At 48.6% G+C, this 72089-nt stretch overlaps 1 protein-coding gene across 2 annotated transcripts; it reads right to left on the reverse strand.

Moving 5' to 3' along the window:
• Positions 1 to 17656: 17656 nt before the first annotated feature.
• On the reverse strand, positions 17657 to 55125 carry LOC123044761 (UPF0613 protein PB24D3.06c). Of its 2 annotated transcripts, none has more exons than XM_044467649.1 (9): positions 54427 to 55125; positions 50159 to 50235; positions 39031 to 39136; positions 34624 to 34716; positions 34481 to 34546; positions 34101 to 34246; positions 25055 to 25163; positions 18116 to 18180; positions 17657 to 18040 (listed from the first exon to the last, which is right to left on the reverse strand). In XM_044467649.1, exons 1-9 carry the CDS (start codon positions 54499 to 54501, stop codon positions 17893 to 17895), a joined length of 885 nt encoding a protein of 294 aa, XP_044323584.1. In that variant the 5' UTR covers positions 54502 to 55125; the 3' UTR covers positions 17657 to 17892. The 2 variants fall into 2 exon arrangements, with proteins under 2 accessions (XP_044323584.1, XP_044323583.1); XM_044467648.1 differs by lacking the exon at positions 54427 to 55125 and adding an exon at positions 52376 to 52812.
• Between the last annotated feature and the right edge of the window lie 16964 nt (positions 55126 to 72089).

Consider the following 72089-nt stretch of genomic DNA (forward strand, 5'->3'; position numbering starts at 1 on the left):
TGGTCTTCTGGTCGCGGAGGAGGGCAATAGATGTTCTCGACTACCTTCCTCCACGACTATTTTTGAAAACAACTAGATTATTCAGTTAACACACCTCAAATGATAAAAAAGTGTTGAATGATTTAACTTACCCAGTCAACGGGGTTGTACATGGAGAAGCCGTCCCGGCATTGTAGGTGGACGAAGTCTTCTTCCTCTCCCTTATAAAGGTCCATAAGCATGGCAGCCAATGCGGCTTGATTATTCGGACCCTTACATGTATAGCGAGATGCGTCGTCCTCCCCGTTGTAGTTCCATAAAGGACCCACACTGGACTGAAGAGGCTGGATACGTCGCTTTATTGCGATAGCCATGACTTCAACGATGGAGATTCCGGAGTGGGTCTATAATCTGACCTTGCTGACCAATCTCATTACTTCTGGACTATCCTCTTGTCTAGGGGACTTGGGGTGCCAGCTTAACAGCTTCTTTAAAGGAGCGCCGGAGAATTCAGGAAGCCCGCGTCAAACAGGGTCCAGAAGAGGAACATCATCAATGTAGAACCATTCCGAAGACCATTCGTCGGACCCCATCTTCGGAGTCCCAACTAGGTAACCGGATCGCTATGCGCCATACTTCGGCATCGCCCACTTCAAATATGGACCCTCCACCCTGGTGGCTGGGGACGAGGTAGAAGAACTTCCTCCATAGTTTGAAATGAGCCTTGCAGCCTAAAAATAGATTGCAAAGGGCGACAAAACCAGAAATGTGCAAAATAGAACCTGGTGTGAGGTTGTGCAGTTGGATCCTGTAGTATTCCAGTAGACCCCTGAGGAAGGGGTGGATTGGGAATCCCACGCCCCTCATAAGGAACGAGATGAAGAACACCATCTCCCCTTGGCTGGGATTGGGGAAATTTTCTGCCAATGTGTAATCACCCATAGAAGTCAACCCTGCATGTACGGGGACTAGATCCATAGGGGGAAGATATCCTTGCGTCTGGAGCCGATTGAGCTAGAGATGAGATATAGAGCAACTCTGCCAATCCCCCTCCTGAGGGCCATGAGGACGCGAGGAGGAGCCAGGGACACTAGCCATGGTTTGAATTTGTTTCCGTGGTTTGCTCTGTTGCTCTTGGAGCGGTGCGAGATGTCATTTTGAAGATCTAGCCTCGTTATATAGGCGCAGCCTGTGCCTGTTAGAAATATTAAAATACAAGGATAACGGACCGTTCGCATTCACTCAGACGTGTGAAAAATCAAGGCGACGGCAGGAAGGAATCATAAAAACTGGACGCGGAAACCGATGCCGGACTATCATCAATCCGGAATATGATGGAGAACCCGCCTTGCAAAGCCAAAGACTTGCGTCCGCACACTACATCGTCATTGAAGGCCAGTTCGGGGGATACTGAGGGAGTCCTGGATTCGGGGGTCCTTAGGTGTCCGGCCCAGGAGTATAGGCCGCGTTGGATGGGTCGTACAAGATCAAGCTGAAGATTATCCATCGTATCTGGATGGGACTTCTCGATACGTAGACAGCAAGAATATAGTCCAGAAGCTTCCTTCCTTGATAAACCGACATTGTACAAACCCTAGGCCCCTCCGGTGTGTGTATATAAACTGGAGGGGTTAGTCCGTAGAGGCTATCTTCTTCACCATCATTGGAATTCTCATAGGCTAGACATCTAGGGTTAGCCATTACGATCTCGAGGTAGATCGACTCTTGTAATCTTCATACTTGTCGAATAATCAAGCAGGAGTAGGGTTTTACCTCCCATAAGAGAGTCCGAACCTGGGTAAACACTGTGTCCCCTGGCTTCCTGTTACCATTGATCCTTAGACGCATAGCTTGGGACCCCTGCACGAGATCTACCAGTTTTCACACCGACAGGGGGGGCCTAATTCCCCCCTAAAAATGATGGACGAGTCGGCGGCCACCTTGGCAAGGTGGTGAGTGGAACAGCCTCAAGCATGGAAAACGAGCAATAGGAAGAAGTGGAGGAGAAATCGGTCGCACCTGGCTCGAGGTTCCGGGCCGCCACCCGGAGCTCAGCACGCACGGGAATGGACGGCACGGGAAGCCGGACAGGTGGTCTGCATCGAGATGGGCACTGCGATGGGAGGCATTCACTAGTGTCGAGGAGGCCCGGGTCCGTCGGGCATACGACACCGTCCAGGGCGGGTGGGAGGCGACGGGGTGACCACATCGTCGGTGGTCCCCAAGAGCAGCAGTGTCGGTGAAGCGGGCACAGATGCCTCCGGAGAGACGACGGTCCACGACAATGCGGGGGAGGGCGGGTCCGGGACCAGCGAACCGACCTCCAGCACCACCCTATGGGCGGAGCCCGGAGGGGTGGGGGATGGCAGCAGCGAGCAGCCCCCAGGGAGCCCGGCAGGGGGCGCTAGGGGGGATCGACCGCCGTGGGAGACGGCAACAGCTGGAGGTGCTTGTCCGGAACCAGCGGTGAAGCGTCGGGCACAGGGATGGAGCAGGGGGAGCGCGGTGAAGATGCCGGGAGGATGAGGAGACCCACGGTGGATATGTCGCTCATCTCAGCAGAGGAGGTGGGGGAGGTAGCCAGCAACGGGGCGGGCACCATCTCGTCAGACAGGGCCAACGCACGAGGTCGTCCGGCTCCCGTGCCCCCACGGCTCGGAGGAGGGTCAGAGGGCTCCTGGGAGGGGGGACGGTTGTGCCCTGAGCACTCATCGTCGTCGTCCGGGTCCCCGTGGTAGGAGGGGCGAGGGCGGCGGTACTGGGAGTCGTCGCGCTTGTCTGAACCACCCCCACCAAAGTGTCCATCGTCAGAGTATCGGGGGTGCCCGACGTGGTTGCGGGGCTTGGGGTATATCTTGAAGTCGAATCCCTGGTCGTTGAAGAAGACCCAAACGGTGGCGCATAGCTTGGAGGAGTCCAGGCATTTGACTTTGACCCGGACCTCCTCCTCTTTGCGGAGGAAGAGATCATCCACCACCACCACCTTGCCGAGGATCTTGGACATATTGCAAATCACCCTCTCAGAGCGGGGAATGTCGGGGAGCCCCGCTATGAGGATCCAGGCTGCGTGTCCAGGACGGCCACCGCCTTGTGGTCCATCTTAGGCTCAGAGATGTTGATCGCGAGCTTGTTGCGGGCTAGGGTGATGTCGTCATTGCGGGTGTAGTAGCCCATCCTGATGGCATCTAGGAAGATCACGATGAAGGAATTGTCCGCAATCGAGTCACCTACCAGTCCCAGACACACCGTCAATAAGTGGTTGCGCTCAGCCTCAATCATCTCTGGGGACGCGACACCTACCCCCACAATGGTGATGATCGCTTGGAGCGACGGGGAGGGGGTGGGATGCCATCCACCTCGATGTGGAAGAAGCCGAGACCCTCGATGTCGTGGCCGTACATCATGAGCTCCTCCGACACCGGCCGCTCCGGGCACAAGGTCGTGGGGTGGCCCAAGGTCTTGCATAGGTAGCACATAGGGGGGTTGGGGCACTCGACTTGGTAGTGACCCGCAATCCCGCAGTTGAAGCAAGGTGGCGGGTCGCGGGAAGCACCAGTGGCGGGCGTGGCCGAAGTTGCGGGTGGAGGGGCCGAGGCATTGGTGGGGACCCCTCTTCTTCTTCTTCTTGGCACCTTGGCGCCCCCTTGCCCCATTGCCCGCATTGCCCGGAGAAAGGCTGGGCTGGATCTGCGGCGGCTGATATCGGCGCACAGGGGCGGCGTCGGCCGGCTGAGCCTGGGGGCAGGGAGGGTATGGAGAGCGGGCGCAGCGATGAGCAAGGGAGGGGGCCGGCAACGGTCCGAGCGCCACAAGTCCGCTACGGGGGAGCGGGACCGGTCCCAGCGGTCTTCCTGGGCGGGGGAGTAGCGTGAGTCGCGGCCTAGGGAGTGGCGGTCGTCGTGCGTCGACAAGTGGTGGGACTCGCAGGGAGGGGAGCAGCGGGCATCCCGGGAGGAGAGCTGGCGATGCTGGTCGGCTTCCCTACGCTGGCCTCCGGGGAGGCGCGGGCAGGAGCCCGGCGATTGTCCAGTGAGCATTTGGGGCGGCCGGCATCGTCGCCCCAGTCGTGTGACAAGGAACGCAGCGGCGGGGGGCTGTGGGGGGCAGCATGGGAGGGGGCAAAATAGTTGCATGGGGTGTCAGAAGCAGGGGCAGGGTCAGAACAAGGAGACAAGGGCACGGGGAGAGATGGCGGCTGGAGGGAAACCCTTGCGGTAGCCATGTCCCTCCATACACAGTCGGGCGAGGCCGTTGGGCCCCAACAGGGCTGTCAACAGCCACGAGCCGCCCCAGCCCATCAATCACAGACGGCCCAGAGGCGCCTGCAACTGATAACGGCGCGGTGGGAAGGCCCAGCCGCCAGCCCGGACCAGGCTGGGGGCGGCCCAGCCCAGTAGGGAGCACCATGCAGTCAGCTAGGGTTTCCCCAGCGGTCAACGGCGATGACGGCACGCCCGTCGGCCGGCGAGGAGCACTCCATGGATGGCAGTAGCTTGGATCGGGGGAGCAGCGAAATCTAGAGGTTCTGAAGGTGGTGATGAAGGGCCGGAAGGGCGATCGCCGGAACATCACCGGAGAGCCATCAGGCCCTGCCGGCTGTGAGGCGGACAATCCAGCTAGAGCACGCGTGCTAAGAAGCCTCCATGACGAGCGGCCAACACCGAGGTCATCCCGACCAACGACCCCCAGCCAGCTGGGCACCGGCGGCGGCAAGAACCCCCAGCCCTCAAGGCGTCGCCTTGCCCCGCGGCTACATGAGGTAAGCTCGGCAGCCAGCAAAGATGCTGACCATGCACGCGGGCAGCCGAACTCCCACCCCTGAGAGTAAGGCCGCCGACGGCACGGGGCTGCAGCAGGCGTGCCGGAACAGGGGGGCCACGTGGTCGCGGCAAACGATCGGATGGCCCCAGCAAGGTCGTCGACCTCCGCCACATCCGCCCAGACGACCCACGCAGGGGTCAAGGGGGACGGGGCGGAGCGGGGGCGGGGAAGACGCCGGCGAGGTCATCGACGGCCAGGGACGGGGGCGGGGATGGCAGAGGCAGCGCAGGAGAAGCCACACCAAGCGCATCGCCCCGCAGGTCGCCAGGGTCGACCGAGCACTCAGCCATTCTGCCTACCTACCAAGCAGTTTCCAGTATACTAATTCTGACTTGACGTTCTGAAATCGAGAACGAGATGTTGCCTTCTTCACGATTATGATTGCATAACTAACCATTTTGAATAGCCTTAAAAACCCATTCTTAATAGACAAGGAGGAACATTCCAGAGATAGTAGCATTACAACTTACAATATTCAAACAGCATATCTGAATGTCCACAGATGAACACGAGATCGAGAATCAAGTTCTAGACAAGGGTTTACACAATAAAATTAAATAGATCAGAACATGGTTTCCCCATTTTATTTTAACTTTTTTTGAATCTGCAAGTGCACGAGAGAGTCTGTAGTGAAACATGTAACTTGATTATGTTACCATATTGGATATGTATTTGCTCCATTTATGTTTAGGTTTTCACCTGTCTACAAGTGCCTTCTTATCGATGTATTCAGGGACATACTCATCCGCCATTGAAAAAATAACCTGTAGATAAAACACTTACAAGATGTAAAATTCAGCAGCCATAAAAAGTCAGAAACTCGAAGCTGAATTCGTAATGCAACCATGCACAACACCAACGAAAGTAAGTAATTTTGTGCACTTTGCAGCATACAGTTAAATTCACAACATGCATTGAGGCAAAGAATTGAATTTTTAGAACACCGGCTCATAACCATTTTGTCAGTACTAGCGCACCGACGAGGGTCAAGAAACAGAGAGCAAGGAAGAGCATCGGCAAGAAAAAGACAGAAGGAACAAGCGGGTGATTCAAAAGTAGTGAGTTGGGCTATAAGCATGGTTTGGGTGTTGGGCCATGGCCCGGCCAAGTCTTGTAATCGACTTGTGCATATATAAGCAACAGTCGAGTTCTGTAAGACGGCATCGATGAAATGAATTGAGTCACAGCCTCTCGTTCGCTCTTATCCTCTGTCGCCTTCTTCTACCTTCCAATCTCCTTCCCCGATCTAGATCCCCTTCTCCAGCTCCGATCCAATCGCCGGTGAACTCCTTCAACCCCTAGGGCGTGACAATCTTGTATCAGAGCCGTCGCTCCGCTCGCTCTCATTTTTTTCCCAAATCGTACCCGGCAAATCCGAGGCGACGGTGGCAGATCCCCTAGGGTTGATCTGCGTAATTCCTGACCTGACGTGGGTTGATTTGGGGAACAAGCTGCAACCACGACGACATTCAAGCCGAACCTGCAGATGTGCTTCCTCGCAGATGAGATGGAGGCGCTGCAGGAGAGGATGCTGAAGGAGTTTGCCAAGATGCGCGCAGTGTAGGTCAAGCTCGCGGTCGTGGACGGCATCAGCACATAGCTCGAAGTTCTCGACGCCAAACTCACCGAGCAATCCTCCCGCATCGACCAAGTCCAGATGAAGGTGAATCTCTTGTGCGACACCCTGGGAAAAGTTCAGCAAGAGCAAGCGCACGCCGCGCAACTAGGTAAGCAACCGATCCCTCAAGGATTTGGAGAGAGTTCTTCTCCAACCGCATCGGAGGTGTCGAACGGCATATTGGACGCCATGCTAGGGGTGCCACCGCGGCCACCTCTGCGTTTTTCCCACGTACAACATCCACCACCACCAATAGATACCACTGCACTGCATGGGGATGAGGATCAGTCGAAGTCGAACAAAAGACAGTGGATGCTCAAGATAGATTTCCCTAGGTTTGATGGCATGGATGTTCGAATTTGGCTTGACAAGTGTGAGGCATTTTTTCACCTGTACCACATCCCGGACAACTTCAGAGTTACATCTGCTTCTCTATACCTAACTGATAATGCAGCATACTGGTATCAGGCGTTTAAACAGCAAAGTGCCTTTCACACGTGGGAGCAGTTCTGTGTTGCTGTGTTACAAGAGTTTGATGTCAATATCCATAGGGAAAGGATGAAGGAACTCATGTTGCTTATGTTGGAAATATGCCCTAGAGGCAATAATAAAATGGTTATTATTATATTTCTTTGTTCATGATAATTGTCTGTTATTCATGCTATAACTGTGTTATCTGGAAATCGTAATACACGTGTGAATACATAGACCACAACATGTCCCTAGTAAGCCTCTAGTTGACTAGCTCGTTGATCAACAAATAGTCATGGTTTCCTAACTATGGGCATTGGATGTCATTGATAACGGGATCACATCATTAGGAGAATGATGTGATGGACAAGACCCAATCCTAAGCATAGCTCAAAGATCGTGTAGTTCGTTTAGCTAGAGCTTTTCCAAATGTCAAGTATCATTTCCTTAGACCATGAGATTATGCAACTCCTGGATACCGTAGGAGTGCTTTGGGTGTGCCAAACGTCACAACGTAACTGGGTTACTATAAAAGTGCACTACAGGTATCTCCGAAAGTGTCTGTTGGGTTGGCACGAATAGAGACTGGGATTTGTCACTCCGTATGACGGAGAGGTATCTCTGGGCCCACTCGGTAATGCATCATCATAATGAGCTCAATGTGACCAAGTGTCTGGTCACAGGATCATGCATTATGGTACGAGTAAAGTGACTTGCCGGTAACGAGATTAAACGAGGTATTGGGATACCGACGATCGAGTCTCGGGCAAGTAACGTACCGATTGACAAAGGGAATTGTATACGGGATTGATTGAATCCTCGACATCATGGTTCATCCGATGAGATCATAGAGGAGCATGTGGGAGCCAACATGGGTATCCAGATCCCGTTGTTGGTTATTGACCGGAGAGGCGTCTCGGTCATGTCTGCATGTCTTCCGAACCCGTAGGGTCTACACACTTAAGGTTCGGTGACGCTAGGGTTGTAGAGATATTAGTATGCAGTAACCCGAAAGTTGTTCGGAGTCCCGGATGAGATCACGGACGTCACGAGGAGTTCCGGAATGGTCCGGAGGTGAAGAATTATATATAGGAAGTCAGGTTTCGGCCATCGGGAAAGTTTCGGGGGTCACCGGTATTGTACCGAGACCACCGGAAGGGTCCCGGGGGTCCACCGGGTGGGGCCACCTATCCCGGAGGGCCCCATGGGCTGAAGTGGGAGGGGAACCAGCCCTAGGTGGGCTGGTGCGCCCCCCCCCCCTTGCCCCTCCCCCTGCGCCTAGGGTTGGAAACCCTAGGGGTGGGGGCGCCTCCACCTGGCTTGGGGGGCAAGTTTCCCCCCTGGCCGCCGCCCCCCCTTGGAGATTGCATCTCCTAGGGCCGGCGCCCCCCTAGGGGTCCTATATAAAGAGGGGGGAGGGCAGCCGCACCCATGCTCTTGGCGCCTCCCTCCCCCCTTGCTACACCTCTCCCTCTCGTAGAAGCTCGGCGAAGCCCTGACGAGATCGCTGCTGCATCCACCACCACGCCGTCATGCTGCTGGATCTCCATCAACCTCTCCTTCCCCCTTGCTGGATCAAGAAGGAGGAGACGTCTTCCTCATTCGTACGTGTGTTGAACGCGGAGGTGCTGTCCGTTCAGCAATAGGATCATCGGTGATTTGGATCACGACGAGTACGAGTCTCTCAACCCCGTTCTCTTGAACGCTTCCGCTCGCGATCGACAAGAGTATGTAGATGCACTTCTTTCTCTCGTTGCTAGATGAACTCATAGATTGATCTTGGTGAAAGCTTAGAAAATTTTTATTTTCTGCAACGTTCCCCAACAGCTTAAACAAGGGGGTACAGTGGAGGAGTACAAACAGCAGTTTCAATAGTTGGTGTACCATATCAGGCTCTACGAGCCCACCATCAGCAACACTTTTCTGGTCACTCGCTTTGTCATGGGATTGAAAGAAGAGCTGCGTTCAGCTGTGGAGTTGCAATTGCTAGCAACAGTTCACTTGGCGGCTATGTATGCATTGGTTTAGGAAGGGCTGGTCCAGCAACAAAATTCTTTCAAGTCGATTTATACAAAATATGCATCTACTGGAAATGACAATAAACAACCCTTTGCTCCTGGTGAACTGTGGAAGGCCAAACAGTTGAAAGAGTATTGCCGTGCAAAGGGATTATGTTAAGGATGTGGAGAGAAATATGTGCCCGTGCATGCGTGTAAACCACCAGCTGCTCCTGCAGCTCAGTTGAAAACAGCAGAGTTAGTGGATCCTCATGAAATTATCTCAGATGCAGTGTTAGATGCACTGGTGGACAATTACCAGTAGGAATGTGCTACAATTTCTGACACAGCTCTGTCTGGAGCATCACAACCCAAAACCATTCAGCTGAGGGCTCTCATAGGGAATCAAGTGGTGCTGATACTCATTGACTCAGGGAGTACACACAGATTTGTGGATGAAGCATTGTTGGACAGGGTTTCAGTACCTGCACAAAAAATGCAGAGACCTATGCAAGTGAAGGTGGCCAATGGAGGACTGGTAGACTGTAGCAAATTTGTGCCTGAACTGACTTGGTGGATTCAGGGACAGCTTTTCCAGTGACATGCAAGTGCTTCCTCTAGGAGGCTATGATATTATATTAGGGATGGAATGGATAAAGAAGTGGGGTATGATACAGTGTCATTGGGCTGAGAAGTGGATTCAGTTTGAATACCAACAGAAAAACGTTGGGTTGCAAGGAGTACTACCTGCTAAAGTAGAGCCACTTAAGGAAGTCTCCATGGAACAGTTAAGGAAATGGGAAAAGGAAATGACATCTGGGCAATAGCTACGCTGCATCATATTGTAGTTATCCCTCAAACTCAAATACCTCAGGAAGTCCAACAGGTGTTACAGGCAAAACAAAGTTGTGTTCAATGATCCCAAAACCCTACCTCTATAGAGAGATTTTGATCATGAAATACATCTAGTACCTGGTGCAGTTCCTGTCAACTGCAGTCCATATAGGTATTCACCACAATAGAAGGATGAGATAGAGCGACAAGTAGCTGACATGCTATAGTCAGTGCTCGTCACACCCAGTTTAAGTCCTTTTGCATCTCCTGTGCTACTGGTCAAGAAAAAGGATGGCACCTGGAGATTTTGTGTGGACTACAGGAGACTGAATGAAGTGACAATCAAAAACAAATTTCCCCTGCCTGTAACTGATGAACAGTTGGATGAGTTAGGAGGAGCCAAATGGTTTCCTAAGCTAGATATGAGGTGTGTATATCATCAAATTCGAATGGCAGAAGCAGATGAGTTTAAAACAGCTTTTAAAACCCACAATGGATAGTATCAATTCAAAGTGATGTCATTAGGATTGTCCACAGCTCCTGCTACATTTCAGTGCTTCATGAATTACATATTCAAAGGCTCTAGCAGGAAATTTGTGTTAATATTCATGGATGATATTTTGGTTTTCAGTGGCACAATAGAAGAACATGTCACTCATTTGCAGTCAGTATTTGATAATTTGAAGGAAAACAACTTGTTTGTGAAAGAAAGCAAGTGCTCCTTAGCACAACAATCTATGGAATATTTGAGTCACATCATTTCTAACAAAGGAGTAAGTACTGATCCTACAAAAACTGTTGCAATGTTGGACTGGCGAACTCCCACCAATGTAACTGAATTGAGGGGCTTTTTGGGCCTAACAAGGTACTACAGAAAGTTTGTGCAGAGCTATGGTCTGCTGGCAATGCCACTCACAGCATTGCTCAAGAAGCAGTCCTTCCAGTGGTCTGAAACTGCTGAAACGGCATTTTAGTTACTCAAACAAGCCAAGGCCACAACACCTGTGTTAGCACTGCCAGATTTCACAAAAACTTTCACCATGGACATTGATGCTTGCAACACTGGCATTGGGGCAGTACTCGCACAAGTAGGACTTCCTATAGCTTACTACAGTAAAGCCCTAGGAGTGAACAGTCAGAAGATATCCATATATGAGAAAGAATTTCTGGCTATCATGATGGCCATTAACAGATGGAGATCTTATCTGTCTAGAGCTCCATTTGTTATCAGGACAGATCACTAGAGTTTGTGTCACCTGGGAGACCAGAACTTAACATCTGATTTGCAAAGGAAAGCAATGACAAAGCTAGTAGGACTAGATTTCTCTATTTAGTACAAAAATGGTGTTGAAAATACAGTTGCAGATGCATTGTCTAGAGTGGCACACCTGTTCCCAGTACAAGCACTGTCTACCAGCAAGCCTGTGTGGGTCCAGGAGATCTTGAATTCTTACACTATTGACCTTGCTGCCCAGGAAAAGCTCACCAAATTGGCACTGGACAATCAAGCTTGTCCTGGGTTTCAACTTCAGGAGGGCCTCATTAAACAGGAAGGGAAAATATGGGTGGGAGCTAATACTGGGCTCCAAACCAAGCTCATACAAGCCTTCCACTCCTCTCCAATAGGAGGTCACTCTGGTATGTTGTCAACTTATCACAAAGTGAAACAACTATTCAGCTGGACTGGTCTCAAGAAAGATGTGGAAAATTTTGTGAAACAATGCAATGTGTGTCAGCAAGCAAAACATGCGCACTGCAGAGTGCCTGGCCTGCTACAACCATTACTTGTACCTGATGGACTTGGCAAGCAATCAGTATGGATTTCATTGAGGGTTTGCCCAAATCAGAAGGGTACAATGCCATTTTGGTGGTTGTTGACCGTTTTACCAAAGTAAGTCATTTCTTACCTCTGAAACATCCTTTCACAGCAGCATGAGTAGCAAAGGTTTTCCTCAACACTGTGTTTAGACTATATGGGCTATCGTTGTTCATAGTTTCAGATAGAGACAGAATCTTCACCAATGCCTTTTGGAAAGAATTATTAAGAATTTGGGGCACTGAGTTGCAAATGAGCATAATTTACCACCCTCAACTACCTCAAGCAGAGTTCTGGTACAACACCACTTACCACTCCTCCCTGGGTTGCACTCCTTATAAAGCCCTATATGGATATGAGCCACATGTGGGACAGTTGTACAGTCAAACTCAGTCTCACAACACTGAAGTACAGCATTGGTTGTCTATACATACTGAACCCACAGCAGCAATAAAGGAACAGTTAGCCAAAGCACAGAGCAAGTATAAGCGGTTTGAGATTGCCAGAGGACTGACAGAGTTCATAGAAGGAGAGATGGTCTATTTACGCCTACAATCGTATGCCCAGTCGTTAGTGGTTAATCTTCCCTGCCCTAAACTGGCCATGAAATATTTTGGTCCCTTCAAAATTCTCTCCAAGATCTGTCAAGCATCATACATATTGGAATTGACGTGAGGAAGCTTGGTTCATCCGGTGCTTCACGTCTAGGGGAGGAGGAAAATAGGGCTTTATAGCACCGTCAACGTGAGCGCGGATCTCTGCGGGTCGGAGAAGGATTGAGTCCCCATCCCATAGGCAGTGGATGGAGTTGTGACGGCGCCTATCGTTGGCGATAGCCTGGAAGTACGCGGTGTTAGCGTCCCCACAGAGCACCCACCGTTGGGTGCCCCATTGGTGCCAATAAGCCTCCTCATTGGTGTATATGACCGAAAGCTGGCCTTTGAGATCGTAGCGCAACATCCATTCATCGGAGGAGAGCCTGGTGGAGTCTGCCAGAGAGTCTAGGGCTTTAATGGATGTAAGCAGAGCGGATTTCCGCTCCCTAAGGTCCCGTCCAAGGTTGGCTCCCCAACCCTTCATGAGCTGCCGGGACAGTTTAGCACAAAACTGCTAGGTGTCAATCACGGATAGAGACCCGTGGGGACGTCCTCGGGCCTCCACCCACCTAGCGGCCACCGCGTCCACAAAGCCCGGTTGGTTTAGCCAGAATAGCTCGAACCGAAACCGGGGAGGTGTGGTCGGGCGGTCATCAGATGTGGAAAGTTGCAAGGAGACGTGGTCCGACCCAATGCGGGTGATAGCACGCAAATAGGCGAGGGGGCACCGGAGCTCCCATTTCGGGATACTAGAACGTGATCCAGGATGGATCACGTTGGGTCGGCTTGTCTGTTGGTCCAGGTAAACCTGGCCCCAGTCTATTCCAACTCGTAGAGCCCCAAATCCGCGATGTAGTCGTTAAACATTTGCATGCGGGGAAGGTTCACTAAGTCATTGTTCTTGTCCTCGGGGGATCGCAAGAGATTGAAGTCCCCACCGACCACTACAAGCAGTTGAGCTGTCGAGACCTTCCTCCGAAGCTTGTTAAGGAAGGTCGCCGAGCGGCGGTGATCGGCAGGGCCATAGACAATCACAATCTCCCACTTAAAGTTGAGTGAGCACTCAAACACTTCCATACTAACGAAGAACTCGCCCCTGTCCATGCCGCCCACCTCAAAGGTGTCATCCTTTACGCCTAGAAGGATGCCACTCGAATGGCCGGTGCTCCCAGTAGAAGGAAGCCAGTGCTAGGCAAACAGGTGAGAGCTCAGACGTTCAAGCTCTTGGAGGGAGAAGTCCGTCAGCATGGTTACTTTGATGGCTACAATGTCAATGTGTTCGTCTCACATGTACTCGACTAACTGGCGACGCCGGCCGTCTTGGCCGAAGCCGCGGATGTTCCAAAATAGGTTCTGCATCATGGCGCCATCGGGGGGCTGCTTGACCCCAAGACAGTGGAGGCGCTACGGGCCCTGAAGCAGCAGTGCGGGAGCGAGTGCGGCCACGGATTTCCTCCACCAACACCACGGGGGGGAGGCCGGGGTGCCTGCGTACGTAGGAGTCGGGCCCGGGTCTCGGCAAGTTGCCCGTCAAGGATCTCGTGGGCGCGAAGCGCCTCAAACTGCTCTAAGGGGGACCTAATTCCCCCTGAAGACGATGGACGAGTCGGCAGCCACCTTGGCAAGGTGGCCGAGCGGAACAGCCTCAAGCGTGGAAAACGAGCAATAGGAAGAACTGGAGGGGAAATCGATCGCACCTGGCTCGAGGTTCCGGGCCACCGCCTGGAGCTCAAGACACTCGGGAATGGACGGCACCGGGAAGCCGGACGGGCGGTCCGCATCGAGACAGGTACTGCGGCGGGAGGCAGTCACCGGTGTCGAGAAGGCCCGGGTCCGTCAGGCGTACGACACCGTCCGGGGCGGATGGGAAGCGACGGGGGTGACCACATTGTCGGTGGCCCCCAGGAGCAGCAGTGTCGGTGAAGCGGGTGCATATGCCTCCGAAGGGGCGACAGTCCCCGACCGTGCTGAGGAGGGTGGGTCCAGGACCAGCGAACCGACCTCCAGCGCCACCCGAGGGGCGGAGCCCGGAGGGGTGGGGGAGGGCAGCGATGAGCAACCCCCAGGGGGCCCCGGCAGGGGGCGCCAGGGGGATCGGCCGCCGTGCAAGACGGCAACACTAGGAGGTGCTCGTACGGAACCAGCTGTGAAGCGTCGAGCGCAGGGATGGAGCAGGGGGAGCGCGGCAAAGATGCCGGGATGACGAGGAGACCCACGCTGGATATGTCGCTCATCTTGGCAAAGGAGGCAAGGGAGGCAGCCGGCAACGGGGCAGGCAGCATCCCGTCAGAGAGGGCCAGGGCAAGAGACCATCCGGCTCCCGCACCCCCATAGCTCAGAGGAGGGTCGGAGGGCTCCCGGGAGGGGGAACGGCTGTGCTCCGAGCGCTCGTCGTCGTTGTTCGGGTTGCCGTGGCGGGAGGGGCAAGGGCGGCGGTAGTGGGCGCCGTCGCGCTTGTCCGAACCACCCCCACCAAAGTGTCCATCGTCAGAGTATCGGGGGCTGCCAACGTGGTTGGGGGGCTCAGGGTAGATCTTGAGGTCGAATCCCTGGTCGTTGAAGAAGACTCAGACTGTGGCACAGAGCTTGGAGGAGTCCAGGCATTTGACTTTGACCCGGACCTCCTCCTCTTTGCGGAGGGAGAGCTCATCCACCACCACCACCTTGCCAAGGATCTTAGACATATTGCAAATCACCCTCTCAGAGCGGGGAATGTCGGGGAGCCCCGCTATGAGGATCCAGGCCGCGTGTCCAGGACGGCCACCGCCTTGGGGTCCACCTTAGGCTCACATATGTTGACCACGAGCTTGTTGAGGTTAGGGTGATGTCATCACTGCGGGTGCAGTAGCCCATGCGGATGGCATCCGGGAAGATCACGGTGAAGGAGTTGTCCGTGATCGGAGTCACCTGCCAGTCCCAGACGCACCGGCATAAGTGGTTGAGCTCATCCTCAATCATCTCCGGGGATGCGACACCCACCCCGACAACGGTGACGATCGGTTGGAGCGACGGGAAGGGAGGTGGGATGTCATCCACCTCGATGTGGAAGAAGCCGAGACCCTCGATGATGTGGCCGTACATCATGAGCTCCTCCGACACCGGCCGCTCCGGGCACAAGGCCGCGGGGTGGCCCGAGTCCTTGCATAGGTGGCACATAGGAGGGTTGGGGCACTCGACTTGGTAGTGACCCGCAATCCCGCGGTTGAAGCAAGGTGGCGGGTCACAGGAAGCCCTGGTGGCGGGCGTGGCCGAAGCTGCGGGTGGAGGGGCCGAGGCATTGGGGGCCTTCTTCTTCTTCTTCTTGGCACCTTGGCGCCCCCTCGCCCCGGTGCCGCCATTACCCAAAGGAAGACTGGGCTGGATCTGTGGTGGCTGGTACCGGCGCGGAGGGGCGGCGTCTGAGCCTGGGGGCGGGGAGGGGACGGAGAGCGGGCGCAGCGATGAGTAGGGGAGGGGGCCAGCGACGGCCCGAGCGCCACGAGTCTGCTAAGGGGGAGCGGGGCCGGTCCCTGCGGTCTTCGCGAGCGGGGGACCAACGTGAGTCGCGGCCTGGGGAGTGGCGGTCGTCCCGCGTCGGCAAGCGGCGGGACTCGCGGGGAAGGGACCAGCAGGCATCTCGGGAGGAGAGCTGGTGACGCAGGTCGGCTTCCCTGCGCTGGCCCTCCGGGGAGGCGCGGGCAGGAGCCCGACGATCGTCCAGCGAGCATTTGGAGCGGCCAGCGTCGTCGCCCCAGTCGCGCGGCATGGAAGGTGGCGGCGGGGGGGGGGGCGGCGTGGGAGGGGGAAAGCAGTTGCACGCGGTGTCGGAAGCAGGGGCGGGGTCGGAACAGGGAGACAGGGGCGCGGGGAGAGATGGCTGCTGGAGGGGAAACCCTTGCGGTAGCCATATCCCTCCATACACAGCTGGGCGAGGCCGTTGGGACCCAACTGGGCTGTCAACAGCCGCGAGCCGCCTTGGCCCATCAATCACAGGCGGCCCAGAGGGGCCTGCAACTGGTAACGGCGCGGTGGGAAGGGCGATCGCCGGAGAGCCACCAGGCCCTGCCGACGGCGAGGCGGACAATCCAGCCGAAGCACGGGTGCTAAGACGCCTCCAAGACGAGCGGGCGGGACCGAGGTCGGCCCGACCAGCGACCCCCCAGCCAGCTGGGCGCCGGCGGCGGCAGGAACCCCCAGCCCTCAAGGCGTCGCCTTGCCCCGCGGCTACATGAGGTGAGCTCGGCAGCCGGCGAAGATGCCGAGCACGCGTGCAGGCAGCCGAACTCCCACCCCTGGGAGTAAGGCCACCGGCGGCACGAGGCTCCAGCATGCGAGCCGGAACAGGGGGGCCACGCGGTCGCGGCAGACGACCGGACGGCCCGCAGCGAGGTCGTCGGCCTCCGCCACGTCCGCCCAGACAACCCACACAGGGGCCAAGGGAGGCGGGGGGAGGGAGCGGGGGCGGGGGAGACGCCGGCAAGGTCGTCGACGGCCAGGGACGGGGGCGGGGATGACGGAGCAGGCGCAGGAGAAGCAACACCAAGCGCATCGCCCCGCAGGTCGCCAGGGTCGCCCGAGCACTCAACCATCCTGCTTACCTATCAAGCAGTTTCCAGTATCCTAATTTTGACTTGACGTTCTGAAATCGAGAACGAGAGATCGCCTTCTGTATGATTATGAGATTATTTTTTGAAACTATGATGATATTTATAACAAATTCGGAAACTATACACCCTAATGCAGAAAAATCAAAAGTATCACCCCGTCGGCCTCCTGTTGGCCGAAGAGGGACTTTTCAGCCTATTGTAGCCCGAAGAGGGACTTTTCAGCCAACCATTGGCCAAAAAGGACTTTTCGGCCAACAGTTGACCAAAGAGTCTCTCTTCTGCCAACACATGCTCTACTGTTTTAGAAAATTCATATCAATTAGGACTTTTAGTATTTTAATTTGATTATTTTTGCATTAAATTAGAAATTTTATGAAATTTTTGTAGATATCAAGTTTGACTAGATTTGAAAGTTTGAATTTGAATTTTCATGAATTTTCTCAAATTACTAGATTGACTATAATTTGAGCTAGGAGTATTTTTTTTCAAATGATTCTTTTTGCTACTGGTTCTTTGTGACTTTGTTTAGAATTTTATAATTATTTAAAATTAGGATTTTATGAAAACAGTTCGGTTTTAGTGTTTTATAGGTTTTATGCTATTTCTTTTAATTTTAATTGCTTTAAATTGTTTTCTTTAGTTTTTTTGACATATTCTTTTTATTTCTGTTTAGTTATCAGTAGCTATTTTATTTGTAGTATTTTTTTTATTTTATTTCTTTTATCCTATGGTTGGCCAAAAAGTCCCTCGTCAGTCAATGGTAGGCCGAAAAGTCCCTCTTCGGCCAACAGGAAGCCGACAGGATGATACTTTTGATTTTTCTGCATTAAAGTGTATAGTTTCCGAATTTGCTATAAAAATCATCATAGTTTCAAAAAAAAATCCAATTATGATTGCATAACTAACCATTTTGAATAGCCTTAAAAAAACACTCTGAATAGACAAAGAGGAACATTCCAGAGATAGTAGCATTACAACTTACAATTTTCAAACAGCATATCTGAATGTCCACAGATGAACACGAGATCGAGAATCAAGTACTAGACAAGGGTTTACACAATAAAATTAAATAGATCAGAACATTAGTACATAGAAAATTGACTAAGAAAACTACAAAAACGAAAGATTCTAACAGGTAAAGGGGGGTAAAGATTGCATCATATGACTATTGTATCTAGCTCCATGGATCGTCCCATCCTTTGGGTCCCTCCCTCTTAACAAAATCTACAATAACCTCGACAGCCTCTTGCACCCTGTTGGAAAGAGCATGGTTTCCCCATTTTATTTCAACTTTCTCTGAATCTCCAAGTGCACGAGAGAGTCTGCAGTGAAACATGTAACTTGATTATGTTACCATATTGGATCTGTATTTGCTCCATTTATGTTTAGGTTTTCACCTGTCTACAAGTGCCTTCTTATCGACGTATTCAGGGACATACTCATCCGCCATTGAAAAAACAACCTGCAGATAAAACACTTACAAGATGTAAAATTCAGCAGCCATAAAAAGTCAGAAACTCGAAGCTGAATTCGTAATGCAACCATGCACAACACCAACGAAAGTAAGTCATTTTGTGCACTTTGCAGCATACACTTAAATTCACAACATGCATTGAGGCAAAGAATTGAATTTTCAGAACACCGGTTCATAACCGTTTTGTCAGTACTAGCGCACTGACGATGGTCAAGAAACAGAGAGCAGGGAAAAGCATCGGCAAGAAGAAGTCAGAAGGAACGGGCGGGTGATTCAAAAGTAGTGAGTTGGGCTGTAAGCGTAGTGTGGGTGTTGGGCCATGGGCCGGCCAAGTCTTGTAATTGACCCGTGCATATATAAGCAACGGTCAACTTCTGTAAGACGGCATTGATGAAACGAATTGAGTCTGAGCCTCTCGTTCGCTCTTATCCTCTGCTGCCTTCTTCTACCTTCCAATCTCCTTCCCCGATCTAGATCCCCTTTTCCAGCTCAGATCCGATCACCGGTGAACTCCGTCAGCCCCTAGGGCGTGACAATCTGGTATCAGAGCCGCCGCTCCGCTCACGCTCAATTTTTTCCCCGAATCGTACCTGGCAAACCGGAGGCGACGGTGGCGGATCCCCTGGGGTTGATCTGCGTAATTCCCGACCTGAGGTGGGTTGATTTGGGGAACGAGCCGCGACCACGACGACATTCAAGCCGAACCCGCAGATGCGCTTCCTCGCGGACAAGATGGAGGCGCTGCAGGAGCGGATGCTGAAGGAGTTCGCCAAGCTGCGCGCAGTGCAGGGCAAGCTCGCGGTCGTCGACGGCATCAGCACATAGCTCGAAGCTCTCGACGCCAAGCTCACCGAGCAATCCGCCCGCATCGACCAAGTCCAGATGAAGGTGAATCTCTTGTGCTACACCCTGGGAAAAGTTCAGCAAGAGCAAGCGCACGCGCAACAACTGGGGAAGCAACCGATCCCTCAAGGATTTGGAGAGAGTTCTTCTCCAACCGCATCGGAGGTGTCGAACGGCATATTGGGCGCCATGCTAGGGCTGCCACCGCGGCCACCTCTGCGTTTTTCCCAGATACAACATAGACCACCACCAATAGATACCACTGCACTGCATGGGGCTGAGGATCAGTCGAAGTCGAACAAAAGATAGTGGATGCCCAAGATGGATTAGAATGTTCGAATTTGGCTCGACAAGTGTGAGGCATTTTTTCACCTGTACCACATCCCGGACAACTTCAGAGTTATATCTGCTTCTCTGTACCTAACTGGTAATGCAGCACACTGGTATCAGGCGTTTAAACAGCAAAGTGCCTTTCACACGTGGGAGCAGTTCTGTGTTGCTGTGTTACAAGAGTTTGATGTCAATAATCCATAGGGAAAGGATGAAGGAACTCATGTTGCTTAAACAAGGGGGTACAGTGGTGGAGTACAAACAGCAGTTTCGACAGTTGGTTACCATATCAGGCTCTACGAGCCCACCATCAGCAACAGTTTTCTGGTCACTCGCTTTGTCATGGGATTGAAAGAAGAGCTGCGTTCATCTGTGGAGATGCAATTGCCAGCAACAGTTCAGTTGGCGGCTATGTATGCAGTGGTTCAGGAAGGGCTGGTCCAGCAACAGAAGTCTTTCAAGTCGACTTATACAAAATATGCAGCTACCAGAAATGACAATAAACAGCCCTTTGCTCCTGGTGAACTGTGGAAGGCCAAACAGTTGAAAGAGTATCGCCGTGCAAATGGATTATGTTTTAGAGAAATATGTGCCAGGGCATGCCTGTAAACCACCAGCTGCTCCTGCAGCTCAGTTGAAAACAACAGAGTTAGTGGATCCTCATGAAATTATCTCAGATGCCGTGTTAGATGCACTGGTGGACAATTACAATTTCTGACACAGCTCTTTCTGGAGCATCACATCCCAAAACCATTCAGCTGAGGGCTCTCATAGGGAATCAAGTGGGGTTGATACTCATTGATTCAGGGAGTACACACACATTTGTGGACCAAGCATTGTTGGACAGGGTTTCAGTACCTGCACAAAAAATGCAGAGACCTATGCAAGTGAAGGTGGCCAATGGAGGACTGGTAGACTGTACCAAATTTGTGCCTGAACTGACTTGGTGGATTCAGGGACACAGTTTTTCCAGTGCCATGCAAGTGCTTCCTCTGGGAGGCTATGATATTATATTAGGGATGGATTGGCTAAAGCAGTGGGGTGTGATGCAGTGTCATTGGGCTGAGAAGTGGATTAAGTTTGAATACCAGCAGAAAACTGTCAGGTTGCAAGGAGTACTACCTGCTAAAGCAGAGCCACTTAAGGAAGTCTCCATGGAACAGTTAAGGAAATGGGAAAAAGGGAATGACATCTGGGCAACAGCTATGCTGCATCATATTGTAGTTAGCCCTCAAAGTCAAATACCTGAGGAAGTCCAATAGGTGTTACAGGCAAACAAAGTTGTGTTCAATGATCCCAAAACCCTACCTCCACAGAGAGATTTTGATCATAAAATACATCTAGTACCTGGTGCAGTCCTGTCAAACTGCAGGCCATATAGGTATTCACCACAACAGAAGGATGAGATAGAGCGACAAGTAGCTAACATGCTACAGTCAGGGCTCATCACACCTAGTTTAAGTCCTTTTGCATCTCCTCTGCTACTGGTCAAGAAAAAGGATCGCACCTGGAGATTTTGTGTGCACTACAGTGAGACTGAATGAAGTGACAATCAAAAACAAATTTCCCCTGCCTGTAATTGATGAACTGTTGGATGAGTTAGGAGGAGCCAAATGGTTTTCCCAGCTAGATCTCAGGTCAGGATATCATCAAATTTGAATGGCAGAAGCAGATGAGTTTAAAACAGCTTTTAAAACCCACAATGGACAGTATCGGTTCAAAGTGGTGCCATTTGGATTGTCCACAGCTCCTGCTACATTTTAGTGCTTCATGAATTACATATTCAAAGGCTCTAGCAGGAAATTTGTGTTAATATTCATAGATGATATTTTGGTTTTCAATGGCACATTAGAAGAACATATCACTCATTTGCAGTCAGTATTTGATACTCTGAAGGAAAACAACTTGTTTGTGAAAGAAAGCAAGTGCTCTTTTGCAGAGCAATCTATGAAATATTTGGGTCACATCATTTCTAACAAAGGAGTAAGTACTGATCCTGCAAAAACTGCTACAGTGTTGGACTGGCCAACTCCCACCAATGTAACTGAACTGAGGGGCTTTCTGGGCCTAACTGGGTACTATAGAAAGTTTGTGCAGAACTATGGTCTGCTGGCAAAGCCACTCACAACATTGCTCAAGAAGCAGTCCTTCCAGTGGTCTGAAACTGCTGAAACAACATTTCAGTTACTCAAACAAGCCATGGCCACAACACCTGTGTTAGCACTGCCAGATTTCACAAAAGCTTTCACCATAGAGACTGATGCTTGCAACGCTGGCATTGGGGCAGTACTCACACAAGTAGGACATCCTATAGCTTACTACAGTAAAGCCCTAGGAGTGAACAGCTAGAAGATATCCATATATGAGAAAGAATTTCTGGCTATCATGATGGCCATTGACAGATGGAGATCTTATCTGTCCAGAGCTCCATTTGTTATCAAGACAGATCACCAGAGTTTGTGCCACCTGGGAGACCAAAACTAAACATCTTATTTGCAAAGGAAAGCAATGACAAAGCTAGTAGGACTAGATTTCTCTATTCAGTACAAAAAGGGTGTTGAAAATACAGCTGCAGATGCATTGTCTAGAGTGGCACACCTGTTCCCAGTACAAGCACTGTCTACCAGCAAGCCTGTGTGGGTCCAGGAGATCTTGAATTCTTACACTGTTGACCCTGCTGCCCAGGAAAAGCTCACCAAATTGGCACTGGACAATCAAGCTTGTCCTGGGTTTCAACTTCAGGAGGGCCTCATTAAACAGGAAGGGAAAATATGGGTGGGAGCTAATACTGGGCTCCAAACCAAGCTCATACAAGCCTTCCACTCCTCTCCAATAGGAGGTCACTCTGGTATGTTGTCAACTTATCACAAAGTGAAACAACTATTCAGCTGGACTGGTCTCAAGAAAGATGTGGAAAATTTTGTGAAACATTGCAATGTGTGTCAGCAAGCAAAACATGAGCACTGCAGAGTGCCTAGCCTGCTACAACCATTACTTGTATCTGATGGTCCTTGGCAAGCAATCAGTATGGATTTCATTGAGGGTTTGCCCAAATCAGAAGGGTACAATGCCATTCTGGTGGTTGTTGACCATTTTACCAAAGTAAGTCATTTCTTACCTCTGAAACATCCTTTCACAGCAGCATCAGTAGCAAAGGTTTTCCTCAACACTGTGGTCAGACTGCATGGGCTACCTTTGTTCATAGTTTTAGATAGAGACAGAATCTTCACCAGTGCCTTTTGGAAAGAATTATTCAGAATTTGGGGCACTGAGTTGCAAATGAGCACAGCTTACCACCCTCAAACAGATGGGCAAACAGAAAGGGTGAATCAATGTCTAGAAATGTATCTCAGGTGTGTTGTTCATGCCTCACCAACTAAATGGGTCCCCTGGCTACCTCAAGCAGAGTTCTGGTACAACACCACTTACCACTCTTCCCTGGGTTGCACTCCTTATAAAGCCCTATATGGATATGAGTCGCATGTGGGACAATTGTACAGTCAAACTCAGTCTCACAACACTGAAGTACAACATTGGTTGTCTATACATACTGAACACACAGCAGCAATAAAGGAACAGTTAGCCAGAGCACAGAGCAAGTATAAGCAGTTTGCATATCGCAAGAGGACTGACAGAGTTCATAGAAGGAGAGATGGTCTATTTACGCCTACAACTGTATGCCCAGTCGTCAGTGGTTAATCGTCCCTGCCCTAAACTGGCCATGAAATATTTTGGTCCCTTCAAAATTCTCCCCAAGATTGGTCAAGCATCATACAGATTGGAATTGTCGGGGAGGAAGCTTGGTTCATCCGGTGTTTCAAGTCTCTCAGTTGAAAGAACACGTGCCTGATCATACTTCAATATTCACTACTCTGCCAACGTCACTGGACTTGTCTGATCCAGAGGTACAACCCGAAGAGATCCTTGATCGCCGCCTGGTCAAGAAAGGCAACGCCGCGCATCAACAGGTGTTGGTCAAGTGGGCAAAATTTCCTGCAACTGAAGCTACATGGGAGGACTACCAAGTGCTCCGTTCCAGGTACCCGACTGCACCAGTTTGGGGACAAGCTGGTTCTCCAGGGGAGGGTACTGTCAGTACTAGCGCACTGACGATGGTCAAGAAACAAAGAGCATGGAAAAGCATCGACAAGAAGAAGACACAAGGAATGAGCGGGTGATTCAAAAGTAGTGAGTTGGGCTGTAAGCGTGGTGTGGGTGTTGGGCCATGGGCCGGCCAAGTCTTGTAATCGGCCCGTGCATATATAAACAACGGTCGACTTCTGTAAGACGGCATCGATGAAATGAATTGAGTCTGAGCCTCTCGTTCGCTCTTATCCTCTGATGCCTTCTTCTACCTTCCAATCTCCTTCCCCGATCTAGATCTCCTTCTCCAGCTCCGATTCGATCGCCGGTGAACTCCGTCAGCCCCTAGGGCGTGACACGTTTTAATCCAAACGCAGCTTAATTTCAAGTATCTTTGCATTGTGCCTTCATATTATCTTAGAAATCAACTGTCATCTTTACATGTACACTGGCATCAATCCCTACAGATTCTAAGCTCCGTAGGAAGGGAGGCTTCTGTTGCGTTGGGGTTGTGGTTAGCGCTTGTGGACCCACCTATAAGTGACTGGCTCATTCTGCTTTGTCAGGTCGGTATGTTGAGCGGTGAAAAATCGAGTACAAATACCAAGCTCCATAAAAGGGAGCTTTGTGGTGCATCAGGGCTGGAGGTATCGCATGGCCCTGGCTGTCAATCCGTGGACAACTTGTGTACATCTGATGGGCCACCTGTGGGTATGAGAGGCGTGCATGTAAGGCTTTGTGTATTATGTGTTGTCGCTCGTGGGGTTTGGGTGGCGTGGGGAGTGGGGAATAACCCATGTGGTTGGCTCCTGGGCATAGGACTGCTCTGTGTGGCATTGTGATTGCGCGGGAGGGCTGTAGAGGTGCTTTGTTGCTGAAGGGAGCGGTTTCCGCTACGCCGCTGACCTTCCGTTTGTCAGCACTACCTCTCATGTCCTGCTTGCTGAGGAGAGGGATCCGTTCATCAGCTGGGTAGGCCTAGGGTTGCATCGTTTTCTGACCTGAGGTTTGACGGGTAGAAGCGCAAAAAAAGAAGTGGACCCTATTATCAAAAAGCAGCGCGGCAAAGCGCACGTCCGTTCTAGTATAAATGCAAGCATCCAACTTTCCATGTCATAAAAGATAAAGCAGGGACAGGCATGATGTTCAATACCTGATGAAATATTTTCTTAGCAAATGACTACTTAGTACTAATTTTCAAGATATTCCTTTCTTATCTCCACCGAAGTCATGAAGTGCTTAAGAAAAGCATTATGGTATACTTGTGTTGTTTATCTACCAATAAGTCCAGCTATTTGAAGTCCATACTGTCACGTACATAACAAGTCAATGCCATGCAAATATTGTGTAACTTCATAGGAATACTAATAGGTTCTTTAATGAAAAAAAATCCCCAAAAAAACTTTGGCAATATGGATGGTGAAAACCATTGATCAGCATAAAATTAAGGTCAAAAAATCATGACAGAATCACAAAGCTCCCTGCCATCAGAAGAGAATGGACAACCTGAATATTATGTTTACTATCATTCTTGGCAATGAAATCACTCAAGAACTTCCTGTTTTTAAGTGATTTAACAAGGTCAAATAGTAAAGAGGAACAATACCAGGCACTGTGTGGTTGACATATGACCAAGTCTCTGCTTCAGCTGATCTTCACTAAGATCAGAACTGAACATATCATCATCACCCATATATGCACAAAGGGAGTGGAACCTACAGATTTTGTATGTATAATTAGAATAGAAGTCAATTTAAAAATCCCTATAGAGATCACATTAACTACTGCCAGATAGATCCAAAAAGATAAAAGATATGCAAGCAAAATATTTCGAGTTTGTGTCTCTCTTCCCTCTTCCGCATTGGCTTTTAGGGTCTGTCACAGGTGATGTTTCTTAAGCTAATTGGCATGTTTCTTGGTCGATGGTTGTGGATTTCTCAAGACATTACCATCGATGAGTCTTGTTGAAGTTCAAAAATGAACTTTCAACTAGGGATTCCTTCGCAACGTGGTTAGGGATGAGTCGGAGATGGTGCGTATGGCGGCCTTATAGCGAAGGTCGCCGTACACTCAACAAAGTGACACGACAATGTTTATTTAACTAGGTTCAGTTACCTTGTGGGAGCCCCACCTATGTGCGTATGGCGGCCTATGGGAGGGTCGTCGAGAGTGGTGCCTGGCGCAAGGAACACTTAGATGGGAGGGTCGTCGAGAGTGGTGCCCGGCACAAGGAACATTTAGATGGGAGGGTCGTCGAGAGTGGTGCCCGACGCACGGAACACTTGTGTCTCCGCTTCCGAGTCTCACGACTCCTGACTAATGGGCCTTTGAAGGTCCCTCGAACTCCGCATCTCGGCCTTCCTAACTCTCCTGAGAGCTAAACAGGGAGAGTGACCCTCCTCTTGAGTTTACTCAAGCCAGGAGTGACTTTTACATGCTCATGGGAGGCCATATAGAGCCTAGGAGTCCTTGACAAATGACCAAGGCTGCCCTTGAAGTAAGGAGGGTAGAACTACATAATTTTGCATCCTTTGGCCCATATGCCTCTAGTTGGGCTAGGAGGTGGATTGTAGCACACTAAGAAGAGAATCCCTACACTATTTGGAGGCTTCCTTACTTGGTGTAATGTCCCGTCCAACCCACCGGTCACCCACCGTTGCCAACCACTACGCGTGGCTACACCTAGGATATAGAGTGGCCCCACAAACCAACATTAGTCTTTCCTGCGCACTTTGCCCTCACTCGTGCGCACCCCGGATCAACTTCCCAGTTGATCACCCATCCTCAAATTGCCCCAAGCCAAGCACGCTTAACTTTGAGGTTCCTTTCAGATGGGTTCCTAGAAAAGAAGGTCCACCTTATTCATACGAGTAGTTTATCATTCCTATTAAGCCGAGATGTCACATACACCCCCACTCAAAGAAATCGACATCCCTGTCGGCCCAGTAGGAACGTTCGCTCTTGGCACACATCTGTGTGTCCAGTCCGGCACATGTGTCATGCCGTGTGCCACGACGGGCCACACACGCCATGCACCATAGGCCCGCGTAGCTGACCCGCACATGCCCGTGTAACCGAGAGGGTCATCTATGATATCGGTTGTAACACCCCAGTTCCTGGTCGTTGCGCTTGGCTACCACCTAGGATCTAGACTGGCCCCACAAACCAACACTAGTCTTTCCTGCGCATTTTGTCCTTACTCTTGCGCACCCAGGATCAACTTCCCAGTTGGTCAGCCCTCAAATTGCTCCAAGCCAAGCACGCTTAACTTTAAGGTGTTGAAGTCTATATGTAGATTGCCTAGCCCTTTCCATCAGTTCAGACTTTTTTTTCGAGAAAACGCAAAGATCTTTGCGTTTCATTGCATTGAAGAGAAGGGATAGTACAATCCTCCTAGGAGGCTGGGATTACAAAGGTTGTGCTCTCGATCAGTGGACGTCCCAGGATGTGGGCAGGACTACCCTGAGCCCCTGTGCCCCGGCTTGTGCCCAACATTTGGCTTCAATTTTAATCCTATCCACTAATGCTTCTATCGATGGTCGCGCGTTTTCGAAGACGCATTCATTCCGCTGCTTCCAGATCATCCAAGGGACTAGCATGGCTATGGACTGCAATCCTTTGCGCAGCGCGTCCGGTGTCTGCCCCTTCGTTCGCTGCCACCAGTCTGTAAGTGAGGGCTCATTGTGTGGTGGCTGTGCTGGAATGCGTGTCCAGTCCAGGATGGCATGCCAGGTTTGCCGCACGAATGGGCAGGCCAGGAGCAGGTGCTGGATGGTCTCCGGCGCTTGATCGCAGAGGAGGCATCTGGGGTGGTGTTGCAGGCCGCGTCGGGCCAGCCGTTCTGCTGTCCAGCACCGGTCCTGGCTGGCTAGCCAATGGAAGAACCGGACTCTGGGTGGTGCCCAGCTCTTCCATGTCAGCTTCCATGAGGGGCATCTTGCGGATCCATGAAAGGTCGCAGCGTAGCAGGACTGCACCGTGCAAGTGTCGTTGGCCGTCCACCTCCAGAGCATTTGGTCAGGCACGTTCATGAGTGATGCGCTGTACGGCCTGCCAAAGCATCAGGTTTTGCCCAATTTCATGTATCCCGAGCACTCCCTGGATGTCGCGTGCCCAAGCATTGCCCGTTAGGGCCTCCGCCACCGTTCTCGCTTTGCGCCTCCTTTTGGGTATGCACTGGTAAAGCGCAGGGGCGATCTCGCGGATGGATTGCCCCTGGAGCCAACGGTCGTCCCAGAACAGGGCCGTCAATCCGTCACCAAGGACCATGGTGGTGGAGGCGAAGAACAACGCGCGCTCCTCGGGAGTGAACTACAAGTTGAGCCCTTGCCATGCGCGGTTGTCGTCCGTGCAAGTGTACCATAGCCATCGCAACCTCAGTGCCAGGCCAGCACGCTCCAGGTCCCGTATCCCCAGGCCGCCATATTCCAGTGGACGGCAAACATGGCGCCAGTTGACATGGCAGTGCCCACCGTTGGCAGTTGCACGTCCAGCCCATAGGAAGCCCCGTTGTATTTAGGGTCTTCTTGGGGGGGAGGGGGGGCGAATGCGAGCAGTTGGTGAACCGGGATGGCCTCGAGCACCACTTTGACCAATGCGAGTCTTCCAGCCTTGTTCATGAGCCATGCTTTCCAAGTTGGGAGCCTGGCAGCCACTGAATCTACGAGGGGCTATAGTTGGGCGGCAGTGGGGCGGCACAACGTTAGCGGGATGCCGAGGTAGGTGATGGGCAGGTCGGCCGTCCTGCATCCTACATGGGCAATCGTCGCGGCCGCGTCGGGGTCGCCATGGAGGATGGTGGCCGAGCTCTTGGCGTAGTTCACCCGGAGGCCGCTAGCTTCACCGAAGAGTGTTAGGATGCCCTTGACGGCCTCCATGTCTCCAGGTGTGGCGTGGCAGAAGAGCATCACATCGTCGGCATATAAGGAGATGGCCGGAATGGCTCGTCGGGGGTGCAGCTGTTGCAAGATGCCGGAGTCGTGGGCGCGGCGGACGAGGCGTCCGAGGGTGTCCACGGCGAGCACAAAGAGTTGTGGGGACACTGGGTCGCCCTGTCGCAGTGCGCATCGGTGCCATATCAGCGGCCCTGGCTCGCTGTTCAGCATGATCCCGGTGCTTGAGGTCGAAAGCAGTATGGCAAGCCACTCCCGGAACCGAGGTCCAAACCCATACTGGTCCAGCACCTCGAAGAGGAAGGGCCAGGATAGGGAGTCGAAGGCTCGCGTGAGGTCGAGTTTGAGGATGACTCTTGGGGCCCCAAGTTGGTGCAGCAGCTTCATGGATTGCCTGACCAGGACAAAATTGTCGTGGAGGCTCCGGCCTGGGATGAATGCATTCTGGTTGCAACTGACCAGGTCGCCCAACCTTGGCGCGAGGCGTAGCGAGAGCACTTTCGCGAAGATTTTGGCCACGAGGTGTATCAGGCATATCGGACGGTAGTCAGTTCGGACTTTTGGTTGCGTTGGTTAGTGCATTAAGCTTAACATGGTATCAAAGCCTAAGATCTTGAGTTCAAGTCATGGCTTTCACAATTTATCAAAAAATTGTTGTTGCCCCCCCTCTGTCCACGTATAGGCCTCTTGAGCCATACCTCTGAGTCTATTCATGTGTTGACTTTCCCGCGTCAAACGTGAGAGGGGGTGTTGAAGTCTATATGTGGATTGCCTAGCCCTTTCCATTAGTTCGGACTTTCGGTTGCATTGGCTAGTGCATGAAGCTTAACATAAGGTTCCTTTCAGATGGGCTCCCGGAAAAGAAGGTGCACCTTATTGATATTAGTAGTCAATTATTCCTATTAAGCCGGGATTTTCGTGGAGATATATTCGTCCTCAAAAATATTTGTGGGAATTCGGGCCCCTTCCGCAAGTTTTATAGCCATATTTGACTAGGAAATACCTTGCAGGAATTTGTGTGCCTCTGAAAATTACATAGTCGGATTGGATTCCCAAAACAACTTGCGAGAATTCGAGGCATCTCGGAAACTTTTATGGAGTCAAGAACGACTCCTAACATACTTTGCAAGAATTATTGACCCATCTACCACATATTCCCATCTGTGAAGAATATGCTATGGGAACATGGAGCTCTACCATGGCGAGCCCGCGCTTGGCATAGTCCTGTACTATCTGGTACAGCTTGGTGATTTCCTTGCTGCCGGCTGCGGTGTACTTCAAGCTCCAGGAATTGTGCTTTCTTGGTGGAACCAGGGTGAAGGCCTCGATGAGTCAGGATACTGGCAGATTGCCGAGCTTGATGTCTGTGATGTAAAACCATTCCTCCTGCCACTTCTTGTTGGATTCGGCCAACTCTTCGTCGAGGTAACCGGATCCAGCCACCTTGGTGATGGCGGCACCCCCGCACTCGCAGGTCTCTGTCACAATGGTCCGGAGCTTGACCGAGGAGTAGCGGCACCAAAGATTGAAGGGTGGCTCAAAGCCGAGAAACAATTCGCACAGGGCCATGAAACATGCTATATGGAGGATGCCATTCGGGGTCAATTGGTGGAGTTGGAGGCCGTAGTAAGTGGAGAAGTTCCCTAAGAAGAGATGAAGAGGGAACTCCAAACCGCGAAGAAATGGGATAAAGCGTACCCGCTCGCCGCCACGCGGGCGCAGAACAACCTCGGTGACGTCTTCCCCGTTCGCGTTGGTCGTCACAGCGAGCGACACTCAACGACTTCGGACGGCGGCAGGTGCCCAGCTCGATGAGGTGCATGAGATGCCCTTCGATGGCAGTGGACGTCATTTGCTTGCGCTTGGTGTTGGATGCAACCTTCAACTTGTCGCGACACTCTTGTCGGCGGTTACCTTGCCCGCGGAGGTGCCCCTCGGCGTCTAGTTCTTCCCTAGCTTGGGAAGCATGGGGGCAAGATTGCGTGCATGGGCGGTGCGAGATGGAACGAGTGGAAAGCTTGGAGATTGAGCAGCAGCAGCAACGACAACAATGGACGCGGGGCGCTTAAGAGAGAGATGGAGAAGAACAAGGGCCAAGTGCAGAGACCCCTTGGTAGTTTTCCCTTATAAACACCAGACGAAAAGGAAGCGGTGGCGACCTTGTCGTGACACGCAGCAGGTTTAGCCTCCCCATTCCCAATTACCCCACGCTTAATGCGCGCATGAATTGAGGCATTTGATAACGCCGGCGTCCGAGACATGTCGTCCAGTCACGTCGTAATGACTAAGGGGACGTGGCTCAGATGGGCAGCACGATCCCACACACACGTCACGTTGACTGACGGTCAGCCTGATAATGGTGGTTCAGTTCGCCCTGTTGGACCAGCGCCTGGTCTGGTCCCTCTACAGGACCCGAGCTCTGGCTTCAAAAAGATTTCATAAGTACTATACGGGAAATCGGCCTACGGAAGCCGGCTTCGTGAGAAGACTTCACCATGAATGGCTACATACACCAACAATTCAAGAATAGGGGAGCTTCATGAACCGACTTCCACTCTAACAAGCTACTAAGACCGGCGCCAGCAGATCGACCCCAACCAAGAAGCAATCGGATTTGAGGACTAGTTCCGGGGCTACTTACGGTGTTACGTTCTAGGGGTGCCTCACCTTACCGGAAGTCGGCCTGAGTAGGCCAGCCTGGGGCCCCCTAGGTCGGTATGTCATGGGCTGATCAGCCCGACCCATGGCTCTACAATCGTAATGGGTCCGGAAGGCTTGGAGTACAAGACAAGGCAACCGGCGTCCAGAGGACTCCTTACCGACTTAGATCATGTAACCCTAGACCATGGTACCCATATAAGCTAGGGCTAGGCTAGTCAAATAGACACAACAAAACCTTAGAGCTTTGTTCAATCCCTCGATCTTTGTAACCCCTATACACAAATAATATACGCAAGCAGGAGTAGGGTATTACCTCTTCTACAAGGGCCTGGACCTAGGTAAAACTCTTCCCTTGTTACCATCCGATCTACTCGTCTGGCCGAATACCCTATCAAGGAATCGACCGGAAAATACTCCAACAATGCTGCAGTTGCTACTTATGAGCACAGGTCTTGGACTATCAACAGGCTCTTCTCACTTATCATGCTGGGTTGTTTGTCTAGACTCGGTGCTTTGATAATGATATTCATGCTGCAATTGTTCTCGGGGCCAGTGTTCTACCTTAGTTTTCCTCTGAGTTTATGGCCTCACTAACGTCTTCAAGATGTGGACCCATCTTCGATAGTGCTATCAGCCCTCTGGTGATGCCCAATACTAGTACATGGATCGCCACGAGCATGCTCTTAAGCAGGGTGACTCCACTATTGATGATTTCTACTCGCATTACTGGTTGTGCTTCATGCTAATGCTACCAGCTCGTTAGGTTAGACTTGGAGTTTCAGCCCGTCTACTAGTTCTTGTCTCGGCTCCACAAGGAGTTTGAACCAAGGCACACTCAACTATTTGCTCATGGTCGTGTTTCTCTTATGGAGGCGCTTTCTGAGATTCGTGCTACGGAGACTCACTTTGTGTGCTCAGTACCAAGGAACCAGCCATGGAGAAGCTAAGGAACAAGGCCAAGCAATGGCGAAGGAAGTTCGCGAAGGAAGAAGGAAACGGGACAAGTTTGCGCTTGCCCGGACGATTTGGACCCTGGTCCGAACAATCTGGTCAATGCCCAGACGATTCAGACCACTGTCCGGACAATCCGGCTACGCGCCCCGAAGACACCCGAAGATCGAGCCCGAACCCGGATCATTCGGGACCCCGCCCGGATCATCCGGAAGAAGCCCAGACATCCAGCCTAACGACTGCTGATGCGTCCCTATCCGACCATCCGGGTGACTACCTACCCACCCAGACGTCCGGCCTTGCCTGCACACAAACCGGCCATGTGACCATGTATCTCCCCACCTACCTCTATTTTCGCCCTAGCCTATAAATAGACCTTCCCCACCTCTTTCTAGGGTCAGCAAAGCATACGAGATGAACTAGAGGGCTTTGCTCCTTACCATACCTCTCCCATGGAGACCAAGGCCTCCTAGGAGAAGATCCCCCAAGTGGATATCAAGGCCTTCCTTTGTGGAGAAGACTACCCCTTTCAAGATCTCAACTCCCCTGGGATTGGGAAGAACTATCTCTCCTTTTAGTTTCCTCTTATTGGGTTTGGATCTTGAACCTTGTATGTGTATGTGGATTTAGTGGATGTGTGACCTTGAATCTTGTCTCGAGTGTTCCTCTCTTTGTGTTTGCCTCTTGATTTTTCCCCTTTCCCACCTCCAAGTGTGAAGAAGATCACCACCTAAGGTTTCACCCTATAATATTTCTCCCACTAGCTACACGCAGCAGTTAGCTTTTCTCCTCGAACAGTCGCCCGCAGCAGCAATGTCCCCTTCTTCTCCCCCTGGCGAGCAGCTGCACACAACCGTAGCTCCCAACAACAGCAGCTCAAACCGCTGCCTCTCTTCCCTTCCCAATCAGCAGCAGCCAGCAGACACAGGAGCAGCACCCCTTAGTGGCAGCAGCAACAGCAGTCGCAGTGCATTCCAGCGAATTCAGCAGTAGCAGAGCCGGATCTCCTCTTCATCCTCTGCCGCGCAGCCAGAGGTACCAGCAACCAGTGGCGTAGACAGGGCCATGGCCCGGGTCGTAGCGCTCGAATTCTTTGTTGACTGTAGCAATTTTGGCACTGTTTGACACTGTACAACATGTTCCGCCTGGGGCTTGCCCGATCCTAGCTACGCCATTGCCAGCAACTGCACTTGATCACCCGTGCCAGCCGGCACTTCTCCTAGCTCCAGCACCGCTGTCCATGCAGCTCCCGTGCATACAACCGCACCCACGACTTCCCCGCTTGCAACAAATCATCACCGACAGCCAAGTCAAAAGTACAAGAAAAAACATCTCCCCATACACTACCACAACATCCAAATTCTTCCTTACCCAACGCATCACCCTCTACGCCCCCACTACCGGTGTGGTTTTCATGATCTGCACCAAGTTCCTGACAGATGTCAAGTGGGATGTGCTAATGCTCAGGTGGGCGCCTGCTGCTGCTCCTCCTCCTTCGTCTTCCCCGGCACTGGCCCAAGCTCACAGTAGTCGTCTGATCCAAGATGTGCTGCTCTTCTGGCCACCATCAGGACCAAAGCTTGAAGTGGTGAAGGGAGGAGGTTGTAGGCTGTAGCCTTCTTCAGGCCACACACTGCGCCCACGGGGCATTCGCTTTAGTCAGTCCTGCTGGACAAGGCCATGTGTCATGGATCAAATGATCACAGAAGTGCCCATCCGGCTCCCGACAGAGACAATGACAGCGGCACCCCTCTCTCTAGCTGTCCCGTTCGGTCTTCATCCAACTGTGGTAGTTGGAGAGTTAAGGGTTCGGAAAGAGAAACCGTTTTCTACTGCATGTGAGCGGCCACAAGGCTGAGGTTGCCCTTTGCTGAGGTCAGCCTTAAGACTTACCCTTACGCCACAATGAAGATAGCTAGCATAAAGCCCTCATGGTCAGGCTTATTTTTGCCTTGGAGATACTCAAAGTATGACATGACCATGGTCATTAACTCATGCTCATCTAACTCTTTATGCAATTCTTGAGCATATATAGCCGTCATATGTATCATTAACAATAGTGGTACCTCTCGTAAACTTTCATAATTACCTACGGGTACAGAGTATTGTAACCATGAACTTGTGTAAATTGAACATGAAAATTAGTACCTGTAGGCAGTAATTGGAGCATCTGAATTTGCTTCTCTGGGCATCAAATCCATTCCACGGCCCGCACTAATCATTTTCGCTGCTAGATCTATCATTTCTCCTGTTTCTGGAAGAGTTGCCCTATACTCCCTGTCACTTACTGGGGCCTGAATAAAAGATCATTGTAGAATTTCTATCAAGATACTATTGAGGTATTAAATTAATTACAGCAAAAGCAATTATTATCAACACTTTACAAGCTGATCAGTTGCTTCTGTCCTTAGGGGTGAGAATATCATGTGCAATACTCAGAGAACTAGAATATGGACAGGAATACTCGGAGAACAAAAATCCTTCTGTGCAATACTCGGAGAACAAGAATATGGACAGGAAAATTATACCTGCAAAATTACCCCAGAAACTGCTTTGGAACATGCAAAGTTTGTCCGCATGTAATGTATAATATCCTGGCATTCATATAAGTGTCTATGTTATCTCATACTGTAGACCATAAAATAGGGCAGTATATACTGTAACAGCATACCTGGCAACCAGTGCTGTGACCGAGCAGTATTACTCCTTCAGAATTATCTTTATTTATCAAGTAACCGATGAGCTGATCAAGTTCCAATGCATCCTTGCAAAAGAAAAAATACGATCAACACAGACTAAATCAAGCAAAGAGAAGCAAAAAGGAAAATTCAATCAAACGTTAATCCAAGCAAAACTGGTTGTATCACTACTGTCACTGATTGTCCTCATGTATTCTTATCATGCTGCATTGCACTAAAAAAGTCAAAGGTAAAATCAGAAGGTTTGATGAATAATGCAGCATGTCATCAACGCAACTGTCATATAATGCTTAGTTCATACGCCAAAATACTCTAATCGCCAATCAGCTCGCCACAACATGAAATAAAAGGCATCTTCTATTGCAAACATGACCAGGGAGCGTTCTCCCCATGATACCCGATTCCTATTTTTATAGACGTCCCACCCATGGTTCTGAACTGAAATTCATATTCAACCAAGATTCAGGAAATGGCAGGTAAGTTCTTGAGCATGCAACTACATTATACTTGCGTATACATATTACAAACATTTTTCGGTTTAAGAGAACAGCTCATAGGCAGGCTCTGACCACCTAGCCTTCCAAAACTATTTACAACTTTATACACTGAATCCGGGTTGAAAGAACATGCGGTGCCTCCATGTTTGGTTTTGGTAATTAATGACAATCTCTATGGACTAATGGTTGCCTTGAGTTATATTTGAAGGATTTGTCCATAGGCTTTTCTCAAGTCCATGTGTTGGTTTCAAGGAGTTTATGTGATGACCAAAGTGCTATTCAAGGAATTATCCAAAGATTGGTCATGTAGAAGACATGATACAAGGTTGATCAATACCAAGTCAAAGAGTGAATCAAGTTAATCAACACATAAAGCGTACAAGATGTAACGAGAGGGATCAAGTGATCCCATGGTATGGTAAGCATTGTCCATTACGCTTTGTGTACTAACCCATGGTCTACATGAGAGTTCTATGTGGGGTTAGGCATGTTTCCATGGGCTTGCGTCAAGAGAAAGTTCTCGTACAACTCATGGAGGATGACATCAAGTGGTGATCGCCATCAAGATTGAAGTGTGTAAGTTCAAGTGGAGCATCACGAAGAGATCATGCTTGAAGATTGCCGTCCATTGTGGTGACAATGGACTTGTGAAGATGTTCCAAAGAGTGGCTCACCCATAGTGGAGTATGGGGGAGCAATCTACTAGTCTTCATCGAGCCAACGCAATCAAGAAAGGTGGTCCAACCTGAGAGAGTCAAGATCGTCATCATCTAGCTCAAGTGGACTATGTGCAAGGCAAAGGTTTGCCCGTGATAGGTTTTCTATTTTACCAGTCTCATGGTGGTATTTGGGAGACCAGGTTATAGGATCGATTGCCATACTATCAAGGGGGGCTCTCAAGTTAGTAGCTTGATCGTATCGTTTATAGAGATCTCAAACCATTGCATCCTTGCATCATCGTGCTGGTTCTTCATTCATAGATGTTTCACATCTCTATATCTTAGGCATAGTCCCTCTGCCACTTCTTACTATAACCGGTCGTTGTTGGATAGTATTTGTCGTCATCTATCCAACAAGCTTGAGTTTGCTCAATTCGGAGCTCATTTGCAGAAGTTATGGCAGTTCAGGCTTTCATGCATCCATCTGTTTTGCTTAGGCCTTTTGTTGCTCTCTAGCGGTAGTACCGCCCTGGGTAGCAGTAGTACCGCTTGCGCGGAACTTCCGTGGTTCCAGTGTCGCGGGCACTACCGCTTGTTTTCAGCTTCTGGACTCTTTATCGCTTCAGCGGTAGTAGAGCGGTAGTGGCGAGCGGTAGTACTGCTCTAAGCGGTACTACCGGCCAGCCACTACCGCTGCTACTTCCGCCTATTTTATCGCCTCTGGACTCGTTTTCCTCTCCGTGGTTGTAGGGCGGCTGTAAGGGGCAGTAGTACCGCTTCTCCCCTGCATACTGCAACCTCAGCGGTAGTACCACTGGGGCGAGCGGTAGCACCGCTTCGGCGGCACTGCCGCCTCAGGATGCTTCTTCTGTGCACTATACTCCGGGTACTTCCGCTCGAGCGGTAGTACCGCTCCCTGGAGCGGTAGTACCGCTTGTGTGCGTCCAGTGCACATAACGGTTGGATTTGAGAAGGCCTATAAAAGGGGGTCTTCTTCCCCAATGATTCTTATCCTTTGAGCAGGGGGTCTTCTTCCCCAATGATTCTTATCCTTTGAGCAGGGGGTCTTCTTCCCCAATGATTCTTATCCTTTGAGCTCGTGTTCTTCCCCCATTATTGACCTTCGAGCTTGCTATCTCTCAATCCCTCCATGGATTCTTGCTAGTTTTTGGGGAAAAGAGAGACGAGATCTAGATCCACATTTCTACCAATCACTTTCTCCTCTGTGTGAGGGGAACCCCTTGGATCTAGATCTTGGAGTTCTTGGTGTTCTCCTTCTTGTTCTTCCTCTCATTTTTCTCCATAGCTTTCGTTGCTTTGGTGGGATTTGAGAGTGAGGGACTTGGGCACTCCGTGTGCCCTTGCCATTGCATTAGTTGCATCGGTTTGAGTTCTCCATGGTGATACGTGGAAGTGAATAGTTGAGAAACTTATTACTCTTGGGTGCTTGGTACCCTAGAGCTTGTTCCTCTTGGGTGCTTGGGTGCCCTAGACGGTTGGTGGTGTCTCGAAGCTCAATCATTGTGGTGTAAAGCTCCGGGCTTGCGTCGGGGTCTCCAATTAGGTTGTGGAGATTGCCCCGAGCAATTTGTACGGGTCCCGGTGACCGCCTCCAAGGGTTGCCAAAGTGTACGGGTTCGGTGACCGCCCCCAAGGGTTGCCATTTGTACGGTTCGGTGACCGCCCTCAAGGGTCCCTTAGTGGAATCACGGCATCTTGCATTGTGTGAGGGCATGAGGAGATACGGTGGCCCTAGTGGCTTCTTAGGGAGCATTGTGCCTCCACACCGCTCCAAACGGAGATTAGCATCCGCAAGGGGTGTGAACTTCGGGATACATCGTCGTCTCCACGTGCCTCGGTTATCTCTTACCCGAGCCCTTTACTTATGCACTTTACTTTGTGATAGCCATAGTGTTTCATGTTATATATCTTGTTATCACTTAGTTGCCTATCTTGCTTAGCATAGGTTGTTGGTGCACGTAGGTGAGCCTAGTTGTTTTAGGTTTTCTGCTTGACAAATTAAACGCTAGTTTTATTCCGCATTTGTTCAAGCCTAAACCGTAATTATTTTAAAGCGCCTATTCACGCCCCCCCCCCCTAGGCGACATCCACGATCTTTCACCGGTATGTTTCACAGTACCAATGGTACTTTGTATTTCTACCAGTTACTTTAATGTGTGTGAATTTTGAAGGTAACAATGTGTCAGGTTGTAGAAGTGTACCATGGTGACCTATGTTTTTAAGGCGACGCCTTACCGCCTTAGGGAGGGGGGCGCTTTGGCGCCTAGGCGACGCCTAGGCGGGCGCTTTGGACGCCTAGGCGCCCAAAGCGGTCGATTTTCCAAAGCGGAGAAGGAGCGCTTCGACGCCTAGGCGTCGCCTAGGCGTCGCCTTAGGGACGCTTTAAAAACATAGATGGTGACTATGTAGTAACCTTCCCCTGTTTCTTCGTGCCAGATTTAGTTTCGACCGTCGATTGCCCATCCAGTGGCTCTCCCTTGATGATAACGGTTCGCCACTGGTGCCACTGCTCGCCCGTTGTTGCTTCATCCTACGGCTCCTACCCTTCGACCCATTGTTGTTTACTTTCCGACAAGCGCATGTGCGCAGTGTTGCTTTTCTTCGGTCTTTGTGTTGTCATGGCTATAAAGCCTCTCTTTCTCCGTTTTGGACACGTTGAATGTAATCGGGTATAAACCCTAGCCTCCTGTGGCATGCTTCTCCTACTTTCCCCTTTTGCAAGGAATACAAACCCTAGCTTGATTTCCCCCAAATTCTCTCTGAAATTACTCGGTTGATTGCTAAATTCAGTTAAGTCTAGTCCAGGTCTTGACACAATGAAATGTTGATACTCCTATGCATAAAATTTGTAGCTGACATTTTTTCCATGTAATAGAGTTCATACAAAAACCAAGGGGGCTTCAGAAGGCTCTCAAAGGGTCAAGTTTCAAGAAGCAAAAACAGGTTACACCTATAGAGTTGTATAACTTAAGAGCAACTCCATCACATAATTCATAATCCGATTATCAAGAATATCTGCTGTACTGAAGGAGTAAAATAAGCTTTTAAAACACAGAACCTCAGATCCTCTTTTATCATGTAATAATGAGAACACCTCAAGGATATTGGTCTATTGCATGCTTTGCTACAATTCAGAAAATGTTATTCTATTTGATACAAGGATGAACAAGCTGATGTAATTATTGACTAGTAAAGAACATACTTGCTCCAAGGTGGAAATTCCGTATCCAGTATATGATGAAGAAAGTAATGGTTGAACCAGTGACCATTTCTCAACCTCCAACGCAAGTGACAATGGTTCCAAGTAACTGTTAGGTTTCAGAAATGGATTAGTGCTATCGAATCAGACTTAATTGTTATATAAATAATCAAATAAAACAGATAAGTTTTGCATTATGATAATATTTTTCTGAAAGCGTGTTATGATCAATTTGTTTCATCAGTCCACCACCACCTCCTCGAACATGCATAAATTTGCTGACACCTTGCCGTGGTTTTGAGGCTGTCTCACTTTGAAAGATTTCTGTTCTCTGGGACCAAAACAAATTCTAATAATTATATTTGGTTAGACTGACAGGGCATTAGGCATAAACCCCATACCACGTGTGATGCTTGGAATTTCTAGCACCTTGAGCAACACATATTTTGCCTTAAAAGTTGGGACAAGGTCAGCATTGTAAAGAGTGTTTTTAGTTGATTCTCCCTCCGTCCGAAAATAAGTGTCTCAACTTTGTACTAGCTCTAGTACAAAGTTACAAAGTTGTACTAAGCTTGAGACACTTATTTTGGGACGGAGGGAGTAGAAGGCAGCATTTAGATAACGCAAGGCCAGAAATAAGAAAAACCAAGAGATAAGTAAAGGACGCTAAACTTATTGAAGCATAAAAATGGCCAAATGAAGACATACTTTAACAGAAGCTTGCCCATTACATGCAGTAGTAGTTGAGGGCACAGTTATCAGAGATGATGATTAATACGCTAAAATGAACTACTTAGAAATAAAAAAAATGTTTTAAGTCAGCAGTACATCAAATAATGGGGAAAATACAGTTTAGCATAACATGGCTATGCTTGGTGTCAGTCTTTGATGGACAGCATGTGCCGGTAATAATTAAGAAAACAGAATCATATATTTATCACTGCCAAGACTAACAGAGGTGAACATAGTAGAACACAAGGAAGAAAGAAAGTTACAAGAATAATGTTTTCAATTATAAGCATGTATCATCGATTAACGATTGGCATGGAGCCAATCATAAAATGCATAACTGCGACATGACCCTGGATGGTACCCTATACCCAATGATTGTGTTAGAAATATCTCTACTTGTAATGACCTACCCCCTTGGGCCAACAAAATGGAAGAATCTACTACTGACCTAACCCTAATTACTGAAAAGTAGATAAAAGTAAACGACAATATTCTTCTATGCTTTATTGCGGGGTCGGCCCCTTGTATAGTAGACAAGACATGACCAACAAGCCGGTAAATCTATTGATCTATTCAAACTCTAATACAATCTCTAAACTGACTGGACTCTTTCCTAACAAAGATGCTTAATCAACTAGGACTCTAATTAAGGGATAAGACTCCATGTTTGATGGGCTGGTCCACATAACATCTCTCCCTTCCTTGAAAAACAGCTTGTCCGCAAGCTGTAGGTTGTCAATTGCCTCCCAGGGGATCTTGGCCTTTGATGTAGGGTGGGCATAAAAACCAATGAACCGAACACCGAACCGAAGCCGAAACCGACAAAACCGAATTTCCAGTTTTTATCATTATTATAAATAATTTCGGTTTTTACTTCCAAAAACCTAAGTAAGTTCGGTTGATTCGATATTTATCTCGGTTAGCCCAAATCATGCCGAACTATACCTTTGACAGAACGCAGACTAACGTGGAACACTCACCCAGATCGAAGGAACGTCGCTCTCCACTTCTCCTGTACCCAACCACTTCGCTACCATCAAAGCCATGGCCCACTAACCCATGTGCGACCAGCAGAAACTAGGACCCCATTTTTTTGGATCGTGGGCTGGGCACTTTTATGAAACTGCCCCCTTGCATGAAACTGCCCACGTACAAGGATGCGAATAGCCGATCAGAAACTTTAGTCCAACCTCGCGTCGCTGAGATAAGGCTGGGACTTCCTGCTATATATAAGAGGCTGCTCTCAGCAGATTTGGTAAAGCCAAGGTCTGTCAGGTAGAAACCGAAATCGCACCAAATAAGTTGGTTAACCAAACTTTCGGTTAGTAATTTTCAATTCCCATTTTCCATTTCTAACTCTGCTAACCGAATTTGAAAATAAACAGAATGGTAGAAACCGAATTTTCGGTTTATACCGGATGCCCACCCCTACTCTGATGACTATGACGAGATGTGGAACTATCTTGGTCGTAGTCATCAGCCGCGATTAAGAATAGTCGCGAGCAACGGTGACCTTTGTTAGGAAATGTGCAACTTAGTATTATCTCAAGGCCAAAGCCATCATATATACAAGTACAGGGGGAGGCCAAAGGCCAAATACAGAAAGCCAAAAGACATCATAAATATAACTCTAACACCCCCTCTCAAACTCATGGTGGATCTGCAACACTGAGTTTGGAGAGGTAAAATCCATGTTGCGCTCTAGTCTGGGCCTTCGTGAAGAAGTCCGCTAGCTGTAACTCAGAAGGAACATACTGAAGAGCAACAACATGATCCTGCACAGCAGCGCGCACAAAGAAAGCATCAACACCAATATGCTTGGTAAGCTCATGCTTCACTGGGTCCCGCGCGATACTGATAGCACCTGTACTGTCTGACAGGAGTGTAGTAGGTGTAGTAATAGAAACACCAAAATCCTCGAGTAACCAGCGTAACCAAGTCACCTCTGCGGTGAGAAGAACCATAGCTCGCAACTCAGCCTCAGCACTCGAACGGGAAACTGCAGTCTGTTTCTTTGTCTTCCAGGCAATGAGAGAACCACCAAGAAAAACACAATAAGCAGAAAGTGAACGACGATCCGAAGGATCACTAGCCCAGGTAGCATCAGAATAGGCCTGGAGCTGTAACGAGCTGGAACGAGGAAAGAAGAGACGGTGAGAGATCGTGCCACGAAGATATCGTAGAACACGAAGAAGGTGACTATAGTGAACCGAAGTGGGAGAAGAAACAAACTGACTCGGGATATGGACAGGATAGGAGATATCTGGACGAGTGACGGCGAGATAGACAAGACTGCCAACAAGATGACGACAACGAGTCGGATCAGACAAGGGCTCACAGTCAAAAGCACGAAGGTGAACATTAAGCTCCATAGGAGTCTCAACAGTGCGCTCATCACTAAGAGCCGCCCGAGCAAGAAGATCCTGGATATACTTTTCTTGGGAAATAAAAAAGGCATCAGAGGTGGAGGAAACCTCAATCCCAAGAAAGTAACGAAGAGGACCAAGATCAGACATAAGAAACTGCTCATTGAGACGGGCCTTGACAAAGGCAATGTACTCAAGATCGTCGCCAGTGATGATCATGTCATCAACATATAGAAGAAGAAGAGTGCGACCACGAGCGGAAAGGTGGACAAACAACGCTGGATCATGAGCAAAGGACAGACCCAGTGCATAGAAGCTCCCACACAAGGTGGGGTCTGGGGAGGGATTATAGGAACCTAGTCTTACCCCTGCAAAGTGCAATGCAGAGAGGCTGGTTCGAACCCAGGACCTCTTGGCACAAGTGGGGAGGACTTCACCACTGCGCCAGGCCTGCCCTCAACGCTGGATCATGAGCACTGGGAGAAAAACCAGCTGCAGTCACCACAGAGGCAGAACGCTCAAACCAAAACCAAGCGCGAGGGGCTTGGTTGAGACCATATAGAGAGCAACGAAGATGACAAACCATGCCATCAGGAACAGAATACCCAGGTGGTGGTTGCATATAAACCTCCTCACGCAACTCACCGTTAAGAAAGGCATTCTTAACATCAAGCTGAGACACGGACCAATGGCGAACAGAGGCTACAGCGAGAAGTGTGCGGATAGTGGTCATATGGGCCACAGGAGCAAATGTCTCATCGTAATCACGACCATGCTCCTGCTAAAAACCACGAGCCACAAGACGAGCTTTATATCGCTCAAGAGAACCATCAGAGTGGGTCTTAATCTTATAGACCCACTTACAAGTGATGGGACGAACGCGGGGAGGAAGAGAAACCAGGTCCCACGTGCCGGTGCGCTCAAGGGCAGCAATCTCCTCTGCCATCGCAAACTGCCATTCAGGATGAACAATAGCATCCCGATAAGAAGTCAGCTCAAGAACGGTCGAAAGACCATAGCGAGAAGGAGAATATCGATCAGGGGGTGGACAAGGCCGAGAACGAAGACCATAAGTTGGTTGAGAGGAGTAAGATGACACATTAGAAGTAGAGGGCGCATTGGTAGACTCATCCACAACACGTGCACGACGAGTATAATGGAATGGAAAGGACGGAAGAGGTGGAATCACTGGAGGTGGAGACGGGGAATCTATCGGTGATGAAGGTGGAGAAGGGGAAGGTATCGGTGATGAAGCTGGAGAAGGGGAAGGTATCGGTGATGAAGGTGGGGAGTCATGCGATGAGGGAGGAGAAGAAATCGTAGGAGAGGATGGTGTTGGATCTGCAATGGCAGGGCGGGGAGTAGGAATATTGGGCACAGAGGGAGGTGTATCCGGAAATGTAAGAAAAGAGATGTCCTCTATCGAAAAGACCGAGGATGGACGCGGGTAGAAAGGACGAGATTCATCAAAGGTCACATCCCGGGAAATACGCATCCGGCGACCGACAGGATCCCAACATCGATAGCCCTTTTGCTCATCACTGTATCCGAGAAAGACACACTCAACAGATTGAGCGGTTAGTTTGGTGCGTTCACGAGGGGCAAGCAAAACATAGCAAACGCAGCCAAACAAACGGAGCACCGAATAATCAGGAGAACGACCAAAAAGACGCTCGAGAGGAATACCACCCTGTAGAGCAGCAGATGGCTGAATGTTGATGAGATAGGTGGAAGTAGTAAAAGCCTCAACCCAGAAGTGAGGCGGAAGAGAGGTGGCGATCATCATCGCACGCGTCGTCTCAAGAAGGTGACGATGCTTGCGCTCAGCCACACCATTCTGAGCATGAGCACCAGGGCAAGAGAACTGAGTAAGAGTACCCTACTCAGCAAGAAATCCCAGCAGCGCATGGGAGATATACTCACCAGCTGAATCTGCGCGAAAAACAGGAATAAGAGTGGAAAACTGGGTATGAACCATAGCAGCAAATTTTTTATATATAGATAAGACCTCACTGCGAGAAAGACATGAAATAGATCCAAGTGTACCGAGAAAAATCATCTATAAAGATAATATAGTAGCAATGACCCCCTTTCGAAGCGAAGGGAGCCGAACCCCAAACATCAGAGTGAACGAGATCAAAAGGACGCTCGGAGACTGACTCACTGTGAGGGTAGGGTAGCTGAATCTGCTTACCAAGCCTACAACCCACACAATCCAACAAAGCGTTATCGGAGACAGACCCCAGAACACCGCGCTGAATCAAAGACGAGAGACGAGAACCACATAAATGGCCAAGACGATGATGCCACTGCTGAAAAGAGCTGGTAGATGCAGCAACAGGGGTTGCGAGACTGGCGGCGGTGGCAGCGGAAGGAAGACGAAGCCAGTCAAGCTCCCAGAGACCATCAGAACGTCGAGGGCCAACACCAAGCAGGGTGCCTGTGCGACGATCCTGAACAGAACATGAATCAAAGTCGAGAATAACCCTACAATTAGAGTCAACAATCTGACCACCAGAAATGAGCTGCATGGTAAGTCGAGGAACATGAGCGACAGAGGGAACATGAAATGAAGTGCTAAGAGTGCCTCAACTAGCTACAGGTAGGGGAGTGCCATCAGCTGTAAGAACACGAACAGGAGACTCGACAGGTCGAACGGAGGTCAAAGTGGAAGAATCATAAGTCATATGGAAAGACGCTCCAGTATCAAGAATCCATGGGGATGTACCTGAATGAGTAGAAGGTGGTTTCTCAGTGCCAGAAGAGTCAGTCACGGAAACTGCAAAACCTGTCGATGAAGAATCCCAAGTAGCAAGCAGGCATTGCAGCTGCGCAATCTCATGCGCAGACAGGGACGCGACGGAAGAGGTCGAGGTAGAAACACCTGCCGACGATGAGCAGTCGCCGCCACCCGTGGAAGCCGCATGTAGAGTCGATCGAGAGGAGCAAGTCGACGCAGAGCCGCATGTGGAAGCCACTTGAGGAGTCGATGTACATCGCTCACTGTCGCACATGGAAGCCGCGAAAGAAGTCGACTAATAGCGATCAGCAGAGCCAGCCGAAGACGCAGTAGGAGACGACCTCACAGAAGGACGAGCACCAAGCACTGAGCGACGACGCAGCTGCGAGATGGGATCGATATAGGGAACACCATCGGAAGTCTGCGGGCAGCGAGGGAGGTGCAGGCCCGACGGAAACATCATATCAGCTTTCTCTTTCTCTCTCTCTCTCTCTCTCTCTCTTTTAGGATCACAGAACACAAGTCAGCCAATCCACCGGAACGACACCGAGTGAGGAGCTACGCTGCAGGCCAACAGCCAAGTCAGGCCCAAAACAGTGGCCCAAGCTGCGACTTACTGGTCAACACACGAAGCGGCCACGGACAGATCGCAACGGCGGCGGACTTCGTGCACACAAGACCGGCTGGCGTACAGACAGCGGCCGACGGGCCGAGGCGGACAGCGGCCGGACGGCGGCGAAGGCCGGAGGACGCGGCGTCAGCAGCGCAGGGGCCCGCGCCAATCCAAGCAACGCGTCGATCTGCAGGCAGAATCCACGGCTGGCGGCGGAGATCCGGCGAGGAACGCGGCTCGGGCCGTAATCCGGGCGGGAGCGGCGAAGATCCAGCGAGGAAAGACGGCTGGGGGTGGAATCCGAGCAGGGGCGGCGATGTTGACCTCCAATAGCTGCTGCTCCCGCGGTGCAGTGGATCGAGAGTAGCGTCCGGCGGCGTGATCAATCTGGCAACCGCAGCAGATGGGGACAGGACCTGGAGGTCCGAGGCAGCCTGGATCGTGGGTGGGCAGCAGGGTTGAACTGCAGTGGAGGCGTAGAGAAGGAGCGCCGGAGAGGAGATCGGCGCAGCCGGCGACGACGGCGCGGGATTGGGATCGGATCGCACGAGTTGCACGTGCAAAAAAAACGAATGCTCTAATACCATGTTAGGAAATGTGCAACTTAGTATTATCTCAAGGCCAAAGCCATCATATATACAAGTACAGGGGGAGGCCAAAGGCCAAATACAGAAAGCCAAAAGACATCATAAATATAACTCTTAACAACCTTGAACATAAATCTCATCGCTGTTGAAGCAAAGGTCCTGACGACGACGTTCTACTAACTCAGCTGGAGTGAGGCGCCGAACCAGCCGTGGCAGGGTTGGCTCTGCAGTGGTCGATGGCAAAACAGGTGCTAGTGGCGGTGGCGGTGAATGCATTGTAGCTGCATTGACCACGGAAGATAGGAGGGGCACAAGGGCCCTGTTGTTGGGGCTCTGGGACCGGGGGTACCCAGGCCCGTCTGCCTGCGGCCCATCGCGCGGCACCGTCAAAGGCCTGGTACAGCCCAGCGCCAAGACTCCACGAGCAAGACCCTCGCGAGGGCCCCCGCCTCGCGAGGCTAACTACATCAAGGCCTCCAGAGGGCCTCCCGCAGGGCGGTCTCACGAGGTTGCCTCACGAGGCCCCTCGCAGGGCGGATACTTCTAGGCTTGCTACCCAACCTCACGAGGCGCGTGGTGATGTGAGCCATGACGAGCGGAGCCAGGAGGGCGCCAGCAGGCGCAGGCAAGGACACTTTCCTCTTTGGTGCTAAGGAGGCAAGGACGTACGCGGGTTCCGAGGAATCCCCCAAAGGTTGCCATTCCGGCGCAACGAGACCAAGACCACGGATTCGCCAGGACAGAGGTCATCATCGAGCCCATCAGTACGTCACGACCAGAAGCTTTGAAGGCGAAGACCACCTTTAGTCAGGATAGGGTGTACTACTGCCCCCCTTCAAAATTGGTCGTTGTGGTATCCCTTCCCACCTAGAGCCTTGGGGGAAGAGGACCGGGCCAGTATAAATATATGCTAGCCTCCACCGTATAGAGGGGTCGAATCCATCTGATCCATTCACCCCCAGCCCTCACGAGGCAGCTCACTCTTGTACTAGTTCATAATCATCCTCCTCGCGAGGCAACCCACCACAAAGCAGGAGTAGGGTCTTACACCGCAAGGTGGCCTGAACCTGGGTAAATCATCGTGTTCCTTCCTTCTTTCGCTCGCTCAAGCACGACGGAGCAAGGCCGTGAGGCCGTGAGTAGCAAGCCATAGCCAAACAGAGTCCTTCGCGCACGCCCCATAGTTCAAACCTTTCTTGGGTCTGCGAAGCCCCGATTCCGACATTTGGCGCGTCGTCCAACTTCGCTTCCAGCGTGGCGAGAAGGTCGCCAACAACATTGCGGTGTACGAGGGCCTGATCGCCGGGCTCAAGGCCGTGGCCGCTTTGGGGGTCAAGCGCCTTACCATCAAAGGCGATTCCCAGCTCCTTGTCAACTTCTCCAACAAAGAGTACAAGTCGAAGGACGATCATATGGCGACATACCTTGAGGAGGTACGTAAAAATTGAAAAGCGTTTCCTGGGCTTGGAATTGCAGCACGTCCCGCGCGGCGCGAACAAGGAAGCTGACGACGTCGCCAGGTGGGCATCCCGCCGCGAGCCTCAAAACCCTGGCGTCTTTGAAGAAAGGCTCTTCAAGCCATTAGCTGCACCCCCGACGATTGGCCCGACGCTGCTCCTGGAGGAGCTACCGCCTGCACCGGCCACGGGCGCCCCGACCTGTGGCCCGACCTCAGGAGCCCGCCTGCTTCTGGCATTGGAGCCCCAGGCAGGCAACTGGGTTGAGGAGCTCCAGGCAGGCAGTCAACTTAGTGTTGTGGATCTGCCCTGAGTTTGAGGGCGGTGTTAGAGTTATATTATGTTCCAGGTATAGCATGTGTATTTTCCCCTTTGTATGAGGGGTTTCCTACGTATTTACCACCTTTGTTTGGCACAACAACACCCACCCTGCATTATATTAAAAACAGTGGGCCACATCCTGCCCCACAAAACATTAAATTGCCAGAGACTTGAAAGTCCCAGAAAACTAAAGCAAGCTTATACATGACCCTGAAAATACACATGTACACACTCCTAATAACATAAATGTTGAGGATATCACTTATCGTTAGCATTTCACTCCGCTGGGAATTACTCCCTCCGTTCCTAAATATAAGGTGTATTAGTTTTTGAAAAAGTCAACTATTGTCTATGTTTGACCAACTTTACAGCAAAATATATAAAGATTTATAATACTAAATATATAAAATGTAAAAATATAGTTCATGATGAATCTAGTGATAATGATTTGGTATTCTAGACATTGATATTTTTGTCTATAAACTTGGTCAAACTTAGAGAAGTTTGACTTTTTAAAAAAATAATACACCTTATATTGAGGAACGGAGGGAGTAGAGATTAATCAAAAATCGGTCGATTAATCGATTTTATCAGTTGACTACTAATCGGCCTGTTTTTGCTTGGAATTTCTAGGTTCCAAGCAGTAATAAGGTAAAAATGGAAACAACTGTCACTGTGCTCTATGCTTTTAAATAGGACAACACTACATCAATGCATAACTACATATTACATGTCAAACAATGAGTCAATGACAAATAGAATAGGACAACACTACAACACATGTCCTATCGAACGGGGGATGAAGTGTGATGTGCGGGAGGCTACCGAAGGGGAGCCCTGTTTGGGGATTTCTAACCACAGGGCCCGGCCTGATTAATCGCTAGATTCCCGATTAGTCGCTTGTCAGAGCGATAAATCGGCCCAAATGATAAATAGCAAAGATAAGGTATAATCTTAGCGGCCACCCACCGATAAGCAATAAATCGATGAGTTGGACGATATTTTGAACATTAACACGTGTCTTGGATAACTCCACAGCTTGCCACGATACATGCACACGCGTCTGCTGACGAGCTCCTGCGTGGACCAACTCCAAGAACGGGCTCGAACGGTGGCCACCACCAGCTGGAGAAAGCATCTTGCAGACAGAAGGGCCTCCACTAGCGATTGGATATTGGAGGTTGCAGAAGCTGCTGATGCTTGAGAAGATGGGGATGCTCATGCACCAGCTGGCGGCAGTGTTGGACATGTAGAATACTGATGAAAGAGTTGAATGAGAAGGAAAAAAGCACTCGCTAGAGGTCTGGGAGAAACCCCTAAAATGCGCAGTGAATGTCGGATGCAACGCCGTTCAATACTAAGAGCCACGCCAGCCAAATGCTCAAATCCGAAACCCAAAAAGGGGCCTCCACTTATGGAGGTTGAAGAGATCTCGAGCAGGAGACTGGCAAGAGACACGGCAGGGGCAGTCTTATGGAGATGCATAGATAGCACAAGGAAAGCATCACCCCCGCAAAGAAGATTATATGGCAAAGATTGCAAGAAAACACAGGCACCTGGCCTGATCTGGCCTGAACAGATTGCTGGACACCCATATGTGAAGCACCACAAGCAGAATTTGGACATCGGAAGAAAAGGATGGGGTTAAGCTAACCTAGTGAACTAAACAAATGGATCCGGTAGGGGCATGGGAAATTATTGAAACCACGACTTGCCGACGGCAAACCCAACTCCAAAATCCAACCGTGAGGCAAGGGGATTAAAGGAGGGTTAGATCCGGCAAAGACAGTATAAGGGAGGTTATTTGAGAGGGCTACAACCAAACGTACCATGGAAAGGCTGAAACTAAGGATAACCACGATGGCTGCAATGCCATGGACGTCAGAGAAATGAGCTCGACGGTGCCTCCAAACCACCGAAAGGAAGCCCAAACTAGCCATAAAGGATGCAAACCAAGTGGATCTACAAAGGGGAGGGTGGCACCGAGCTCCTCTCCCCTCCTCTAGTAGGACGAACCGATAGAGGAGAAAGGGAGAAGAGGCGATGGGGGAGCGAAGGTGGAAGACCGGAGCAGAGGACTTGAGGAGAGAGAAAGAAAAGAAGAGAATGAAAGCGTCATGGAGTTGTTTACATATTTACCACCTGTACATGTACTATATATATTAGCCCTTGGCCCCAATGGAATACAAGTTGCTATTTCCCTAACAATGGTATCCTTTGGAGGAAAACAATGCTATGATCAAATATTTAATGAAACTATATAGCTAATAAGAGTGGCTGACTCTGCGTGAGACTTAAAAAGAAAAGCAACTTACTCAGTTGCTAAGAGCCCATCTGCCAAACCACCAATGAAAATCACCTGACGGGTAAAATCACCAGTCCTAAACGCAACCTGAAAAAGGGATGTAAAGTTATCACACAAACGTTGCAACAATAACAATAAACATAAAACGATTCATGAAGAGAATTTGTAGATGCAATCATGCAAACCACAATATGATGAGGGGAGAGGGGTGTCGAGACATCAAAATAATATTAACAATTCATGAAGAGAATTTGTCGATGGAATCATGCAAACCATAATATGATGAGGGGTATCGAGAAATCAAAATATATCTTTTTTTTCTAAATCCCCGATAATATAATAGAAAATAAATAATGGACATGTGTATGCTAAAAAGATAAAGGCTTCTAAGAGATTTCAAGTAGACACTGCCAGATGTAAAAAGTTCCTGTGCTTGAAAAAATCTACTATGTCATATGTTTAAGACCAATCCTTTGTACACTATCACACCTCTTTTGTACAGGATAGCTATCAATTATGTTCTCAGAGGTTGCAATCAGCAATAATGAAAATACAGTACTGAAATGATAATCTGACCATTACATATTTTTAACAACAACAAAGCCTTTAGTCCCAAACAAATTGGGGTAGGCTGAAGCTGAAACCCATAAGACATAAGCTGGAGAAAACAAGAAAACGACATGCATAAAGGGTCTACATTGTATATTGAGTAGGCTTTCTTCCACAAGAAATGGCAGGCACTAATGGACAAATCAACAAAAGGCATGACCATGCAACATCAGCAAAGGAATTAGGGCATCTCCAATGTGGACCCCTACTCCGGCCTCAAATGTCTGGACCGGATTGTCCGGACACTTTGAAGCCTCCGACAAGGACCGTCAAGACGTCTTAAATCCCGCAGCCCGGCCCAAATTGAGGGGAGGAGTAGGGAGTCCGGACATCTGCCACGCCAGATCTAACAATCCGAACCCACCCATTATGACCGCGGATCGCCGCCCCGCTTCCCAACGGGATTTCCCGTCGTCGCCTCGCCTTCCCAAAGCGATTTCCCTCCCGCACCCTCACTTCCAGACATGGTTTCATCCCCTTAAAACTGGATGTCGCTCCCCTCCCCTCGCCGCCCAGTCTCTTTGAAAGCCGCCATGGCGCCCCGCAACCATCACAATGTCAATCTCTTCATGTGTCCATCATGCCGAAGCCAAGGGAGTGTGAGCCACCCATGGCGCTCGCCGCCCATCACTTAGCCTACGCCGAGTATGAAAAGTGCAAAGTTCGTGATGCTCTCAATCAGGCGGAACGGCACAAGACGGTCACTAGGGAGAACTGCCACAACACCCACTTATATGCCGCAGAGGAGCTTGTTGCCGCTCCCATGCCAGCCACGCCAGTCACCGCTCCAGCCACCTCCAAGGATGCCCTCTCCGATGTGTCCGAGGAGGTAGCTTCCATGGCTTTGGACGTGATGATATTCGATTAGTCGTAGTTTATTTTACTATCTATTTGTATGGCAAATATGATGTTGAACATCTAACTTATATTAAAGATGTTGCATTTTGAGGAAAATATGGGTGCTAGCGTTAGATGGTTGGCGCCCGCCGGACTTGATTTTTACCAATTACACCAGAGCGTTTCCAAGGGCGAATCCACTTTGTAGCAATCGGAAGGTTTATAACTCTAGTTCTAGTGTTTGTTGTTGGTTGTTCAGAGGATAAAACAGGTTCTAAGATGTTGTTCCTGAGTCCCGGGGTGACACCATCCGTTCGATGTTTTTGCCCCCTTAGGAAGGAACAAAAAAGAACATAATGGCAAGTTGGGACCGCCAAAAGCAACCGAAAGCAAAATCACTCACCCATGTGGGTCGTGAAAGATTATACAAGCTTCCTTTTTCCTACAGGAATCAAAGAACCACACGCATCAACGTAGAATCCCACGAACTAAAAAGCAGGACGCTGCAAATCCAAACAGGAGATCCCGCATCTCGAACACTAGGGGGAATCTCGAGTTCCAAATGCCACGCAGGTAAGAGGTACCATAGAAGCATCCAGAAATCCGATCCAAAGAATTCCCCACGCCAAAGGAATTGCGAAGCACTTAAGAGCATGCAGCCGATGAGCTGAACTGAATCCAACACCCCTGGGAAAAGGAAAAGAAAAACTCGAAACCGTCCACAGATCATTACTGCGAGCTACGATGAGAGGCTTGACGGACGAGAGAAATAGGCCCGTACCTGAGCGGACTTGGGCCCGTACTTGAACAGCGTGCCCTGGAGCTGCTTCCTGCGAGCACCTACGCCTGTGGTGGCTACAGGGGCAACGACGCCACCCTTGCCGCTCACGGCAGCAGGGGTGTCGGGAAGGGAGACGGGGGCGGAGGTGACGCCGCCGGCGGGAGGCATGGCTGAAGAAGGGGGATTGCCGGATGCTGTGCGCACGATTCCGGAGAACCAGGAAGAGGTGGAAGCCGGCGAGGTCATAGCGGCCGCCGGTGAGGTCACGGCGAGGGCACCACGGGGACGGGAGGTGCAGCGAACTTGACGACTTGGGATCGGGGAGCAAGGGCATCTCCGAGGCATCCTATCTGTCCTGGATATCCGGTCCGGATACCTTTAGGTGGCGTTTGGCTTGTTGGCCATCCATAACTGGTTGAGGGATAGCCAGATTTTCAGATGGTACCGCGCGTTTGGTTGAAAGGATAGAGTGGCTAGGGATAACCAAATTGGACAGGTCTAGTGGGTGGCTGTTGCCCCGCTAACGCTCCGCGGTTGCTGGCCGAAAAATGAAATATTTTGTCTCCCTAATTCATATTAGGCAAGGTGAATAGGTATGCACATGTGTGAACAGAATAATTAAAGTATCCACGTGAATAGATGTGGGGCCTTGATAAGGACCAAACGTTCGTCCTAGGCAGGCGCTGGACCAAACAGAAACGTTCGATGCGGGAGCGCCCTCCACCGAACAGAATTGTTCAGTCTGGGAACGCTCCAGCCCGAACCCCTCCTTCACGAGCAACATTGGCGATACGTCCAGGTTAAAGAAAGTGGGCCAGCAAAAAGGCCCAGGTATGCACACAAAATATTCAAGTATTAAAAAGGCGGTAATTGCACACAGACTAGAAAGTCAAAAACAGAAAAAATGCCATGGCAAAAATTACACTATTTTTCCGTAGCAAAAAAATACTTTTATTCACATCACAAAATTTAGTCTAATTTGCCAAGGCAAAACTTACTCTATGGCAAAAATTACATGGGATACTTTTATTCACATGGCAAATTTTAGTTTAATTTGACATGGCAAATTTTACTATATTATTGCCATGGCAAAAGTTTACACTATTCTTCCATGGCAAAAAACTTTTATTCACATGGCAAATTTGAGTTTAATTTGCCATGACAAAAATACTTTTATTCGCATGGCAAATTTTAGTTAATTTGCCATGGCAAAAAATTACTCTATTTTTGCCATGGCAAAAGTACTTTTATTCACATGGCAAATTTTAGTTTAATTTGCCATGGCAAAAATACTTTTATTAGCATGGCAAATTTTTGTTTAACTTGCCATGGAAAAATTTACTTTATTTTTCCATGCAAAAATACTTTTATTCACATAGAAAATTTTCGTTTAATTTGCCATGGCAAAATTTACTCTATTTTGCCATGCAAAAATACTTTTATACACATGGAAAATTTAATCTACTTTTTCCATGGCAAAAATACTTTATTCACATGGAAAATTTAGTTTAATTTGCCATGTTGTAGCTAACAAAAATTTCAAAAAATTGCCATGTGAAATTTACAAAAATTGCCATGGGATTTTTACAAACGAATTGCAACAGTTTGTTGAGAAGAACATCTATAAATTGCCATGGAAATAGTACTAACAGCTTCAAAAACATGGCAAACCATATTATATTTTCTTGCCATGGCAATGAAAACATGATTTCGACACGGCGACATACTTTGTGTTTCCACGGCAACTTATTTATGGTGTTTTGCCATGGTCAAAAATAATTCAATTTGGGATGGCTGGAGAAGTTGAGACGACATGGCAACATATTTTGTGTTTGCATGGCATAAAACAGATTTTAAGATACCATCAACTATAATTCCTAAAAAAGTTTGTCATGCAATATTTGTCAATTAGCATGAAAACAAAAAGTAAACAATTTCTGCAAATTCATGAACGACTGAGGAAATGAATCACACAAAAATTGCAACATATGGACTGGGCTAAAAAAATTGAATCACCATCAGTGTTGAGCTAGTGACACAAAAAGTTGAACCTGTTCACTAAGACTATCTTCAAATGCAGCACTTGAGCGGCCGAAGAAGACGAGGAGGATGTGCCCGTTGCCCATGTGCAGCGTATGGCTGTTGTGCTAGGAGAAGCTGTGGTCGTAAAGGGCGCCACAGCGCAGGATGGCATCCTCGCCTCCCGGCAGCCGCGCATCGGACGAGGTCGGCGGCGTCCAATAGGACAGAGAAGACGAGGAGGAAGGTCTCGTCGCCCATGGACGCTGAGCTCGAAGAAAACGCGACCATGGCCGGCGCTGAGGTGTTGGACGCCCGCCGTCGCCTCTAGGTGGCCGCGCTTTACCATGATTTGGTTGGCCATCTCCATCGCGTCGGCCCGAACGCCGCCGCCATGGAGCTCCACTGTCCTCAGATCCATCGTCGCCGCCGGGAACCATCCCTCTGCCCGGATCCGCTCCTCCACGCCCTCCCGAACTCGCCTTCGTCGCGACGCCCTTCGCCAAGTCCACTGCCGCCGACCTCTGCTTCCTCTGCATCGAACAGGAGCTTGCCTGCTCGTCCCGCTCGACGCTGCCCGATCCGCCGCTTGCGTGGGCTACACGCAGCCGGCCCAACGCATCTCCAGCACAGCGCGCCGTCCCGTCGGCCTGATTTCCGGCCATCTTCCAAATCCGGCGACGAAAAAGGAGAGTGGGGGAGTGGTGTCCCGGGGGGGGGGATGGAGCTGCGAGTAGAAAACAATGGAGCTCGTTCGGGCGACCCAGAATCATCCCGAACGCTGCGCTCGTGATGACATGGCATGTGGAGGTCATCGAGATTCGGGCAACAGCTAGAAGCGCGTTCGGGAGGATTTGCTAAAACCTGGCACGTTCGGGAGTTATTGATTTCGTAGATGTGAACGCACTTAATTTGTGTTTTCAAATTTTAAAAAATCACAACTTTTGAACCGCGCATCGAAACTAAGATCCGTTTTCACTGTTGGAACCCTTGCTGCGTGCTCTTCGAAACTAGATCCGCATGGGTATGTTTCACGAAAAAAATTGTGCAATTTTGTCCCCGTTTTGTGCAACTGCCTAGCCGTCGACGTGCAACTACCTGATAGGGATGTGCAACTTTTTTCCTACACTGTAGACATGCAATTTTCCTTTATGGTACCTCCACCCCTAAACTACCTCCTTCCAGTGAGATATGCAACTTCGTCTATTGCCAAGGTCAACTGCATAGTAGTTGATGTGTAACTTTCCCCGCCCGTGGATGTGCTTCATTGTTTGCTGCGTCGGCCAACATCCTAATTGTGGATGTGCAACTTCGGATACTACAACGACCAACTGTCTAACGGTGATGTGCAACTTTATCTCGTACCCCATGGATGTGTAGTTTCCCTGCTATCACCCGACCCAAACCATGAGATTTGAAACTTTAGCACTGTTTATATGTAACTTTTCACTACCCTCATGAATGTCAATTTTCGCCATTCAATTGCCTGCCTATGAGATGTGCAACTTTGTACGTTGCCCTGGCCAACCACCTAGCAGACTATGTGCAACTCTGTCAACTGAAAGTACATGTCCACTAATAGGGAGGGGAAGGAGTTGCACATTGATTACTAGATAGTTGGCTTGAACAATAGACTAAGTTGCACATATCGCTTGCAGGGGTAGGGGGTAAGGTGTGCCAACAGTAAAAAGACTACACATCCACATGTAGGGAGGAGGGTTGCACATCAACTACTAGATAATTGATCGAGACGGTAGACTAATTGCACATCAATGTTGTCGTGGTTGCTAGGTTACAATCTCATAGAAAGTTGAATCATGCAGATCCAAAAATTGGTTCTCGAAAAAGTTGCACGATGTTGTACTAAAGTTGCACAATACAGTACCAAAGTTGGCATAAAAAAATTCGTCGAAACATACCCATGCGGAAACTAGTTTGAAAGATCTCACCATGAGGAATCCAATGGTAAGACGGATCTGAATTCCGACGCGTGGTCTGAAAAATATGACATTTTAAAATTTTGAAATAAGAAATAAATACGTGTGGATCTGTTTTTTCTTTCACATGTGACAAGTCTGACCGCAATTAATGCCAGCAATCACATGCACTAGCAGATAAAACATATATGCATGCATGCGAGTGACACAGCGGCCGCTTGATTTCTCCTACGAGCGCGCGCACTTTTTAGATTTCAAGAACCAAATTTTAAGGGACCAGGCTAGCTAGCGGCCAGCTGTTCGCTGGCTTTCGCGAGCGGCCGGCTAAAAGTAGAATTTGTTTTGTCCCCTAATAATGTATAAATAGTAATAATTTGTCCCCTAAATGATATAAAAACAATTAGAATTCATATATTAGAGAAAATACTATGTGGACAGAAAAGTATTATAAAAGTATCCATGTAAACAAGTGTGAACGTATTTAATTTGAGTTTTCAATTTTTTAAAAAGTCGTAGTTTTTAAACAGCATGTCGGAATTAAGATCCGTTTTCACCGTTGGAATCCTGGCGGCGTGCTCTTCGAAATTAGATCCCGCATAGGTATGTTTCGTCGAACTTTTTTGTGTGCAACTTAGTCTCCGTTTGGTGCAACTGTTTAGCTGTCGATGTGCAACTAGCTGATAGTCGATATTCAACTTTTCACTCTAACTGTGTATATGCAGTTTTCACTGATGACACCACCCGATACTACTCTCTAACTGTGAAAATGCAATCTGTGGTAGTCACCGCGTGTGTGCAGCCCCTGCAACCGCGTTTGAGGGACTATCTTATAAGATTGTGACACCCCACAGTCTGTGTGTGAGCAACTATGCCAGCCAGGGTGTGCAACTCCACAATCGCGCATGAGCAACTACCCCATTATACATGTGCAACTCCCGCATCAGTACGTGTGCGACTGTGCGAATGAGAGTGTGCAACTCCACGACCACACATGTGCGATTATGCTGACAAGAGTGTGCAACTTCGCATCCCGACATGAGCACCTCCCATAATAATTCATGTGCGACTATGCAGACGAGATTGTGCAACTTCATGGCCATGCATGTGCGACTATGCCATCAGGAGTGTGCAACTCCATGGTCGTGCGTGACCACCTGTCGCAGCAGTACGAGTGCGACTATGCAGATGAGAGTGTGGAACTCCGCGGCCACACGTGTGCGACTATGCCGACGAGAGTGTGCAACTCTGCAGCCGTGCATGCGCTACTACGCCAACAAGAGTGTGCAACTTCGTGGTCCTGTGTGTGCGACGATGTCGTCGCACGTGTGCAACTCCCGCAATCTTGCGTGAACTACTATACCAATGAGAGTGTGCAACTCCCACAGCGAAAGAGAGTGGGCACCTATACCGATGAAAGTTTGCAACTCTGCGGCCGTGCGTGTGCGACTATGCGAGCAAGATTGTGCAACTCCGTTGTCATTGTGTGCGACTATGCCGGTGAGAGTGTACAACTCCACAGTCATACGTGAGCTACTACGCCAACGAGAGTGTGCAACTCTGTGGTCATGCGTATGCGACTATGCCACTATATATATATATGCAACTCTCGTAGTCATGCGTGAGCTATTATGCTGACGAGAGTGTGCATCTTCCCGGCTGTGTGTGTGCACTAGGCCGACAAGACTATGCAACTCTATGCTCATTCATGCGATAGTCTTTCAGTGTGTAGCAGTAGTTGATCGAGATTACAATGTCACTTGTCTAGCTATACTTGAGAAAGCAATGCAAGCACGAGACATCATCCAACCATCTTTGTATTGTCGTGTTGTGCAACTTTTTAATGATCGTAACCAACTGAGAACTACTACGTGTGCAACTACAACTACTGCGGATTCCAACTAAAAATATCACTAGCAAAAATAGATCAACTTAAACAAAATCATCATCTAACCTACTTAGTATCATCGTGTTGTGCAACTTTCTAAATCATATATACAACTAAAAACTACTGTGTGTGCAACTACAAGTCTACAACTATTTGACAATTTACTCAAACAAAAAAGCACCACAAAATGTAAGATCATGATATTCAATCAAGACTATGCAGATGAGAGTGTGTAACTCTGTTGTTGCGCGCGTGCAACCTTCGACCGCGTATGTGCACCTCCCGCAGCCATGCGTGTGTGACTATGCAGACTTCCTGACCACGCATGTGCGACCATGCCGAGGAGAGTGTGCACCTCCGCGGTCGCGCCTCCATCACTATGTTGTCGAAAGTATGCAACTTCACAGTCATGCGTGTACGACTATGTGGACGAGTGTGTAACTATGCCGACAATAGTGTGCAACTCCACGTCCCGTGAGCTAATACGACGAGGGTGTGTGGCATATAAGTCATGCATACAGAAAAAACAAGATGACATGTCCAGCATACAGAAAAAGAAAAACATCATGCATCCGGGCATCATTTCCAACATATACAGAAAAAAGCATTGCGAGACAAGTTACAAAAAAACAAGCATAATTCATGCATAAATAAAACAACTTTGGATCTGTTCATTCCAGTAATATTTTTAGTTCATTAAATCCGCTGAATATGCATGGTGGGTGACACTTTTTCCTGTTCCTATTCCATTCTCTGCCGCACAACTTGAATTGGAAGTGCATAAATTGCAATTACTCTGGGTCACTATGTACAATCTATAGTAGTGTGAATCCTAATAGCAATCACTGATCAAGAGGAATCATACCTTTAATCTAGGGCCATCAAAATCATACCTTTAATCTAGGACTATCAACGCAATCTCCTTGGTGGGGCAATTCATCGAACATCTTTTGGGTGCAGTGATGCAAGCAGCTGAACTGAGAAGGGTGCAGTCATGTGTAACAGTGTAAGGTCCTTGTTGGAGAAGATGGGGATGCTTGGGGAGACGACCATGACAGGAGACGTGTGTGTGTGTGCGCGCGCGCGCGGGCGCGTGTGGGAGGGGCGTGTGGGAGGGGAGGGGGGTCGTCGGAGGCATCGGCCAAGGGTGCCGCTTGGAGAAGGAGCGAGGCGAAGAGGCCCGGAAGGTGCACGGGAGGGCCGGCTATGGCTGGCTGACCGAGGAGAGGGGCATAGCAAGAAGTCTAGCGAGAGGAGCGACCAACGTTGGGTGGTGGATGGCCAAGCCGAACAGCGGCGGCATGCCTGGCTTGCGGCCACGAGCCCATGACCATGGCATGGTGGTGCGAGTATGCGTTTGAGTGCGTGCATGGACAGAGCCGCGAGAGGGAGGAGAAGATGAAGGGGAATAGGATGGCGTGGAGGACGATGGCGCGTTCCGGCGGCCGGTCAGCGGCGGTCGACAGACGCGACGGAAGTGGTGGACACGCGCGTCCGCCCCGCCCTGGTGGTTTGTTTGTGGCGTGATGTGAAGCAATCAGGGTAGAGCGAGGCGTTCCCTCAAAAAAAAGGTAGAGCGAGGCGAGCAGCGTGGATTGAACCAGAGCGACGCGTACGCTGCCGACCAGATGGCACCTGAAGTGGGGACGCACACGCGTGATAGAAATCGTGCGGTTCCCAGCTGACTGATCGATGTGGTTAAAAAGTGCGCGTGCACTTGTAAGATTTTGGGAATTTTAAGAATATTTTCGTCAAAATCTAGTTGGCCTTGTCCGCGAAAATCTCGCGGATGATGGCAGCCACCCACGCTCGTCAGCTCTCAAAACGTTTTCTTGTTATCTCTCACCCTCCCTTTCTTTCTTGGCCGCAAACGGAAAGTAGGTGGCGGCGGCGATTTCGTATCAGGCGGTGTCGCGTGAATGGAGGTAGGCGGCGCGGTGAAGTAGGTGTTGCCCCTCTACTTCTCTCCTTTTTCCCTTTCTCTCGACGTGTGGATGATCCGTCAACGGCGATAGTGTCTGGTGCTGCGTTCCCTCTCTTCCTGGTCTCTCTCTCTCTTCCTTGGATCAACCATGGTGGAGGACAACGATTGATGTACTCATGATGAACAACTCATGAACACAGGAGTTCTTCGCGGCGCAACTCGCTTGCGGCTTTGGTGTTATCCTTCCCTTTTTTGCCTTGCATAACAGATGTGTGATCCAATCACCATGCCCTCTCTGAACATGCCATCCCACGTCCTATGGATCAAGGCCACACATGCAGCTACTGGCATGCTATAAAAGAAGCACGACTCGGCTCTTCTACTTCTACGCAAAGAAAAACAAACTAACGTGACACCATGGAAGGTCGTCACAAACATGCTTAGTTCTTTCTTTTCATCTTTTGTACAACGTATTCTCACCTGGGAGGTACTGAACAGCCTATCCACTTATCGTCCTGCCAAACCAAACATAAAATTGGCTATCCCCCAACCATCATTTGTCCTCCCAATCAAACGAATGAAATTGGCTATCCTTAACCAGGCAGACAGGGATATCCTCAGCCTATCCATCCTCGCGTTCAAACCAAACGCCCCCTAGGTGGCGTTTGGTTTGCTGGATATATCCAACACATCATTTGGCAAAATCCAATGCGGATAACCACAATGAACTAATCAAATATCCAGAGACAAGTCCGGACGTGTCCGCGGGCAGTGATAAAAACACAGCCATCCAACCATAACCATCCCATTTAATATTGATCATTCAAAAAAGAAGAAATTTATGCTAACTGGACAATATTTGTTAAATTTTGATATATCAACAAAAAGGGACAAAACTTAACAAATTTTCAACAAACAACAAAATCTCTACTACTTAAAAAGAATGTAAAGTTCCCATTTCATCTTTCTTCCCACCACCCCTTCGTCCAACCTTCCATGTATATTGTCCGAATTGGGGCTCCGGGGACCCAAGAAAGGTTCAAACTTTGGGTGTGCTCGCTGGACCTCGCTAAGCCCTGCCTTGCGACCCACAACCTCACGACGATGCTCCGGCGTGCTCGAGCGAAGGGAAAGATGAACGACAGACACGACAGTTAGCCCAGGTTCGAGCCACCTTGCGGTGTAAGACCCGACTCCTGCTTTGTGGTTGGATTGCCTCATGAGAGAGGATGAACAAGAGTGTACAAGGGGAAGATGAGCAGCCTCGGGAGGATGCCAGGAATCGATCGGATCAGATCAGACCCCTCTCTACAGTGGTGCCCTGCCTATACTTATACTAGTCTTGGTCCTCTTCCCCCGAAAATGCCAGGCGGGAAGGGTTGCCACAACCGCCAATTTGAAGGGGACAGGAGTACAACTTATCCTGACTAAAGATGGTATTCGCCTGCTAAAGCTTCCTGCCATGACACGCCGGTGGGCTCGGTGATGACCTCCGTCCTGGCGAGCCCGCCGTCCTGGTCTTCTTGCACCAAATGGGTAACCTTTGGGAATTGCTTTGGGAACCGGACCGCTGGCCTTGCTCCCTTAGTGCGAAAGAGGAAAGCCTCCACATCCGTGCCTGTTGGCACCCTTCTGGCTCCGCTCGTTGCCACGCGCGTCGCCCATGTGAAGATGTAGGGCCGCGTGACTCCATTGCATGATCCTTGATTTGCACGCCTCCGTGAGGGGCCTTGGGAGGTAGCCTCAAGAAGCCACCTCGCGAGGCTACCGATGATGCCTGATGACGCACTCCTCGCGACGCAGGTCCTCACAAGGGTCTTGCTCATGAAGCCCTTGCGCCAGGCCAGCTTGGGCCTTCTGGTGGTGCCGCGCCCTGGGCTGCAGGTAGACGGGCCTGGGTACCCCAAGTCCCAGTGGCCGAACAGTAGCCTCCGGGCCCACGACATGCACGACTTCGCCCATGAAGGGAGGGGCGAAACGACGTGGGTCCTAACCTCCTGTGGGCCAGATTCGACGCGTGGCGCGCGACGGGGCACAGGATGCCCCCACTTCCTCCACGACACCTCGACAACCCCCCAGGCTGACATAAAGCCTGGCGGGTGCTACGCGGGGCCATCATTGCTCTGAAGGTAAAGGGACACGTTCCGGCGTAGCGCCCAAGATGCGATTCTATCCCAATCACGTGATGAATTCATGATTGGGGCACAACCGCATTTTGAGCGCATAGCAAGGTGGATATCATTACAACATACCATATACTGAATAGATGAGAATATCAGATACAGGCTTACACTCGACACAAGCTACAACATGAGTACATGAATACATCAATACACACGGTCATCATACAGAAGACCAGGATCCGATTACGGATGAAATCAAATGAAAAAGAAGAACCACATCCACCCTGGAAATCCCAGGCTCCCAATCTGGGACCTATCCCTTGATTAAAGAAGAAGAATAAGAAGCAGAAGAAGGACTCCAAACAGATCAAGCATCGCTCTCACATCAGATCATCGCATTACCTATACCTGCACCTATTGGTGTAGTAATCCGTGAGCCACAAGGAGTCGGCAAACCCATTACCATGGGTATCAAGACTAACAAAGCTTAATGGATATGGAATGGATAAGTGGTGAGGTTGCAGCAAGCACTAAGCATTTGTATGGTGGCTAACTTACGAGTACAAGATTAAGAGAAACTACGCATAACGGTCGCAATCTAGTAATGATCAAGAAGTGATCTTGAACTACTTACGAGTCATACATAACCCCACTCTATTCTCTTCCCGAGCTCCCTCGAAAAGAGATGGTCACAATTACGCACGTGGTTGGTGTATTTTAGTTGGGTTTAGTGCCAAGTTCTCTACAACTGGATATTATAAATTTCCAAGCCACCACATAACCGCGGGCACGGTTTCCAAAAAGATTTAACCCTGCAGGAGTGCTCCAAGTAGTCCATTATAAATTACCATGCGCATTCGATGGAACATCCTCACACCATGGTAACACGATGCTTACGATAAGGAATCCCGTTGGACAAGCCACTCAAGCAAAGGCACTACTAAACCAGCAAGACCTCCCGACGTGTCGACGATCCCGATAGGAGCCGCGTATCTCGTTCTCAGGACACGGCAGATTGTCCAAACTTCCGGTAGGACAACCACAGAGTTGCCCCTGGTGGCCTCCGGCGGTTGACAGGTTTGGACCAACACGCATGAGGAGCACTGGCCCTTGTTGTTGATTAATTATCCATGGGGACCGGCAGGTCCCTATGTAAGTTTTATTTGTTATTAGGCAAATCGTAAAACCATTGTTGGGCCATGCTGGAACAGTGAAACCTAAGCGAATGATCAGAGGTCCCCAATACCCACACATGTTAGGAGCGCTCGTCATGGAACATAACACCAGTATAGCGAAAACTAAGGCGACATGAGTGGAACAAAAAACCAGGAAAAAGGCCGAGCCTTCCATCCATTACCAAGTATATATATGCATTAATTTAATAGAAGATATTGTGATATCCCATGATATCCATGTACCAACATGGAACAACCTGCACTACACCTACAACTAGCAACGCTATAAGAGGGGCTGAGCAAGTGATAACATAGGCAAACAATGGTTTGCTGGGATGGTGGAGGTTAGAGGCTTATCATGGCAATTTGGGACGCTGACAAACAAGTGGTAGGTAGCGCGACATAGCGATAGCATCGGGACAACTAGAAACGCAAAGATAGTAGTGATATCCAGGGTAATGGTCATCTTGCCTGAAATCCCGCTAGGAAGAAGACCGAGTCCATGAAGTAGACGAACCAATGTAGTCGAACAAATCCTCATAATCGCAACATTACCGGAACTATCGGGAAGAACCACAACCGGAAAGAAGCAAACAACATGGTAAACCAACAAGCATAATCATGGCATGATGCACAACCAAGTATGATGCATGCCCGGTTTAATGAGGTATGACATGGAAAAGTGCAACAATCAAATACTACAAATTAAGTGGAGCTCAATATGGAATGAGTTGCGTACCAATGAAACCCCACATTCAAATTATTTAGTTTGTTCTCGTTCATGTACATGACAAGATTAAATGCTGGTTAATATGGCAAGAGGTGAAGTATAATCAATCTACCTATCCAGGCAATTTAAATGAGACCGGAAACAACAAACAACAAATCCAGAAAATCCTCATATGTGATTTTCGAACTTGGTACTATTCTACCCTAAACCACAATTTTAATGTTGCTAAACAGCAAAAAAAGTGCACCATGTTAATCTATACATTTTTCCACCCCATTTAAATATAAAGTTTATTTAATTCGGAGCTACGATTATTTAGTTATGAATTAAACCATTTTATCAAGTCATTTATGCAAATTAGATGCAAACAACAATTTAAACATTTTTATCATGGATGAAAGTTGGATATTATGAAGTTAGATGAAGATCTAAGCATTTTACATATAAAGTTTGTTTAATTCTAGATAGGAGTAATGCACTTTAATGGCATTTTCTATAATTATGCATGTTTAGAAATATTTGGTAAAATGGAAAGACGAAAAAAGTGGTCTCGGCTAAATCTGTGCACTAATGGGATCAACAGAGTGAGCGTCGGTCTTTGGTCGTTACAACTTGATACGTCTCCAACGTATCTATAATTTTTGATTTCTCCATGCTTTTATATTACCCGTTTTGGATGTTTATGGGCTTTACTTTACACTTTTATATCATTTTTAGGACTAACCTACTAACCGGAGGCCCGGTCCAAATTGCTGTTTTTTTGCCTATTTCAGTGTTTCTCAGAAAAGGAATATCAAACGGAGTCCAAACGGAATGAAACTTTCGGGAGCGATCTTTTTGGAACAAACGCAATCCAGGAGACTTGGAGTGGACATCAAGAAGCAGCCGAGGCAACCACGAGGGTGCAAGGCGCGCCCTAGGGGGGTGGGCATGCCCCCACCCTCGTGGGCTCCTCGTGGTTCCCCTGACCGACCTGCTTCGCCTATATATACCTCCATACCCTGAAAACATCCAGGAGCACCACGAAAACCTATTTCCACCGCCGCAACCTTTTGTAACCGTGAGATCCCATCTTGGAGCCTTTTCCGGCGTTCCGCCGGAGGGGGAATCGATCATGGAGGGCTTGTACATCATTGCCAAGGCCTCTCCGATGAGTTGTGAGTAGTTTACACAGACCTTCGAGTTCATAGTTATTAGCTAGATGGCTTCTTCTCTCTTTTTGAATCTCAATACAAAGTTCTCCTCGATCTTCTTGGAGATCTATTCGATGTAACTCTTTTTGCGGTGTGTTTGTCGAGATCCGATGAATTGTGGGTTTATGATCAAGTTTATCTATGAGAAATATTTGAATCTCCTCCGAATTCTCTTATGTATGATTTGTTATCTTTGCAAGTCTCTTCGAATTATCAGTTTGGTTTGGCCTACTAGATTGATCTTTCTTGCAATGGGAGAAGTGCTTAGCTTTGGGTTCAATCTTGCGGTGTCCTTTCCCAGTTAGAGCAAGGGCAGCAAGGCACGTATTGTATTGTTGCCATCGAGCATAAAAAGATGGGGTTTATATCATATTGTTTGAGTTTATCCCTCTACATCATGTCATCTTGCCTAATGTGTTACTCTGTTCTTATGAACTTAATACTCTAGATGCATGCTGGATAGCGGTCGATGTGTGGAGTAATAGTATTAGATGCAGAATCGTTTCGGTCTACTTGTCACGGACGTGATGCCTATATACATGATCATGCCTAGATAATCTCATAACTATGCACTTTTCTATCAATTGCTCGACAGTAATTTGTTCACCCACTGTAATACTTATGCTCTCTTGAGAGAAACCACTAGTTAAACCTATGGCCCCCGGGTCTATCTTTTATAATATAAGTTTCCGATCTACTTTATTTTGCAATCTTTACTTTCCAATCTATATCATAAAAATACCAAAAATATTTATCTTATCTTATTATCTCTATCAGATCTCACTTTCGCAAGTGGCCGTGAAGGTATTGACAACCCCTTTATCGCATTGGTTGCGAGGTTCTTGTTTGTTTGTGTAGGTACGAGGGACTTGTGAGGAGCCTCCTACTGGATTGATACCTTGGTTCTCAAAAACTGAGGGAAATACTTACGCTACTTTGCTGCATCACCCTTTCCTCTTCAAGGGAAAACCAATGCAGTGCTCAAGAGGTAGCAAGAAGGATTTCTGGCGCCGTTGCCGGGGAGGTCTTCGCTCAAGTCAAGACATACCAAGTACCCATCACAAACTCATCTCCCTCGCATTACATTATTTGCCATTTGCCTCTCGTTTTCCTCTCCCTCACTTCACCCTTAGCATTTTATTCGCCCTCTCTTTTCTGTTCGCCTCTTTTTCGCTTGACTTTTGTGTGCTCGTGTGTTAGATCGTATATCTCGTCATCATGGCTAGTCCTCCTATTATCGTTAGTACTCCCGATCATGAAGTTCTCAATTTCAAACAAAGGGAGGGAGAAAATTTAAAAGATGCTTCGCATAGAATTTGCAATGCTCAAAATAGATCTACTAGGAAGCAATCTACTTCCGTTCTTCTTCGCAATTTTTATGTAGGCATTACTCCTTGGTATGGATGTATTCTTGATGCCATTACCGGAGGGAATTTCTTGGGTAGCCACACTTTTGATGCTTATAATGCTATGTTAGATTTGTTCGGTCCGTCACCTCTCTTGGTTAATGGAACTGTCTTAACTCTAGAACATGTGATGCAAAGTCTTGAAATTATTGAAAATAAAGTTGCCATTGTTGAGTTAATTGAAAATTTGGATAAAAAGATCCACAATCAAATCACCCAATATGGATCTAAGGTTAGAGTTACTCTGAAAAGTTTGAAGGATAAAGAACCTATAGTTAACGAAAGAATAGATCAAGATTCTTCAAGAATCGGTAAACTTGAGGATATTATTACCAACTCAGGGGCTGCCTTTTAATCCGTGAAAAATACTCCAACTCCTCCTACTAAAATTTCCAAATTAATGTATGTTCCTAAAAATAAGGGTGAATCTTCTAGTAAGGAAAGTGCGGATCTCAAATCAATAAGTGGTCATCCCAACTTTTTCGCTTTCATTAAGAAACCTTTTGCTACAAATGAATCTCTTGATTTGTTTCCTAGGAGTTTAATCATTACTAAAAATAAAGAAACTCCTAAGGGTTATAAGTGTTCTATTGAAGAATTGAATATCAAAGATAGCAATACTTAGATCTATTCTCGCTTTTATGCCTAGCTAGGGGCGTTAAACGATAGCGCTTGTTGGGAGGCAACCCAATTTTATTTTTGTTCCTTGCTTTTTGCTTCTATTTAGTAATAAATAAATCATCTAGCCTCTGTTTAGATGTGGTTTTATGTTTTAATTAGTGTTTGTGCCAAGTAGAACCTATAGGATCATCTTGGGTGATAGTTAATTTGATTCTGCTGAAAAACAAAAACTTTTGCGTGCATGAGATTTTTTTTAATAAATCACAGAAACGTGCTTTGTAGTTGATTCTTTTTGCAGTAGATCAATAGACAAATTATCCTAGGACTTCCTATTTTGGTAGGATTTTTAGAGTTTCGGAAGTATTCGAAAGTTACAGATTGCTACAGACTGTTCTGTTTTTGACAGATTCTGTTTTTCGTGTGTTGTTTGCTTATTTTGATGAATCTATGGCTATTATTGGGGGGTATGAACCATAGAGAAGTTGGAATACAGTAGGTTTAACACCAATATAAATAAAGAATGAGTTCATTACAGTACCTTAAGTGGTGGTTTTTATTTCTTGCACCAATGGAGCTTATGAGATTTCCTGTTGAGTTTTGTGTTGTGAAGTTTTCAAGTTTTGGGTAAAGATTTGATGGACTATGGAATAAGGAGTGGCAAGAGCCTAAGCTTGGGGATGCCCATGGCACCCCGAGATAATTCAAGGACAACCAAAATCCTAAGCTTGGGGATGCCCCGGAAGGCATCCCCTCTTTCGTCTTCGTCTATCGGTAACTTGACTTGGAGCTATATTTTTATTCACCACATGATATGTGTTTTGCTTGGAGCGTCTTGTATGATATGATTCTTTGCTTTTTAGTTTACCACAATCATCCTTGCGGTACACACATTTTGGGAGAGACACAACATGATTCAGAATTTATTAGAATACTCCATGTACTTCACTTATATCTTTTGAGCTAGATAATTTTGCTCTAGTGCTTCACTTATATCTTTTAGAGCACGACGGTGGTTTTATTTTGTAGAAATTATTGATCTATCATGATTCACTTATATTATTTTGAGAGTCTTTTATAACAGCATGGTATTTGCTATGGTTATAAAATTGGTCCTAGAATGATGGGCATCCAAGTTGGGTATAATAAAAACTATCATAGGAAGTGAATTGGATGCTATGATCAATTTGATGGTTGATAATTGTTTTGAGATATAGAGGTGGTGATATTAGATTCATGCTAGTTGGGTAATTATGAAATTGAGAAATACTTGTGTTGAAGTTGGCAAGTCCCATAGCATGCACGTATGGTAAAAGTTGTGTAACAAATTTGTAGCATGGGGTGCTCTTTTGATTGCCTTCCTTATGAGTGGAGGTCGGGATCGTGCGATGGTTAACTCCTACCAACCCTTCCCCTAGGAGCATGCGTAGTAGTACTTTGCTTTGAGGGCTAATGAACTTTTGCAATAAGTATATGAGTTATTTATGACTAATGTGAGTCCATAGATTATATGCACTCTACCCTTCCATCATTGCTAGCCTCTTTGGTACCGTGCATTGCCCTTTCTCACCTTGAGAGTTGGTGCAAACTTCACCGGTGCATCCAAACCCCGTGATACGATACACTCTATCACACATAAACCTCCTTATATCTTCCTCAAAACAGCCACCATACGTACCTATTATGGCATTTCCATAGCCATTCCGAGATATATTGCCATGCAACTTTCCACCATTCCGTTCATCATGACACGTTTCATCATTGTCATATTGCTTTTGCATGATCATGTAGTTGACATCGTATTTGTGGCAAAGCCACCTTCATAATTTTTCATACATGTCGCTCTTGATTCATTGCATATCCCGGTACACCGCCGAAGGCATTCATATAGAGTCATATTTTGTTCTAGTATCGAGTTGTAATTCATGAGTTGTAAATAAATAGAAGTGTGATGATCATCATTATTAGAGCATTGTCCCCTAAAAAAAGGCCAAAAAAGGGAAAGGCCAAAAAAAAGAAAGGCCAAAAAAGGAAAGGCCCCCAAAAAATAAAATAAAAAAGGGGGACAATGTTACTATCTTTTTCCACACTTGTGCTTCAAAGTAGCACCATGTTCTTCATATAGATAGTCTCCTATGTTGTCACTTTCATATACTAGTGGGAATTTTTCATTATAGAACTTGGCTTGTATATTCCAACGATGGGCTTCCTCAAAATGCCCTAGGTCTTCGTGTGCAAGCAAGTTGGATGCACACCCACTTAGTTTCTTTTGTTGAGCTTTCACACATTTATAGCTCTAGTGCATCCATTGCATGGCAATCCCTACTCCTCAGGTTGACATCAATTGATGGGCATCTCCATAGCCCGTTGATTAGCCTCGTCAACATGAGACTTTTTCTTTTTTTTTGTCTTCTCCACACAACCTCCATCATCATATTCTATTCCACCCATAGTGCTATATCCATGGCTCGCGCTCATGTATTGCGTGAGAGTGAAAAAAGCTGAAGCGCATTAAAAAGTATGAACCAATTGCTTGGCTGAATCCGGGGTTGTGCATGATGGGAGTATTTTGTGTGAAAAAAATGAAACATAGCTTAACTATATGATTTTGTAGGGATAAACTTTCTTTAGCCATGTTATTTTGAGAAGACATGATTGCTTTATTAGTATGCTTGAAGTATTATTACTTTTATGTCAATATGAACTTTTATTTTGAATCATTTGGATCTGAACATTCACACCACAATAAAAAAAATTACATTGAGAAATATGATAGGTAGCATTTCACATCAAAAATTCTGTTTTTATCATTTATCTACTCGAGGATGAGCATGAATTAAGCTTGGGGATGCTTGAGACGTCTCCAACGTATCTATAATTTTTGATTGCTCCATGCTATTATATTACCCATTTTGGATGTTTATGGGATTTACTTTACACTTCTATATCATTTTTGGGACTAACCTACTAACCGGAGGCCCAGTCCAAATTGCTGTTTTTTTTTGCCTATTTCAGTGTTTCTCAGAAAAGGAATATCAAACGGAGTCCAAACGGAATGAAACCTTTGGGAGTGATCTTTTTGGAACAAACACAATCCAGGAGACTTGGAGTGGACGTCAAGAAGCAGTCGAGGAGGCCACGAGGGTGCAAGGCGCACCCTAGGGGGGTGGGCGTGCCCCCCACCCTCTATTGGAAATATGCCCTAGAGGCAATAATAAAATGGTTATTATTATATTTCCTTGTTCATGATAATTGTCTATTGTTCATGCTATAATTGTATTGACCGGAAACCGTAATACATGTGTGAATACATAGACCACAACATGTCCCTAGTGAGCCTCTAGTTGTCTAGCTCGTTGATCAACAGATGGTCATGGTGTCCTGACTATGGACATTGGATGTCATTGATAACGGGATCACATCATTAGGAGAATGATGTGATGGACAAGACCCAATCCTAAGCATATGTCACGCCCAATATGCGATACTATCCTAAAGAGACTCGAAGGTCCCACCAAGGATAGAACCGCATATTGAAACGCTTTTGCAAGGTGGATATCATTACATCAACATTACATAATAGATGGGGATACATACAAAAGGCATACAATGCCACATGAATACAACAATACATCATACATAAGAGCAACATCCGACTACGGATGAAACACAAACAGAAACTCAAACGACATCCACCCTGCTATCCCAGGCTGCCGACCTGGAACCTATCCCCTGATCGAAGAAGAAGCAGAAGAAGAACTCCAAAACAAGCAAACATCGCTCTTGCATCATGATCATCGCATAACCTGTACCTGCAACTGTTGTTATAATAATCTGTGAGCCACGAGGACTCAACAATCCCATTACCATGGGTATCAAGACTAGCAAAGCTTAATGGGAAAGGAAGGGGTAAAGTGGTGAGGCTGCAGCAGCGACTAAGCATATATGGTGGATAACATACGCAAATAAGAGCGAGAAGAGAGCAAACGGAACGGTCGTGAAGCTAGCAATGATCAAGAAGTGATCCTGAACTCCTACTTACGTCAAACATAACCCAAAACCGTGTTCACTTCCCGGGCTCCGCCGAAAAGAGACCATCACGGCTACACACACGGTTGATGCATTTTAATTCGGATCTGGTGTCAAGTTATCTACAACCGGACATTAACAAATTCCCATCTGCCCATAACCGCGGGCACAGCTTTCGAAAGTTTATACCCTGCAGGGGTGTCCCAACTTAGCCCATGATAAGCTCTCGCGATCAACGAAGGATATACCTTCTCCCAGGAAGACCCGATCAGACTCGGAATCTCGGTTTACAAGACATTTCGACAATGGTAAAACAAGACCAGCAAAGCCGCCCGATGTGCCGACAAATCCCGATCGGAGCTGCACATATCTCGTTCTCAGGGCACACCGGATAGCTCAGCCTACGAGTAAAACCAGCCCTCGAATTGCCCCGAGGTGGCCCCGCAGTCTGCCCGTTTCGGATCAACACTCGAAGGAGCACTGGCCCGGGGGGGGGGGGGGGTAAATAAAGATGACCCTCGGGCTCCGGAAACCCAAGGGAAAAAGGGCTAGGTGAGGCAAATGGTAAAACCAGGGTTGGGCCTTGCTGGAGGAGTTTTATTCAAAGTGAACTGTCAAAGGGGTCCCATAAATCACCCAACCGCGTAAGGAACGCAAAATCCGGGAACATAACAC

Source organism: Triticum aestivum, chromosome 2B, assembly GCF_018294505.1.
Source record: "Triticum aestivum cultivar Chinese Spring chromosome 2B, IWGSC CS RefSeq v2.1, whole genome shotgun sequence".
Lineage (NCBI taxonomy): Eukaryota > Viridiplantae > Streptophyta > Magnoliopsida > Poales > Poaceae > Triticum > Triticum aestivum.

Bases quoted from the DNA above. Each gene is read 5' to 3' on its own strand.
- LOC123044761 (XM_044467648.1), bottom strand. From the start codon at position 52,720: ATGCCTCGGAGATGCCCTTGCTCCCCGATCCCAAGTCGTCAAGTTCGC. The intron at 25,164-34,100 runs GTACTAATTTTC...CAAAATCTGTAG, and splicing joins GCTCCAATTACTGCCTACAG to GTTCCACTCCCTTTGTGCAT. The intron at 18,181-25,054 runs GTATTGTTCCTC...TTTTATCTGCAG, and splicing joins TGTCAACCACACAGTGCCTG to GTTGTTTTTTCAATGGCGGA.